At 41.2% G+C, this 72,089-nt stretch overlaps 1 protein-coding gene across 2 annotated transcripts; it reads left to right on the top strand.

The window, feature by feature from the left end:
- Positions 1-19,574: 19,574 nt before the first annotated feature.
- Positions 19,575-57,461, top strand: LOC124288642. 2 transcript variants are annotated; one of them, XR_006901499.1, is made up of 8 exons: positions 19,575-19,661; positions 42,103-42,178; positions 43,012-43,299; positions 44,628-44,933; positions 45,516-45,814; positions 55,070-55,114; positions 55,305-55,331; positions 55,568-57,461. XR_006901499.1 is itself a non-coding variant. In XM_046725211.1 (7 exons), the coding sequence occupies exons 2-5, from the start codon at positions 42,115-42,117 to the stop codon at positions 45,806-45,808; spliced, it is 951 nt and encodes a 316-aa protein (XP_046581167.1). In that variant the 5' UTR covers positions 19,575-19,661; positions 42,103-42,114; the 3' UTR covers positions 45,809-45,814; positions 55,305-55,331; positions 55,568-55,596. The 2 variants fall into 2 exon arrangements, 1 of the variants encoding a protein (XP_046581167.1); XM_046725211.1 differs by lacking the exon at positions 55,070-55,114 and having other exon boundaries at positions 55,568-55,596.
- Positions 57,462-72,089: the final 14,628 nt, after the last annotated feature.

A 72,089-nucleotide genomic window follows, 5' to 3' on the forward strand; every position in this document is an offset into this window, starting at 1 on the left:
GATCTAAATGGATTTACACCCCCTTACAAAAACCGGAACAGCTGCTATACCAAACGTCCTTTTCTGCTGACACAGTTTCCTAGTTTGGCCAACTCGTATTGAATTTTATGTCAAAAGCGTAAGGACATTAAATATTAGTTGCCACAAACCAAATCCAATAAGGAACATGTGTATCTTTAAATGTCGGGCAGATTATTAGGACTTGGTTTCAAACGTCTTAAAGCTGGTGTCTAAAGGTTATCTCGGAATATCAACTGTCTGCTTTATCAAGCGGACTCTCGTGACGACGATGTCGTTTAAAGATATAACGTCTCGATATTACATTCAGAAATGGATTCATGATTAATGGCTGAAAACAACTAGGGGTAACATTTTTAAAGAACTAGACATGTCATTACTGAAAATAATGATAAGATTTATGATGGGTTAAGTGGGTTAAACCAGTGTGTAATATATTGCACGGAGAAGTATTTATTAATCACACCTGCAACAAGATGGCCGTCCGGTGCATTTAGTCCGATGCTGATAAGGGACCGTCCCCTTGAAGACCCTGGGGGACAGGAATTTGAGCCTCTGCAGTCTAATCATCCATCCAAAGATAACAAACGATTTGATGAGTGAGTGAGTAGGCAATATTCCAGCTATATGGTCTTTAAATAATCGAGTCTGGCAGATAATCCAGTGATCAACATCATGAGCATCGATCTACGCAATTGGGATACGAAGACTTTTGTCAATCTGATGATGTTGAATGGGGCTGAATGATGAAACGACTTCTGTGCGAGTATTTCCTCCCAGACTAAGGGGGCGGTGGGGTAGCCTAATGGTTAATGCGCCCGCTCGTCACGCCGAAGACCTGGGTTCGAATCCCCACATGGGCACAATGCGTGAAGCCCATTTCAGGTGTCCCCCGCCGTGATATTGCTGGAATATTGCTAAAAGCGGCTTAAAACCATATTCATTTACACACTCACTTTCAGACTAGGTTGGTGGGTTTGTTGTTTAATGCCGCACTCAGCAATATTCCAGCTATATGGTGGCGGTCTGTAAATGGTGTCTGGACTAGACAATCCAGTGATCAACGGCATGAACATCGATCTATGGAATTGGGATACCATAACATGTGTCAACCAAGTCAGCGAGCCTGACCACCCGATCCCGGTTGTCGCCTCTTACGACAAGCATGGGTTGCTGAAGATCAATTCTAACCCGGATCTGATGCAAGTGGTTCATCAGGAACCAGGAACCAGAAACATTCCAACTCAGGATCTCTGGACTTCTGGCGCCCTCAGAGGTAACCGTGCACAGCGATAGGGGCGCCTTAAAAGATAACAGCGTGCCCGACCTTTTGACGGGTGCTCTTAAAGACGTCTGTCAAACATTCCAGCTACAATATAGTTTAATCACGTACACATAACCAGTTTAATAACATCAAAGTTACAGTTTTTAATTGAGAAATTCAGTGTAACCTCATAACGGTTAGAATTATAAATCACAAATTACACGTCAAATGAACGTCACGTCCGCCTCGTTCAAAGCCTTAGACACACAGAAGGTGTTACTGTCGTCGCAGGTGTCAGCAAAGTGTATATAACTCAACCACTAATTCAGTTTATAAATTCTCACACTTCAATTAAGCGTGTTATAAACGCTATAAACAACTTTAGCAGACTGCTCCGTTGTCGATCGTGCCGATATCACAGGGATATATGGAAGTATGAACTCAGGAGGGATCACGTTTACAGCTTATTACGACGATCCAAACTTCTCCATCTGCAATGAGTGTCTCGATAGTCGCAATTAACTACATTCAGAAACATATGGTGACTGAAAAAAATATAAATTTATTGCCGAAAATGAAATGATATGCAATCGTGATGTGGATTTATAAGTTTTAAACTAAGACTTTATTATTTCCTATTAGGCAGGTTGTCAATACTTAACACTGGGGTGACAGCTGTAACTCTAAATTATGTTTTTTAAGTTATTTTAGGACTTCAGGTTTTGAAATGAGATCTTACTTTTGCGTCGTAGCAAACCTCTGTCCAACATTTTCAGCATATTTCGCCATGAATATGGACATGTATAGCAACTGGACACAGTCAACCGATGTTCGACAACGACATCTTTGTGTTTTGAGGGCGACGGCGAACTACACCATGCTGGTCAACTTCAAAGCTAAGTGTTGTACTTGTACAAGGTGTCCTTTCATCATCATCATCATCATCATCATCATCAACATAACGATAATTACCACTGTGTGAAGGGGCACCCGAGTGGGCAAAGTAGTTAAGCGTCTGCTCGCTACTGAAGACACGTGTTCAGATCTTCACATGGTGGCAAGTTGTGAAGTATATTTTGACGTCAGACACTGTGATGCTACTGGAACGCCGTCATCTACTCGCACAGCTCGGCTTGTCTCTCAATGACTACAGGCGAACGTGCTCTGTTGTATTTAAGGGCGGTGGGGTAGCCTTGTGGTTAAAGCGTTGGCTCGTCACACCGAAGACCCGGGTTCGATTCACCACATAGGCACAATGTGTGAAGCCCATTTCTGGTGTCCCCCGCCGTGATATTGCTGGAATATTGCTAAAAGCGGCGTAAAACTAAACTCACTGACTCACTTTGTTGTAGAACAGGTTGTCCCCTTGGCAATGTCGGGTTATGTCGTGTGGTTAAATAAAACAGTTACACTGACACGTTAACATCTCGCGTGCTCCCCAGTAATTACCTTCATAAACAAAACCGACATCGATTTGCAAACGTTTCGTTCAAACAACGCCCCGTGTGATCTGACTAATCGCGACGTATCCTACCGCGGCCTCTGGGTAATTATCTCCCTTTAGGCAGGGGCGCCTACGCGCTCGTGTATATCAACATGTCATGCGCAGTGAGGTGAAACAGGTACACTTGTGGAGATACAGTGATTGCAGGAAATGCCGACAAATGTCAACTGACTCTCACTGTTGTTAAGCCAATGGATTTCAGTGTTAATCAATGGTGTCATGGTTGGTGGAAACAGACCCTCGGGATCCAGAGATTAGATGTCTGTACCTTCTGGGACGCTGTTAGCTTTACAACGTGTTTTATTAATTCGTTTTATTTGTTTGTTGTCGATTGTGTGTGTTGTGCTTGTGTTTCACACTGCAGTAAACAATTTTCGAGTAATATCACAGCAACACGTAAACTGCCGAGTGTTGCCGAAGCAGGTCGATCACTAAAGTGACGGGCAACGAGTCGTGGAGGTACAATTCCACACTACGACATAATGGTCACGTCCACTTATCGTTTTGATGCGTGTCATCGTATCTAGGTCGCTACGATTGTTTATGATGTCAATCACTGAATTGTCTGGTTCAGGTCCAATTTTTTACAGACTGCAGCCATATAACCGGAATATAGCTGAGGGTTAAACAATTAACAAAGCCACATAGCTCTAGAATGTTAAAAGCAACAGGATAACAGGCTTGACGTGAAGTACAGAGCTCGTAAGTAGGTCACGGCATTTCGCGAGACCTTTGTACTTCCGGTGACAAACAACGCTTCATACCATTCCGATTAGTCTCATGGTTGTCAGTTGACAGTAAGGAACCGATAGTCCTTGCAGGAATAACAAATTTCTGATTCAACCATCCCCAAATTAGGCAACTATTACGACTGTCAATAGCTGTGACAGCCAAGAATAGTTGCACACTTGGTTCGGTCTAGAAACGTCCTGTTTGGCGGTCGCGCAATTTGGAAGCAGAACTGGTTCTTGAATATACACATGTCACCGGAAATCTTGTACCGGAAGTTAGCTGGGCCTCGTCTCGCATATCGAAAGTTGGCGCGCGAGCCGAGAACCAGCTTACTATCGGAAGTAGCGCCCCGCGAGACGTTTCAGGCCCTATTGGTTGCTGGGTCTAGACTCGATAAAAGCATCAGTATGTTTACAGGTTTGTCTTGAAATTACTGGTACGTTAGAGCGGCATAAAACAACATTCACTCACTCCTCTAAGGTGAGGTGAGGTGGTACTAATTACTAAATGCATATAAAATATCGGCAACTCGACATAATTACCAAATCTATATCGATCAACATCGCCCAAAGCGACTCTTGGCAGAATTATCGCTCTGCGACAATTCGACCCGGTTAATGACGCTCTCAGTAAAATCGTCCAAATTACCGAAACACTGGTATCGTGTAAAGTGTAATATATTTCAAACAGTCCGGAAGATGCATTTAGTTGTGTCCGTACATCAGGGGTTTCTCATTTTGCCTGCCTTTGGACAAAGCGATCGTAGCGCTGAGGTTACAGAAGTTATTGCAACTCCCATACGTTAACGGATTCACGGGAGTCTTAACGCTAAACTCGCCTGGGACAACAACACCCAGGGAAGTGAACCAGATCTTGTGTTTCTCCACATGTATAAATCATGTTTGACTGGCTGACATGCCTCACCAGCTAACTATTCTGAACTGACTGAAATCGAAATTCGATTGATTTAATACGCTTGCACTCGGAAATAGGCAAAACCCGCAAACACAAATTGAAAGAAATCGATTCCTAATCCTGTTAATGACATCGACAAAAAACATTGAGCGATGCCAGTGATCATAAACACCACCAGGAACTAGTTTTTCACAAGGAAAGGTTCTTTGATATTTTACGCCTGAATCATTTGGTGCCTCGCTTTGTAATAACAACAGCTGTAAAGATACAGACGGAACTAGTGAGTGATTGAGTTTTACGCCGCTTTTAGCAATATTCCAGCAACATCACTGCGGGGGACACCAGAAATGGGCTTCACACATTGTACCCATGAGGGGAATCGAACCCGGGTCTTAGGTGTGATGAGCGAACGCTTTAACCATTAGGCTACCCCAGCGCCCATGAACGAGATATGTGGGGTCGAGTTAGTGAGTTATTTAGCCTCGCACAGAGCTACATAGTGCAGCTATTTACGGCGGCTTTCAGATGATGGATCCTGAACCAGTGGTTGATACTATGACCAACACCCTGGCCGATTACACACAGTCTACCTAGCCGCCGAGCACACGTGGTCTGAGAGCTTAATTCCATCAATTGCCCCTTAAGGCCTGTAATGGCCTATCTATAATCTGTTCTGAGATACAAAAGAAAGTATACCACGTTGTTATTTTAAGCTGGTTGGTTATGGGTTTGTTGTAGAACGCCGCACTCCAATATTCCAGCTATATGATGATTGCGTGAGTGAGTGAGTTTAGGTTTACGCCGCACTCAGCAATATTCCAGCTATATGGCGGCGGTTTGTAAATAATCGAGTCTGGACCAGACATCCCAATGGTAAACAGCATGAGCATCGATCTGCGCAATTGGGAACCGATGACATTTGTCAACCAAGTCAGCGAGCCTGACCACCCGATCCCGTTAGTCGCCTCTTACGACAATCATAGTCGCCTTTTGTGGCAAGTATGGGTTGGTGAAGACCTATTGTGCCCCGGATCTTCACGGGTATATGATGGTTTGGTGGACGGGTTGAGAACTGACAGATAAGTAATGTAACGGTTTGGATGGACAGATGAATGAAATGACGGTTTGAGGATGGACAGATGAATAAGATACCGGTTTGAGGATGGTCAGAAGAACGAAATGACGATTTGTGGATGGACAGATGAATAGAATAACAGTTTGAGGGTGGGCAGAAGAACGAAATGACGATTTGTGGATGGACAGATGAATAGAATAACAGTTTGAGGATGGACAGAATCATTGAATAACGGTTTGAAGATGGGCAAATGAATAAAATAACGGTTTTGAGGATGGACAGAAGAATGAAACGACAGATGAAAGTTGGACAGATGAACATAACGGATGAATGAAACGTCGGATGTACGGATCGAGAACGAGTGACGATAGATAGAGACATGATGAGGAACAGTTGGAGTAACTGACAAATAATTGTTAGACAAATTGAGGTGTGGGCACGGAGATGTCGTTCGTGTTGAGACAATATGACATGTACAGACGGATAGAAAGTTTCGATTGATATTGGGTTTGTGGGCAGACAAAACAGACTAGATCACAATAATCATCATAAAAAGTGTATAAACATCTTTCAAGACAGCCGAACTTTCAACGTATTTAGTATTCCATGTAAAGTCATGGTCACAAAGACTCGCAACAATCAAAACTAAATCATTAAATCAGATACGTCACAATATTTACCCGTTACTTGGCAAGCTTATAATACCCTATTACAAATCATCACCAGGCGAGGCTCAAAAACTCCGCTAATCGATACCAGATCAATTAGTATTTACAGTGATTCACAAAGTAAAGAAACCTATCTCATATCGTCAGGCAAACACCTGTCTCTACTCAACAGCGGAATCCGCAATTGAAGTGAGCGTGTTCAACAAACCACCCATCCCAATACGGGCCCAAAGCGTTTACAAGCACCCCATTGCCACTTAACGGTACTTTACTAAACCCCGCTATTGATCGCAGGGAAAGACGTCAGTGTATACCCAAGACACTGTGGAAATTGTATGACTGGAAATTAGACAAAACTGGACGAATATATGTGAATGAAAGGTGAGGGGTCTGCCCTAGAAGCGTGTATATTACAGTAGGTTCAATGGATGTTTTGTTCGGGAAAGCGGGAATCGAGTTCCTTGAGCTCGTAAAGTTGGACAGTTTTCAGTTGGCGCTCGAGTTACACGCCAAACGTCATGCTGTACCTCCCAACAAACAGCAAATGTTTTGTTTGTTAGTTTGTTGTTTTACTCCTCATTCTGCAATATTCCAGCTATATGGCGACACTCTGTAAATAATCGATTCTGGACTAGACAATCCAGTGATTGACGTCACGAGCATCAAATCTACACAATAGTGATACGATTAAGTGAAATAGTTTAATTTTACGCCGCACTCCGCAATATTCCAGCTATATGGCGGTGGTCTGTAAATAATCGAGCCTGGACCAGACAGTCCAGTGATCAACAGCATGAACATCGATCTGCGCAATTGGGAACCGATGACATGTGTCAACCAAGCCAGCGAGCCTGATCACCCGATCCCGTTAGTCGCCTCTTACGACAAGCATGGGTTACTGAAAGTTCATTCTAACCCGGACCTTCACGGGTAATTGGGATACGAAATTTGGGGTGAAACGGAAAGCTCTCACCACGGTACGGTACACATTGTGGTACAAGACCTTCGGTTCGGCCCGTTTAGATTTCGTATGTGAGAACTTACTTCCGGGAAAATCGCGACCGTCTAGCAAAATATGCATAGATTTTGACAAAATGATTCTATTTCTAGATATTTAGGAAAGGTGTAAAAAGGTTAACAAAATGACGGTACCAAAACCGAAAATACCGAAATTTTGGATTACATTACGGTATATCCAACCGAAGGCAAAGTACCGCGGTTCTACTAATAATGCGGTATACCGTTTCACCCTAAGATAAGATGACATGTGTCAACCAAGTCAGCGAGCCTGACCACCCGATCCCGTTAGTTGGCTCTTACGAGCATGGGTCATTCAAGATCAATTCTAACCCGGATCTGCACAGCCCATAGGAGCGAAGAAATTTTAACCTGAAACATATGACAGACACGTACAAATGGTCACAATTTATAGATGCGATTTAAATATTCAAATACAAGTTAACATGTCTCTTATCAACTGTGATGTTTGCAGATCCTTCCTGTATTGTTGAAACAAACAATCCGTCATCAATCTTGTATATCAGACCACCCGGAGCAATGTACTATTTGCACGTGAAACCCGTGCTAGAACCGACACGCTCTATGAAATCTACAACACATCGCGTGCACACGTGTTCGAGCCAGGTGCGACTGGTAATGCCGGCGATTTTATCGTGTTCCATTGATTGACGGCCTATGGTAAATCTCCGAGCGAAACCGCTCGACAACGTGGAATACATTAGTATTGAAAGTGAGGTCGAGTTTACGACATAGCATTGTTGGATAAGGAAAGCGAGTCTATTTATCATAGACTGACTTTATTTCAAGTGTTGACAGATCAAGATTATTTATCCGGGCCCATACTGACATGTCACAAAGGCGAATGAGATCAACATAAATATAGTCTTGCGACGGAACATTTCATCGTTGCTGTATTGACATGCGCGTTGAGCGGCTAATCATTTAATATTTCACCGTTTATCTTTTTCTCACTGCAACAGAATTATCACTCAGAAATATTCTTCATTTAATACAAGTATTGAATTTCTTTCACCATTTTCCACCCACACCGGAGATATTATGTTATTTAAGACTAATATCTGGCAAAGTAATAGTTTGCCGTTTTTTATGTTTATATTTTTTAGAAAATCGCATTCATTAAATGATATATTGACTTTATTCTCCAAACCATAGTAATAATGTATGGTAATATTTTAAATTTGTTCGTGGTATTGGGCTCACATTATTTTTTAAGTGCCGGTATTTGATGATGCGGCTAATTATAACTGTTAACAATTAACTGTTAATTTCGACACGCTTCTGTAGATATCTAAGGGCGGTGGGGTAGCCTCGTGGTTAAAGCGATCGCTCGTTGCCTGCTGTGATATTGCTGGAATATTGCTAAAGGCGGCTAAAAACCAATTTACTGTAGATATCTAAAGAAAAAATCAGATTGCGGAACATAGTGCGCTTTGGCTGAACCATTCTCAACATTGTCAGAGATAAATAATTCGTTCTAAAGTTTTTCTTATTTGTTTGTAAAATCTTACCTGTACACCAAGTGTTGAAAAATAGCCACGAAAATTCAGTTTTATTTGATGAGTTCTAACGATATTTGCCCGCTTGATAAGTGTAATTTCGGATTCCTGAAAATACCACTTCTTGTGCATCTCGCCTTCAGGTGGCACTCAGGGTAATAGCACGCCTTTTGACAGCAGAATAAAATTGAAGAATCAAGTGGGTTTTTTTGTTTTTTGCTTTTTGTTGAGGAAAGATTCATGATGCGATCATTTGTGAACCGACGCATGTGAATGTTGAACTCTTTTTAAGGAATGTATGTACAGTTATTTTCTGAAAACATGCTAAAAAATCAAGTCTATATATTTCACTGTCACATCGAGTCCCCAATAATTCACGAAATGTGTAAAAGTTTAGTGTCATTAACTAAAGGAGGATAAGCATGCATCCTTGCAGCACCCCTTATAATCTGTATACCCGCTTCGGTGCACTCTGTTCACTAATGTTTGAAAGAAACATTATCATGAAGATGTATATTGTACAGAATAGCCACCATGCGAAATTCAAAAAATGGTCTGGAGGGGTGTACTATAATCAATCTTCACCGCTTAAGCCCTTAGCAGATACCCCCCAACCCCCTACTGCTAGCTTTGTGTTATAAACTTAACGTATTCACTTGTCAAATGTCAGATACACAAACCACACATACCCTGAAATAAATTACTGTTCACAAGACTAAAAAGAAATTAAGATTTAATCTTACCTTCACAGTCCTTAGTTCGCGTGTACCCTGTAACGGTCGAAGTTGCTTAAAACCAAGACGGCAACTCTCAACAGGCTATATCCGTGATGACTCCGTCACTCTCAAACCGATTTAACCCTTGACTCTTCACACTTAGGGTATATCCCTGGAAGAAACCCCTAAACAGTCCTCAAGATATACCATGTTCACGCTATAGCAGAAACCCCGTTATTGCACGTCACATGGCGGTTGATATGCTTGACAGTACCCATAGCGACGGATGAATGGCGACACGAACTGGATCGGGTTATAGGAAACCGGATTGAGGAATGATGCGGGTGGATGACTTGACTGCCCATGTATTTATCAGAGTGAGTGAGTGGGTTTAAGGTTACTCCGCTTTTAGCAATATTACAGCGATATCACTGCGGGAACACCAGTAATGGGCTTCACGTATTGTACCCATGTGGGGAATCTTTACCAGGACATAATGGAGAAATGATTACTGTATTCCAAATCGCAAAAGTTGTTTCTTATAAATTTAAACACGGAACGTGCCGTTCATGACTCTTACGAATAGGCTGTAGTTAGAGATATTCAACAATTAAGTTTGTATCACGCGCGTTTAATGATTAACGTCGCATTCAGCAATATTCCAGCTATATGACGGCGACGTGTCAATACTCAAGAGTGTATCACACAATCCAGTGATTGACATCATGAGCTTCAAGTCATACAGTACCACGATATAGGTCTAAGTTTATGTGATATTCATGAACATTGTTTTTCAACGTCAGGTGGAAGATCTGATTTGACATTTTAATGTTGTTAAAAAAATAGATATTGTACTCGATGGTATTTTTTCAAAACTTGGATTGTTTAAGTTAATATTTTACGTCTCATTGGCAATATTTCAACAAAATAGCGACGAGACCAAATTTACACATATGCACATATGGAATGTTGTTAAACTTGGTGTAAAACCAAATTAATCACCATCATCCTTTACTCACTCCGCAAGGTCGTGGAGTTGAATCATCATCATCATCATCATCATCATCATCATCTTCATCATCTTCATCATCATCACCATCTTCATCATCTTCGTCATCATCATCATCTTCTTCATCATCATCATCATCATCATCATCATCATCATCATCTTCAGCATATCACCTGAGTTGGGTTCTCATGTTAAATTGCAGCATGTTATATCAGTGGGGAAGTACTGGATACAACACGGAATTTGTCACTCATGCATACACGTCAGTACATGTATATAAACGCTAAGGACCCGTGAAGACCCGGGTTAGTATTGGTCTCCAGCAAACCATGCTTGTCGTAAGAGGCGACTGATGGGGTGGGGTGGTCCGGCACGCTGAATTTCGCTGTCATCGTACCCCAATTGTATAGACAGATGCTCACGATGTCAATCATTGGATTGTCTGGTCCAGACTCGATTATCCATTTTGCAGACCCTCCGTGATATAGGTAGAAAGGTGTTCAGTGCTGCATTACACAAGCAAAAACCAAAATAATAATTTGGAGGTTCGTATAATTATAATAATAATAATAATAGTCCATTTATATTGGGCGTTTATCCATGCACATTGCATGCTCAAAGCGCTGACATATTACCCCTGGTCAACGAGTACAGAACACTCCATGTGGAGAATACAACCGGTCGCCTGTTCAAATTCAGACTACCATCGCATCATACCAGGTACCCAATTTTACTGCTGGGTGGACAGAGGCAAGTTTGAACAAACTCACTTGCCTAAGGTGAGACCACATGTATGACATGTGCTTCGTTGTGGGGCAGGACTGAAGTCCTAGAAACTCTCAGAGTCAAGCTGCCAAACACGGTCACCAATCCGAGGACTGTCCGCGACCAACGTTGCTTAACTTCAACTGATTGTGACCTGAGCTCTACGCACAGGACCACACACCGCCACAATTTAACAATTATGTTAAAACACATTTCTTGTCTCCCATGACTCCAGTACTGATCCCACCCATCATATCCTTTTAATTTGGAAGTACTGTAAAACCGTCCAAATCACATTTCGTTTCTGTTGAAGCGTCCCACATTTGTTTATCACGCTGTGTGTCCCAGAGAGTGAGGTTCGCATTGCATAGTTGCGTCCAGAATGGCCTCGGTCCGTCTCTTCCCAGTTCTTGGCGAAGGATAATGCCATAAATGGCCACGTGGTACATAGGGTTGCTTTTACGCATTTTAATCAATTAGAGGACAAAATGAAAAGCAAATTACATACCCCTCACTATCTGGTCACATTTTGAAAAGAGTCTTGAGTAACAAGAACATATTTACTGGGATAACGACGAGTTTCGAATTAACAAGGTTTCACTCTCTACAGGTTGTCAAAGTGTTCAGTTCGGTGGGCTTGGCATAAGGAACTGTTCATCCTCTCAACTCATCCTCGATAATCTCCAGGGTATACGTTACGATCACTCTCCACTATATACTGGAGAGTAATCGTAACGTATACCCTGGAGATTATCGAGGATGCCTCTCAACTATAATTTCAGAACACTAGAAAAGTGTGAACACTGTATGATTTTAACTCCGCTTCCAGCAATATTTTGATTCTGTATAATTGGTTGGTATATTGTTTAACGCTGCAGTCAGCAATATTCCAGATATATGGTTTGTAAATAATCGAGTATGGGCCAGACAATCCAGTGATCAACATGATGAGCATCGATCTACGCAATTGGGATACGATGACATATGTCTACCAATCAGCGAGCCCAAGTGTAAAACTAAACTCACTCACTATTTGCAGAGACGTTCATCAAGAAGTATATGTTGTACTTTTGCCCCAGTGACCTGTTTTTCATTTGAACACATTCCATGAAACACACATCACTCTGCTCAACGAAAGAAACGCGCGTTATAATAAAACAGTCAAACGGCCGTTTCTATGTATGTTACAAAGGGATGGAACGTTCAATTTTCGCATATCTATTAACTTTATGACTAAAGATCTGATTATATAGTGAGTGATAACTAAATATCACATCGCCTTTGTTCGAGCCATACGAAGAGTGAGTTTAGTTTTACGCCGTACCGGTGAAGGTCCGGGTTAGAATATTGATCTTCAGTAACCCATGCTTGTCGTAAGAGGCGACTAACGGGATCGTGTGGTTAGGCTCGCTGACTTGGTTGACACATGTCATCGGTTCCCATTTGCGCAGATCGATGCTCATGCTGTTGATTACTGGATTGTCTGGCCAGACTCGATTATTTACAGACCGCCGCCATATAGCTGGAATATTGTTCAGTGCGGCGTTCACTCACTCACCCATCCATTGTCATCATGTAGCTCTCCAATAGCTCACTTTCCATAATGTTGTATGTTACTATCTCTAGGCTATATTGCAGCTAACTATATACTTGTAAGTATCGTTTTCGTCGCAAGCAGGTGCAAAATTGCTGATACAGCGATAATCAATATTTTCACACCACTTTTAGCTATATTCCAGCAATATTACGGCGGGTGCCATACGAACACTAGTGAACCAAATCGCATTTTCAAGTGCATGGATACCGGCAAAGAGATATTTTACGTCTGTTTCATATCCGGATTGACGTGCCTTCACATACAGTGAGTGAGTGAGTTTGGTTTTACGCCGCTTTTAGCAATATTCCAGCAATATCATCAGAAATGGGATTCACATTGTACCCATGTGGGGATTCGAACACGGGTTATCGACGTGACGAGCGAACGCTTTAACCACTAGGCTATCCCTCCGCCCCTTTCACACACAGTGAAAGACCATTCTGTCGAGATTTGATGTGTCGAACTTACGACAGTCTCGAATTACAACTTGGTTTCTGCGTATTCCTTATTCAGTCATCGGCTTGTGTTTGTATCGAATCTCGGATATCTCGTGATGAGTGCTTCGGTCCCATCTACCTCGAAACCCAAAATGTTCCCGATATAGGGATTCAAACCCACAGCCGACATGGAATATTTGCTACTGGTTCTGGGCAGGTTACCCCCTCTGAAGTTGAATAACGGACGGAAAACAGAGGGATGTCGCTTTTTAAAACTGTGTAAGCAGGATGTAGGTATAAAGCGGGTCTAGGTGTAAAATAGTTGTAGATGTAAAACAGGTGTAAAACTGTGTAAGCAGGATGTAGGTATAAAGCGGGTCTAGGTGTAAAATAGTTGTAGATGTAAAACAGGTGTAAAACTGTGTAAGCAGGATGTAGGTATAAAGCGGGTCTAGGTGTAAAATAGTTGTAGATGTAAAACAGGTGTAAAACTGTGTAAGCAGGATGTAGGTATAAAGCGGGTCTAGGTGTAAAATAGTTGTAGATGTAAAACAGGTGTAAAACTGTGTAAGCAGGATGTAGGTATAAAGCGGGTCTAGGTGTAAAATAGTTGTAGATGTAAAACAGGTGTAAAACTGTGTAAGCAGGATGTAGGTATAAAGCGGGTCTAGGTGTAAAATAGTTGTAGATGTAAAACAGGTGTAAAACTGTGTAAGCAGGATGTAGGTATAAAGCGGGTCTAGGTGTAAAATAGTTGTAGATGTAAAACAGGTGTAAAACTGTGTAAGCAGGATGTAGGTATAAAGCGGGTCTAGGTGTAAAATAGTTGTAGATGTAAAACAGGTGTAAAACTGTGTAAGCAGGATGTAGGTATAAAGCGGGTCTAGGTGTAAAATAGTTGTAGATGTAAAACAGGTGTAAAACTGTCAAAGCAGGATGTAGGTATAAAGCGGGTCTAGGTGTAAAATAGTTGTAGATGTAAAACAGGTGTAAAACTGTCAAAGCAGGATGTAGGTATAAAGCGGGTCTAGGTGTAAAATAGTTGTAGATGTAAAACAGGTGTAAAACTGTGTAAGCAGGATGTAAGTATAAAACGGTCTAGGTGTAAAACAGGGTATAGCGGTTAAAAGGGTGTTATTGTAAAACATGGTGTAGGGGTATAACAGTGATCGATTTTAAACCGGTATTGCTCCTGTTTTTCAAACCTGTATTGATTTTAGGTAGATTATTTTGTTGTACATTATATTGTAAGGAACACATTCCTATAAGATTGGGCGGTGGGGAAGCCCGGGTTTGATTCCCCACATGGGTCCAATGTACATGTGTGAAGCCCTTTTTTGGTGTCCCCCGCCGTGATATTGCTGGAATATTGCTAAACGAGGCGAAAAAACACACTCGCTCACTCATATAAATATGTCTTCCTCGTGCGGGTATAGTGCACAGTATGAAACACATTTAGACTTTCATGTATGTAGATTTGTTCCACCCCACCCCACCCTCCCCTTTGCTGCACACATTAAACGTGGGCGCCACTGTTATCAAACTGTAAATATACTCTGTTGATTCTTACTGCCATTAAGGTAGCCTTTCTGGTTCTAACAACTACACATATCATATGCCGTGAATGGAATTTTCCTCATAGCCATTCAAAAGTGAAATGCTTGCGTTTCGATGAACAAAAGCCTTGAGGATACAAACGACTTCAAAAGTAAACAGATTGGTTGTTGGTAAACAAAACGCGCTTTGTTACTGACGCTTTTCGATTGTGACATTGTGACATTGTTTGTACTACCTGGTTTCAATCCTAGCGTTGGTTTATTGTTACCGTGTCCATTTGGTAACTTGTGATACTTTTCCTTGTACACAATACACGCATGCGTGAACGTACATCGCTTGTTTGACAACTACAATCGAATCTATGTCGAAACGTCGCCTATACTGAATAAAGAAGTTGTGTGTACATAAATATTGTCATCATTCTACATGAATGTATTCAATATTCAGTCAAACAACGGCAGCTGAATGTGTGTCAGAAATCCACGAGGCAAGCCGCCCCGTGTGTGTGTGTGTGTGTGTGTGATTGTGTATCTTTGTGTGTCTATATATGTGTATGTGTTTGCGTCGAGTGTCTGTATGTGTGTATCTGTACCTGTGTATGCGTTTGTGTCGTATGTGTGCATATTAAGTTTGTGTGTGTGTGCGTGTGTGTATCTATTTGAATGTTTGTGTCGCTGCGTGTCTTTGTGTGTGTGTGAATATGCGTTTGCGTCTTGTGTCTGTATATGCGTTTGTGTCGTGTGTCTTTATATACGTTTGTGTCGTGTGTCTTTATATACGTTTGTGTCTTGTGTCTGTATATGCGTTTGTGTCATGTGTCTGTATATGCGTTTGTGTCGTGTGTCTGTATATGCGTTTGTGTCTTGTGTCCGTAATGCGTTTGCGTCGTGTGTCTCTATATGCGTTTGTTTCGTGTGTCTGTATATTCGTTTGTGTCTTGTGTCTGTATATGCGTTTGTGTCTTTTGTAAGTATATGCGTTTGTGTCGTGTGTCTGTATTTGCGTTTGCGTCTTTTGTAAGTATATGCGTTTGCGTCGTGTGTCTGTATATGCGTTTGTGTCGTGTGTCTGTAATTGCGTTTGTGTCGTGTGTCTGTATATGCGTTTGTGTCGTGCGTCTGCATATGAGTTTGCGTCGTGTGTCTGTATATGCGTTTGTGTCTTGTGTCTGTATATGCGTTTGTGTCGTGTGTCTGTATATGCGTTTGTGTCGTGTGTCTGTATATGCGTTTGTGTCTTGTGTCTGTATATGCGTTTGCGTCTTGTGTCTGTATATGCGTTTGTGTCTTGTGTCTGTATATGCGTTTGTGTCGTGCGTCTGTATATGGGTTTGCGTCTTGTGTCTGTATATGCGTTTGCGTCTGTATATGCATTTGCGTCTTGTGTCTGTGTATGCGTTTGTGTCGTGTGTCTGTATATGAGTTTGCGTCTTGTGTCTGTATATGCATTTGCGTCGTGTGTCTGTATATGCGTTTGTATCGTGTGGCTGTGTATGCGTTTGCGTCGTGTGTCTGTATTTGCGTTTGTTTCGTGTGTCTGTTTATGCGTTTGCGTCTTATGTCTGTATATGCGTTTGTGTCTTGTGTCTGTATATGCGTTTGTGTCGTGCGTCTGTATATAGGTTTGCGTCTTGTGTCTGTATATGCGTTTGCGTCTGTATATGCATTTGCGTCTTGTGTCTGTGTATGCGTTTGTGTCGTGTGTCTGTATATGAGTTTGCGTCTTGTGTCTGTATATGCGTTTGTTTCGTGTGTCTGTATATGCATTTGCGTCTTGTGTCTGTATATACGTTTGTGTCGTGTGTCTGTATATGCGTTTGTGTCGTGTGTCTGCATATGGGTTTGCGTCTTGTGTCTGTATATGCGTTTGTGTCTTGTGTCTGTATATTCGTTTGTGTCTTGTGTCTGTATATGCGTTTGTGTCGTGTGTCTGCATATGCGTTTGTTTCGTGTGTCTGTATACGCGTTTGCGTCTTGTGTCTGTATAAGCGTTTGTGTCGTATATCTGTTTATGTTTGAGCCGCGGTGTGTCTCGTGAGTGACCACCCGTGTGTCACTTCATCTCTGTATGCGTTTGTGTCGTATGTGTGTCTGACTGTATCTATTTGTCGTTGTGTGTTCCTGTGTGTCCGTACAAACCCGTACTTATCAAGCAGGATGTAATATCTTGACCACAACAGTCAACTATTGAAATATGTTTCGTATGATTGTTGTACTGCAATATGTAAACTGTATTTTGTTGACGTCATGCATTTTGCCCACGTTTAACCTAGTTATTATACATCTGTACTTCTGATAACATTTGTTCATTAACTTGAGTTTGATAGAGCCTTGTCGTTGGTTCTCTGTGAGTCGCTGGACTTTCGACTCCGACTCTTCATGACTTACACAATCCCTTCACTGTGGCAGACAGATTGTCTGCGTACCAGCTGTCCGGGGTCATCCTTCACTGTGGCAGACTAGATTGTCTGCGTACCATCTGTCCGAGGTCATCCTTCACTGTGGCAGACTAGATTGTCTGCGTACCAGCTGTCCGAGGTCTTCCTTCACTGTGGCAGACTAGATTGTCTGCGTACCAGCTGTCCGGGGTCATCCTTCACTGTGGCAGACTAGATTGTCTGCGTACCAGCTGTCCGAGGTCATCCTTCACTGTGGCAGACTAGATTGTCTGCGTACCAGCTGTCCGAGGTCATCCTTTAGTGTGGTGCAAAGAAAAACTAGTATATCTCCTTCCCACAAGCACTGAACTAAAATATGGAATTAAACACCATATATTAATGAATACTAAGGACTTTTCAAAGATAATCGAATTTTGATTATGTATTAGATCCGATCATGAACTTCCCTTGATGATGTGACCCTATGATCTACACGTGGAGTACCATGTCCGATCATGAACTTCCCTTGATGATGTGACGGTATCATCTTCACGTGGAATATCATGCCCGATCATGAACTTCCCTTGATGATCTGACCCTATGATCTACACGTGGTGTATCATGTTTGATCATAAACTTTCCTTCATGATCTGACCCTATGATCCACACGCGGTGTACCTTGTTTGATCATAAACTTCCCTTGATGATCTGACCCTATGATCTACACGTGGTGTACCATGTCCGATCATGAACTTCCCTTGATGATCTGACCCTATGATCTACACGTGGTGTATCATGTCCGATCATGAACTTTCCTTGATGATCTGACCCTATGATCTACACGTGGTGTACCATGTCCGATCATGAACTTCCCTTGATGATCTGACCCTATGATCTACACGTAGTGCATCATTCTTGATCATAAACAACCCTTGATGATCTGACCCTATGATCCACACGTGGTCTATCATGTTTGATCATAAACTTCCCTTGATGATCTGACCCTATGATCTACACGTTGTGCATCATGTTTGATCATAAACTTCCCTTGATGATCTGACCCTATGATCTACATGTGGTGTATCATGTTTGATCATAAACCTCCATTGATGATCTGACCCTATGATCCACACGCGGTGTACCATGTCCGATCATGAACTTCCCTTGATGATCTGACCCTATGATCTACACGTAGTGCATCATTCTTGATCATAAACAACCCTTGATGATCTGACCCTATGATGATACACGTGGTCTATCATGTTTGATCATAAACTTCCCTTTGATGATCTGACCCTATGATCTACACGTTGTGCATCATGTTTGATCATAAACTTCCCTTGATGATCTGACCCTATGATCTACACGTGGTGTATCATGTTTGATCATAAACTTCCCTTGATGATCTGACCCTATGATCTATACGTAGTGTATCATGCTTGATCATAAACTTCCCTTGATGATCTGACCCTATGATCTACACGTTGTGTATGTTTGATCATAAACTTCCCTTGATGATCTGACCCTATGATCTACACGTGGTCTATCATGTTTGATCATAAACTTCCCCTGACGATCCGACCCTATGATCTACACGTGGTGCATCATGTTTGATCATAAACTTCCATTGATGATCTGACCCTATGATCCACACGTGGTGTATCATGTTTGATCATAAACTTCCCTTGATGATCTGACCCTATGATCTACACGTGGTGTATCATGTTTGATCATAAACTTCCCTTGATGATCTGACCCTATGATCTACACGTGGTGTACCATGTTTGATCATGAACTTCCCTTGATGATCTGACCCTATGATCTACACGTGGTGTATCATGTTTGATCATAAACTTCCCTTGATGATCTGACCCTATGATCTACACGTGGTGTACCATGTCCGATCATGAGCTTCCCTTGATGATCTGACCCTATGATCTACACGATCTGACCCTATGATCTACACATGGTGTATCATGTGAAACTTCTGAAACAGATAAAATCGTGTCGATCAAGCCATTATGATCTTATTTGCTTTTGCTTGGCCGATATTCAATAATAAATTCTGAATCGACTATATGTCTTGAATAAATCATTACATCGTCTATTCACTTAACATATAATCAGCTCACAGATTTTAGTCTTATTCAGTCAGCCGGCCTCTCTCTGAAAATGTACATACTAGCTCGTATTCACAGTTGAAAGTTTCCTCAAGATACTGACCCACGTGAATACACCTGGACAGGTGAATATATTCAGATGAGTTATCTGGGCGTGCCAGGCTTGCTCCAATGTTGATTGTCGAAATATACACATATAGAGTGACATGTAGAACAGTTGATGGCGTTTTGCTACTTTTTCCTCAACGAAAACTTCCCTGTTGTGGATCAATAGTTTGTGTGGAGAGGACAAGTGAGACACCACTCTGGACGGACGGGTTAGCAACATACCACACTGACCAAACTGACCACACTGACCGATACCTTTCAGGTAGGTTGGTTTACAGTCTGTTTCTCAGTTTTCGTCAGAGGTGTACGATATGACTTCGAGTTATTGTCCTATTTTCGACTTAAACGCAAACAGATTTAGGCTTTGGCCGATCATCTAACAAAATCTACAGGCATCTGACGTACAACGCTATTGCATATCTCAACCAGGTGTCCCATTACACCTGTTAGACTATTTGTCTTATGAAAGATATATAATATCAATATTTTGTGACACCGGTTTAAACAAAATATATATCCCTACTTTGAAATATTAATTACTTATTAATATATATATATTAAATTATGTTGCAAAGATCATCAAATGACTTTCCCATTTTATGAAGAAAGCGTTTCGTGACTAATATTCCATTAATTATTATGGATTAAAAGTAGTCATAATGAAACGGAATTCTGTAGTATAATTCATGAAATGCGTAAAAAATTTTAAAATGTTAACATCATGAATATGGAAAATATGCGAGTTTGATAAGACAGAGGTTTCACGTACTCAGAATTTTCACATCACCCGGATGGAATTCATTTTTAATGGACAAAATGTACAGTTTTCGCTGAGTGAATGAGTGAGGTTTTACCCCGCTTTTAGCAATATTCCACCAACATCACTGCGGGGAACACCAGAATTGGGCTTCACACATCGTACCCATGTGGGGAATCGAACCCGGGTTTTCGACATGACGAACGAACGCTTTAACCACTAGGCTATCCCCCCACTACCGCCCTCCTGCATCGTCTCCCGAAGCTGAAATGTTTGCGTTGTTTGCATTGAACTATCAGGGCGTGTCTGAACCGACTTTAGTTTGTCTGATGTCAAGTTTAAATTGAATCGATGTACAGTTCGCAGATACACTTCAATTTTAGAATGGATGTTGTTTCCTGAATGTGAAAAGTTTACAGTGTTAAACCAACAAGTGCCACCTTTATGTCAATGCGCCGATCAATCCCGAACGATGTAACTACCGCATGTTCCTGGTGTCAGTATTGATTTCACAAACATTTGTCTGATAATGTACATGTTGGCTGCGATATCACGTTATGACCACTCAAAATTGCGTCGGAATGAAAAAATATGACTTAAAAACATCACATGAGTATCATAATTATTATATATAGGTAGATATGTTATCGTTTGATGTTATGTTGTGTCGATATGTTTAGGGTCAAATGTAACAAAGGCACAATACAACAAACATGTTCCTGAACAAACTGTATTGGTCTCCTATCAACGAGGAAGCCGACAATGAATGTTTTGTGACAGGACAATGGTGTGTGCTGCGAACATCACACGATTTGGGTTGGGTTGTTGTTTAACGCCACACTCAGCAATATTCCAGCTATATGCTGGCCGTCTGTAAATAATCGAGTCCAGACCAGACAATCAATTGCTCAAGCTCCGAAAACAACTCGAACTAAATATTTTAGCTATACAGTTAATAGAGCAGGTAAATTCGATCCAAACCAGGGCTTCACAACGTCTATGTATGATACAGTATTCGTGTTATGGTCAAGGCAGCGCTACGGTAACTTAGTGCTGCCAAACCCTGAATATTTAGAGCTGGAGGTATGAGTGTCATTTTGCGCCATTTTGTGCAAATTTGAACCACGAGTGAGTGACTGAGGGAGTTTAGTTTTACGCCGCATATTTTAGTTAGTTGGTTGGTCCTCTAATGCCGCAAGCTGCAGTGTTCCAGCTTAGTTGCGGAGGTAGTAGTATATACAATGGGGGGTTCTGGACCACTTTCAACCAAAGCCTCTGCAAAGCCTTATTTCACAGATAAGGCTTTGGTCGGACCCTTAGCTCTTGCTGCTATTACCCCTACTATAAAAAAGTTTGGGACGATAGCGGGACCTCCTAGCCGCACCGGGGGTATGGCTGGAGTGTGTTGGTATCCTGGGGCACCGCTATGCCGTGTTGACTGGAGGTAACACTGTGCCCTACGGTACGATCAATAATTCCGCTCTTACAAACCCCCTACCTGGCCCATCCCTCAAGTAGTACAAGTTAGGCTCGTCTGCTTTGATGTCCACTTTATCTATGTTGTAAGTTTTGACTGACCATATAGGATCGGTGGCTCGCTTACCGCTATCACCCTCGTGTTCCCCCGGCTGGTATAGATACCTCACTAGGGCCCTATCTGGTATCTGTTTCTCTTTTCCACGCAATGGAGCAGCCGACTCTGCAACTATTGATTTTAGTTTGATAGCGTCTGCCGGTTTCTTATCAGTGAGCCGGGTGGTTTCATGGTTGATTGCCGACACCACCTTAGGGAGCCGTGATACCCATTCAGTCGATCGTTTTCCCGGGGTTGCCATCTCCCTCGCATACTGATGGCCGAATAAGCGCTCAGCCAAAGTCCTATTAAATCTCTCAACTATGGCTTGGCTGCGATGGGCTCCAGCCGTGCCACGCCTGACCTTTGTATCGTGTTTGGCTAGCAGTTGTGACACGTCACCCATGAACTCCCGCCCGGGGTCAACTTGCAGCTCTGTTGGCCATGTCAGCGGACTGCGTTTGTATATGCGTTCGAATCCTCTGGCTACCTGGGCCGAATCTTTCGCAGTCAAGGGTTCGGCTTCCTTGTAGCGACTGGCCACGTCCACTACGGTTAAGGCATACTTGTACCTCTTGTCGTGGGGTAGGAACAGTAGGTCTGCCTGGTGAACGCTATTGGGTATGTTAATACCGAACCTCCTTCTAGGCACGTAGCGTGGTGCCGGTAAATAGATCTGCCACAGGGCTTGTTTTTCAAGCCACGCTTTGGCCTCCTCCGGGGGTACTCGCGCCATTTTAGCCAGCTTATCTACAGCGCTAGCTCCTTTCCAGTACCCACGCGGGCTGTAGTAAATAGCCTCAAACTTTCTCTCTTGGTTCAATTTTCTCATGCCCGTACGCGTACGTGTTGATCCCATCAATAGCTATCCAACGTTTAGTGTCCATAGGCGACAGGGACGTCTTGTTTATTGTCAGTCCGTATATCCTATGGCCATCACTTCTAAGTGTGTTCATTTTATGCCTAAATGTACGGGTCTTGAACAGGGCTTCCTTGAATCTGGCGTGTTTGATGTGTTGTTTAACCACGTACTTCTTAACACCCTTAGCCTTCCGGATCTCACCATTGTCGGCCTTCAGTATGGAATACATCTTAGGCCTCAAACCTATGTACTTCGGCTATGGGCGTGCCAGCACACTCGTCCTTCATCTTACCTAGGACCTTTTTATTTACCGTACTGTGTATGGCATGGGCCTTGGGGTAGTCGCTGGTGTCATACAAATCGAGGTGTTTTTTCATGTCCTCGTACACGTCCTCGGTTCGAATCTCCATCAGCAGGGAATCCGTGTCAGTGTACAGCACTTCACACCTGTCGTCGTACTGTTTCTTAAGCTCGTTGTAGTAAAAGTCGTACATCAGGTGTTTGGATAAATCGAGGATGCTCATCCCCACGTAAACAGGCCGGTTGAATTTTATGTGGCTTTTCTTCATGTGTAGGGCAACTAGGTCATCGGTGAATATCTTGCTACGGTTGAATGCCGGACTGGCTATCAGTCTCCTGAGCTTGTCTTCCTCATTCGACCGAACCAGCTTCACGGTCACGCGTTTCCTCAGGTTCTCCATAGTCTTACCGAACACCGAGTTGTTCATGAGCTTGTAGAGGTTTTTCTCAAAGTCACTGGTGGCAAGCTTTCGGAGGTCTGTGTTCATTCTGATGTAGGGTTCCATCCATGGGCTCTGGTCGAACATGAGCACCCTGTGTATTTTGGTCAGCCTCATACCCAACGACAGGTACAGCTGTAGGTTGCGATAGTGAACGATGTACTTGGTCTTATTCATTAAGTTAGGCACGAGTTTTTCAACGTCTGCCACCCGCCCACCTAATAAGTTATGTTGGTACTCAGACATCCAGTCTGGGTTAACCCTCATACGTTCGGGGGCCAGGGGGTAGCTGTTGTGTGATGTGTGTAATGCCTTGGGGTATTCCAAGTCAACTTCGAGGATATAACCTTTATTCGAATCTGGTGCGATGCTCATAACATCAATGGGTGACGCCCATTCGAATCCCCCTGTGGGTAGATACTGGCTCATAGCCCAGCCGTACAGGTTGTTGGCGTCGAGGTAGAGAATGTGATTGGTTGGCTTGCTAGGGTCGTAACCCTTCACGTATTGATTATTTGCTTTCGCGTATCGCTTGGTTGCCATGGAGATCCCGCCTCGCAAGCCTTTCTCAATGAATAGGTGCATGTCATAATCTGTAAGCAATTCCAACTTAACTCCAGTCTTTTTCAACAAGGCATCCCACGACAGACCTGGGCTGGTGTAATACCATGCGGGGTCGAGTTTATACTGCTTGAAACACGTCCGCCTAAACGTCTCAAACACGTCGGCTAACAACAGTACATCTGTCCTCAAGTACAGGTCGTGATAGTCACCCAGGTTCTTACAACCCAGTTTATTCCATACATTAATAGCGTGTGAGTAATCGTCTTGGGATATTTCCGAGTCGGTCAGATTGCTGTAAAATTCTCTGATGGGGGGTAGTCTGGTCTCGGTGAACTTAGGCCAACTATCCATGTACTCATAGGGATACACACCCTTCCTCATAAGCAGGGGTCTAGTCTCGGCGTCCGTGTATCGATCGGTAATAGGGAAGGTATCGTTGGCCTTGACCAGACTGTCTAATGAAGACAATAGAAATTGTACTGAATCTATGAACCTAAGACCGTTTAAGCTGAAGGAGATGTATCTCTCCATGTTGTTGGGGATACACGTTATATTGCCATCGATTTTCGCGATGGCCTGCATGATCAAGTGTGAGTCATACCCTCTCAAGTTGTGAAAGACCACGGGAATGTTTATTGTCTTAGGGTTGATTCTAAGCTTGAGGTTACACGCGCTGTGAGCGGCGCCTCTATACTTACCGGTTACGTGACAGTGATCTCTCACGGAATCCCTATTCAGTGGTGAGGCACACACGTGACAGTTAGTGCTACAGGCGTGAGCTAGCCTGTCGGCTTGGGTCATACGCATGGGAGCGACTCTATACAGTGCATTCCTAATAATTTTTTCTTCCTCCTGCAAACACTTAAGAAACCTTTCAGCCGCGTCGGGACCCCTATACACTACTGGAGCTTTCGTTTCCCCATCACATCGGACGACCACGTATCCAAACCCACAGGCTTCATGCTCTTGTGTTTTGAGTGTGGTTGGGGTACCCCCAACAACCCCGCCTGTGGGAGTATCCCCAGGGCCGGCGGCAGCCTCAACAGGTTTGACCAAGGCTTCAAAGTCGGCGTATATGATATAAGGCACAGACATTTGGTTCTTGTGGTTACCGAATTTTAGGATATTGTCACCTTCCTTAGGCATGTCGACTCGTATAGCCGTCTGCCCCACACCTTGGCAATCCTCCCGGTGGGATTCTAATAAATCAGCTCGTGTGAAGCCATGTAGGCACCGTTCGCAGAAGTGGGTCTTTTCTCTGTGTGCCGATTGGTCATACAACAGCCTGCTAAAGTGTTTTATCCATGTGTAGTGGTACTTGTCACCTCGCTGGATCATGAATATATTGATAACGCGGTGGGGTTCCCCCAACGGACTGACTCTGTGCACTATTGTTGTGTTACCTTCGTGCCCAAAGACATTTATAGCTAGATTATTCTGTTTTTCTATTTTAGTTATCTGGGATATGGGGTGGGTTCATCTATACCATCCCAGTTGAGCCCATCGTCTTGGGGATAGCTAGAAAGCCTGTCTGAATGAGTGTCAGCTGGAAACAAGGCTGACCTGATAGCTACCCTCAGGCAATCGTCTCCTCTATTCTTGACGTTGACCATGGCATGTTTTTCCTATAGTAGGGAGGCAAGTCTAGGTATGACCCGCCTCTGAACGGCACGTAGTTAGCTATGTCTAGATAGACATTATCGATTTTATCTACAGTCCACCCAGACCCCAAGTGTGTGTAGCGTTCTAGGTATTCTCGTATCTGCTGAAAACTGGTATCGATTGATGCGTCTATGGTCTCTATATGGGTCACGACCTCTTGCCTACCTCGGAAGTAAGGCTGAACGTACTCAGTGACCCCTCCCCCCACGTTCTTATCGAGCGACATTTTAACTGTGATCTGAAATTTGATACTTCCTAGCCTGTTTAGTTCCTGGTTTATTTTATCAACTATCAGAGGCTTCATATCTATAATATCTATGTTCCTATCAACATGCATGCGCCAGCCTCTTAAATAATTACCTACAGCGCGCTCAGTGCGCACGAACTGTAGGTCAATAGCTCTATTCTGGCGTAATAGTTCTACAAGCTGTGGTTTCCTCATACGGGAATATCCCCCTAACCCCAAATCACGTGCCTGAACTTTCAGTTGTTTTACAGTGGGGAGCTGACGCGCTACGGGGGCATGTGATAACAATGCGATTAACCCGGCTCTCCCCAGGTTTGAATAACCCGTGAGCCCAAGCTGTTTTGCCTGGACTTTTAATTGTTTTACCGTGGGAGGGGCTTCTAAACCTAGTAATCTCAACAAGGCTGGCTTCCTCATTCGAGAATACCCGATTACGCCTCTCTGCCTGGCGATTCGCTTGAGTTCACTAACCGTAGTCATAATTGCGTACACACCTAAGAAGATCAATCTCTAATTGGGCCATAGTAAAGTGAGGTAACGGATAAAAAATAACTAGATGGGCCGTTTCAATCCAGTACTTACACTGTTGGATATAGTGTTCCTTGAAGTTGTACATGTATTCCTGTATACTTGTAAAACAATTTATCTGGTATTGAGTCGTGATATCCCCCTCACATGTGAAGGGGCGAGTATACTTAACACCCTCCTTAGTCCATGCCACTTCCGATATGACCTGAAATCTGAAGCGTCCCCATAAGTTCAGTTCATCTTTGAGTATGTTTTTAACCAGAGATTCGAGGCCAATTTCCACAAACATAGCTATACCTAAGTGTGCACAGGCTCTAATTGGGGTCTATCTTGAGAAGTCGCCTACGTTCTTTTATGTAGGCCTTTTTATTCTCGTAGATGAGATGATGTCTGACTATGTTCGCCCCGTGAGCTTTACATAGACAGTAGTGCCCTTTAACCCCTATACCACACACAGAACACGCGTAGTTAGGGCTTCCCATGTGGAACCAACAGTACCCCCTAGTCCTGCATTTCCTACCACAGGCTTCTTTCTTCCCCATAAGTATGTATTCGCATCGGTATGGAGCAGGTCTCATGTTTAGCATACTTATATGAGTATTTAGTCTAATTGTTTTGCAACCAACGCAGTCGCTGCTATACCCAGCGCAATGAAGACCAGTTCACGGTCCATTTGCCCCTTGGATGGTGTGTAGTACTGAGCGAGTGTGGGTTTATTGAGTGGTTGCAACTGTTTACCAGTTAATAAGAAGTATTCTCTCGCTGCCTCGTCGACATCGTGGAATGTTTGAACGGCATGGTTTTCACGCCTGAGTTGTTCGTTAATGTAATCGATCCTCTGGAGGCGTTTTTTAGCGTACTCGGATTGTGCGGCCTGTAATTTCTCAATAGCGAGATTATGCCGCTTTCTTTCTTCCTGTATTTCAGCCGCGTGTGACTCTCGTAGTTTCGAGAAGAGGAAATTACTCCCGGAAAATGCTAGGGCATTTACTAACGCCCCACCAACCATCATGGCAATCGTAGCCATCCTATATTTACTTCATAATATTTTCAGGTAGTATCCCTTGTTTTACTAGGATGTCTTTTGTAGCCATCGCCATACCAAGGTTCATTATAAGCATACCCATATCCTGCAGGTTGAAATCTAGCTTGATAGTTGGTTGTTTAAGCACCATTTTGGTCAACCGAGCGTATCCTACAGCTAGACTGGCGACCACTGTGGCGTGGTATGCGTCGTTGACGAACGTTTTCCCCTCAGACATTATGTATATGATATAAAAATATTAAATTATAACATGATATGCGGGTTGACCTCTAATTGTGGGGGCTCCCCGGAATCCCTGTGTGGGTTTCCCTCACTGTGAGGGGTTCCCTCCCCGGGATCCCTGTGTCGTGTATATAACCACGAGATAACCACGGCAGCAGTTACGCCTACAGCCAACAAGAGTCGGGTCGGGTGAGTCACCCTGATAATTTTATGTTGGTTACACCACCGTTTTTTACCGGCAGCTACTCTCTTAGGATTCTTCTGCCTGGTTACTGTGGGTTGGGGTTCCCCCAACTTTGGGGTCTCCCCCAGTTGTGGGATCCCCTCTGAAGGGGTCTCCTCCTTGGGGGTTTCCCCCATCTCCTCCTGTGCAGCATCCATCTATACTATTATTATTATTTTTCCTCTCAAATTGACAATGCTTTGCCGTAATAATCGCCGCCGTAACCGGGGCTAACAACATACCATATTTGTGGTACAGCTCGCAGCTAATAGAGCTCAAGGCGTGTTCGATAAAAGGGTCTTTCTCGAGGTCTTCCCACAATCGGCGTTCCTGGGGGATGGGAAGGAAGTATGCCGCAATACCAGTGTATATCTGGGTCATAGCCGATCCTATTGTCTTTGTCATCTCTGCTCCGAGCCGGGTCTCGTATCTAGCGTACAGTTTATCGATTTCTTCAGCTGACATTTTGTGAATTTTATCGGGAGTGTAGTCTCCAAAGTAATGTTTGGCTTTGCCGCCAACAGCCAACGCCACCAGTTTCTCTCGCTTATCAGCGTCCACCTGTGGTGATTGGGGTACCAACAATTGTTCGAGCAGTTCATCACACTCCATCTTATAATGTAACAAGTAAGATTTAGTTTTAACTATATAATATACGATATAGGCGAAACACAGAGAAATGAAGGTTAAGTTGCACACGACAAACACTTCAAATACCATAGCTATAACTAAATGCTAAGTATTTATACTAAGCATTGCTAAGCTTTGCTAAGCTTTGCTAAGCATTTGCTAAGCATTTGCTAAGCTTTGCTAAGCATTGCTGAGCATTGCTCAGCTAAAACACCCTATAGGCTACTGGTTGGTCGGTCTTGAGCACGAGCTTAGCGTGTTTAGTTTCAGCGAGCTGTTTCTTCACCCGTTCCCGTTCTAATTTACTCATCACATCGTTCTCTCTCAAACACTCCTCGAACGAATCCCTGTCCTTGCAGTGAAATAAGGCCACCCATCGCGTCTGCTCCCTGAGGTCTTTCAACACCGAGTTGAACTTCTGCGTTAGCACCCAGACGCTGTGATTTGCATGCCGGCCAGAGAAGGCCAGGTACGATAGCATATCTCTCTTTTTTGTTATCTCGCGATTAGCGCTGCAGTCATCCAGTATGAACAGCATCGGCTCCCCTTTAAATTTCATATGGTAAGCTTTCAACCAGTCCTGCAGACGTGGTCCCGGGTCGACTCTGTGTACGTCCGGGTCCGTCATCACCCAAGGTCTTTCCGTGTACGTTTTATTCATGCTCAGAGTAGGGCACATGATAACGATGTTGTCGAACACATCCTTGTAGTACCCCTCCAACATATCCAACACGAAAACGGTCTTCCCACAGCCAGTCTGCCCACACACTATAGCGCAGTGTGGGTCGCGGGGCAAATCAGTAGATGGCTTGCACGAATCTCCCATTGTCTATATTAAGTTGCGCGTCCATAATCACGTACAGATATAATTTCAACTTACCAGCGGGTTGAGCCTTCTTGGTAATCTGGATGGTTATCCTCTCACTACCGTTGTCTATGCGGCGGCCGCTACCGTGCAGTTTATCGTCATCCGTGGATCGCATGTCCAACCACAGCGCGTACTTGGTGGTCAGGTACTCGCCGATCTTCACGGAGGATAGGTCCAGGTCTTTGGTTATGTGGTGTTGTTTGGCTGGTAGCTTATTTATCTCATCCCACTGCTGGTATGCCCTCATACCATGACTGAACAGCTGGTTGGGCACGCCCTCGATGGTCACTTCCACCTTTTCAATCTCGGGGTTGAAAAACTTCTCGCTGTCCCTCCGGAACGGCTCGTAATCCTCCACGGCGACGACCAGGATGCCTTTCATCGATCGCGCCGGCACGTTCAGGTTGATATTCCACACAGTGTCGCTCTTATCTCGCACGACTGATCTATGCCTCAGTATGCGGTCGTACAGGATGGCCATCTTCCCAGAGTACTGGCTTCGAACCTGCCTGGCCAGCTCCGGGCTAGTGACCATGTCAAACTCCAGAGAGATGTTGTCTATGGCGTAACTGGCCTTATCACCGTTCGGAGTACGCACTACTTTGCTGTAGTCGTTAAACGTTAGCTCGTATTCAAGCCTATCACCCAGCGCGGCCTGGTAAAACGGCGCGTGTCCCGTGAGCAACTCGAAGTCGAGCGGAACGCAGAACCTGTTCCCATACGCTTGAGCGATGGCCTTTTCACCGTCCGATAGCTTGTCTAGCTGGTCTTGCGTGAAGCCGTACCCAATGCGCAACCGGGTCGATTTGCTGATACCCTGGTACACGTCATTGACACGTTCTCCCTCGCTTTTCCAGAGATCCCCGTAGCAGTGAAACACGTCGCTGTCGTCGATGCTCAACACCTGTTACCGCTGATCTTGATGGTGGTTTTCTTGATGATGGCTCGACCTACGTTCCGCACTAGCTCACGCTCCCACTGGACGAGGCATGGAACCCATTAAACAACAAGTACGATAGACGGGCCTACGAACGTATTTGCAACGAATTCGAACTAAACCCGAAGACGGATTGGCGTTTGCCGGGGCCGAACCACGGGTTGGGTATCCCCATCGTTCACCAAATGCCCCTTGTGGAAGCCAGCAAACTGCTGGTGAAAGATTGGGGATACAAGTCGTATCATCTCTTCACAACCAACGAGTGGGATGACCGTTACATGGCTTTAAATGCCAACAAGGAGTACAGAGTCTGGAGGTTTGATCAGGGAACACATCTAAAAGCTGGGCGTTGAAATACATCCCATCAGCGAGATCCAGAGATCCCCGTAGCAGTGAAACACGTCGCTGTCGTCGATGCTCAACACCTGTTACCGCTGATCTTGATGGTGGTTTTCTTGATGATGGCTTGACCAGTCATCGACCCAACGCTACACTTAACGACCTAGGGGACACGGAGGGATTCGATCAGCCTGGTGAGGAAGACACCTTGTACATCCTACACTTCAAAGACAACGTGTATAGGAGGGTGCCCCTAGCAGACTATAAAGAACCCAAATGGTTAATCAACATGACCCTCACCGCACCTTATATCTCACTAGACAAAGATGGCTATGTCTCTGAAATTAGGAACAACGGTATCTTATTTGCGAGTTTCATTCCGAATAGGGGCCAAAAGAAAGTCCGGCTATTAACGGATCACACGGGTAACATGTTATATTCAGTACATAGTGGGTGTGATTTTGATGTACCCGATTCCCAATTGGCTCTTAGTACTATGAAACCAGGTTCCACACTCTTCATAGAAGCATATCTCAAGCTAGTAGATCCTAAAGCGAGAAGTATATCCATTGTAATTGGGGTGGGAATAAAGTGGGACCCCATACACAATAACCAACGTTGTCGTATCGTCATACAACTGGACCCCGTAACGGGTTCTATAAGCACCTTAGTAAGCCCACGGGGGGTTCGTGTGGAAATAAGGCCGCCTATTAGACTCTCGTATATTTACCTGTACTCTTTTCTATCACTTATAAGCCTCAAGTACACTGCGCAAGAATTAAATAGCACACAATTAAAAGATATGTTATAAAGTATATTATAGGCACACAGAATGGGGCTATACCCAGTCGTAGAGGAAGTAGCGAAGACCCTGGAAACCGTAGACGGGTTCCGCTTGAGACAGTTATGTGATGTAAAACGCCAACTAGAACAAGACCGCGACACGCGTAAAGCACTGTGTAAGAAGTACCATAGAGCTTTCAATATCGTGGACGGGGCTGACACTGCCCTTATGGCAACCAGCATGGGGCTGGGAGCGGCAGGTGTTGGGTTGTTAGCTACCATCGTGGCTGCCCCCGTAGTGCTAGGCATTGAAATAACAGCTGGGGTGGTAGGGGTGTTAGGGTTGGCGCTTAAGTTGACATCACGCAGACTGCATCGTAAGGCATTGAAACACGATGAGATCAGAGTTCTGGCTGAAGCAAAGCTGAACACAGTAAGTGAGCGTATTTCCACTGCACTCACTGACAGTAAGATCTCAGAGGAGGAGTTTAGTTCAATCCTCTCTGAACTCACAAAATATAACAAAATGAAACAAGAGATTCGATCCAAGTCTCGTAAGTCTACTATCAGCGAGGACGAGAAAAAAAAGTACATAGAACAAGGGGTGAAAAAAGCCCGGCAAGCCTTTATTACAAACACCAAAGAGATCATAGGCGATTCACATTAAACTGTTTCATCGAGGTAAACATGGCATAGTGTCATAGCGGCACGTTAGACGCAGCCCAGTATTGGATGGTGTAATCCCAGGATACCAACACACTCCAGCCATACCCCCGGTGCGGCTAGGAGGTCCCGCTATCGTCCCAAACTTTTTTATAGTAGGGGTAATAGCAGCAAGAGCTAAGGGTCCGACCAAAGCCTTATCTGTGAAATAAGGCTTTGCAGAGGCTTTGGTTGAAAGTGGTCCAGAACCCCCATTGTATATACTACTGAGGTCTATAAATAATCCACTATATCAGGCTCTATTCACTATTCCACGCTTCACCCAGTATATCACGCTCTATCCACTATATCAGGCTCTGTCCACTATTCCACACAACACCAAGTATATCACGCTCTATCCACTATATCAGGCTCTATTCACTATTCCACGCTTCACCCAGTATATCACGCTCTATCCACTATATCAGGCTCTGTCCACTATTCCACACAACACCAAGTATATCACGCTCTATCCACTATATCAGGCTCTGTCCACTATTCCACACAACACCAAGTATATCACGCTCTATTCACTATTTCATACTCTATCCATTACATCAGGCTCTATATATGACGCTGTGTTCACTAGGGGTGGGTATTGCAGAGAATTTTCATATTGCGATATATTGCACGAATATGTTTTTAATAAAAAATTACTTATAATCGAGTTAATGCTTGATTTATAAAGCAAAAACACAACAAAATCACTATGCTTAATTAAGCTTTAATAAAAACTTTTAATCATGTTAAAATGAAGGAAACAAGGGAAAGAACAAATTAACATCAACACAGTGGTTACTAGTTTGAACTAGTTTCTCCACTCTCAAAAAAGCCCTGAGATTTTAGACAGCAACTTGACCTGGTCAGGACATATCAGGGATCACTGGTCAATAATGAGTAAATATATATATAACATTCAGATCCAAAACATTGCGAACCACTTGAACAAAAATTAAGAACACAACTTCAAACCGAACTAACTTGATTTCCGGTGTGAAAAACGGAAATATCCGAAGGTTTCCGAGTGTTACGAAGTTTTCCGAATGCATGTCGAAAAACCGGTTTTCGATCCGGGTATCGCAATACGTATCGATTTCATGTCTGAACCGGTAAATACCGGCAAACCGGTTATATTGCGCAGCCCTAGTGTTCACTATCCCACACTCTATCCACTATACCTCTACCATGCTCGATTCACTATTTCACCTTCTATCCAGAATATCAGCTGTAGATATTCTCCATGCTCTATCTACCATACCGTGCTCTATTCACTCTTCTACGCTCTATCGAGTATATCAAGCACTATTCAGAATTCCGTGCTCTATCCAGTATATCACTATACATTCACTAAATTACACCTTATCCAGTATATCAGTATATCACTCTCCACTCACAATCCGTGCTCTATCATCTATACAGCGGAGGCCACTATCGAGTGGTCGGCTCATAAGATAACGCTCCAGAATGAGGCGTTCGCTTTCCTGGAAATTACCATGTAACCACTCTCGATAAAAACGTAAATCGAACTCCTTGATTTGGTATTTAATCAGTACAATCAGCCATTGATGTTTACATGAGCCCACAATTCTCAGAGAACCATTTCCATCACAGGTATCACAATCTTTGTGAGCCTGTAAGAGCGGATAAAGCCCAATATGCGCAATCGTACTCTTCTGCATTACTACCTTCTATAAAGGCCGTAACCACAAGCGTTGGTTTGAACGTGATCAGTATATTTCCTCCAAATCCTCGGAAAATGAATGTAGCACAAGACTACATTGGTTGACCGTGTCTCATTTTCCCAGAATCATGCTCGTTATGTGAATCACTGGATTGTCTGGTCCAAGCTGGATTACTTACAGTGTAGTTGAAATATTGCTAAATAATGAGCACATAAGTAAAAACAAATCTTTGACACAGTGGTTTTGTGAAACTATTCCATCAAATCAAAAACATATACAAACAAAACAATACTGAACTTAGAATCACGTTACATTTCAGTGTGACGTTTTCACCAATCCATCGGGATCGTGTGGCCAGGCTCGCTGGCTTGGTTGACACTTGTCATCGGTTCCCAATTGCGCAGATCGATGCTGATGCTGTTGATCACTGGATGGTCTGGTCCAGACTCGATTATTTACAGACCGACGCCATATAGCTGAAATAGTGCTGAGTGCGGCGTAAAACTAAACTCACTCACTCACTCACCCATCCATTGTTATCATGTTGTCAAAGCTGTTTGGAATTTCTAACTGTCCAAACATTTAAATATCATTCAATAGCCCTGTTTCCTAATGTTGTATGTTACTATCTCTAGGTTATATTGGAGCTGAATACATACTTGTATGCAAAATTGCTGATACAGCGATAATCAATATTTTCACACTCTGTCGTTAAATATACATTGGTTGAAGGTCCGAAACTGTACAGTTTTTAAATTGTCGTGTTAAAAATGTTTGTAATAAATTGATCAATCTATAAACAACACCCTTCATTGATCGCCTAAATTTGAATTGATTGTCCTTTCATAACACCAAAATACAGTGTCGTCTTGATTGCACTATTTCAGCCATGAATTGGTATTGAATTGTTTGATAAATTTTACTTCCTGGCCAAGTATTCATGCTTCCGGTTTGTTTTATTAGCTTACGTGGAGGCTATAACTACAGCCAAACAGACCTTGATTTAGCAGTGAGTGAGTTTAGTTTTACGCCGCACTCGGGAATATTCCGGCTATATGGAGGCGGTCTGTAAATAATCGAGTCTGAACCAGACAATCCAGTGATCAACACCATGGACACTGATCTAATTTGGATGCGATGACATGTGTCAACCAAGTCAGCGAGCCTGACCACCCGATCCCGTTAGTCGCCTCTTACGACAAGCATGGTTCACTGAAGATCAATTCTAACCCTGATCTTCACTGGTTGCTTGATTTAGCAGTGCGGTGAATATCTACAGTGGGTTAAAACATGCACTAGGGACATTATGACAAAACAGTGGAGTAACAACGAAATCTTTGCCGTGCTTATTGTCATGTTGACCAAACATCTTTGGGGAAAGGGTCTTACAACGCAATTTATTCTTTTCCGTAGTTAGACCATGTTCAAGTATACCTGAAAACGTTGTCTACGGTAGACCAAGAAGACCAGGGGCCCGTTTCACAAAGCTCTCGTAAGACTAAGATCTCGTTACTTTTCTCGTAGCATTCGTACCTCCTATACTGTAACATAGGAAGTACGAATGCTACGAGAAAAGTTACGAGATCTCAGGCTTACGAGAGCTTTGGGAAACGGGGCTCAGGGTACCGTTGTACAAAGGGATCATAGCGCTAAGGTGACCGTAGCTCCCATACCTTAACATGGACTTTAGGTGGTCTTAGCGCTAAGTTTGTGTTGTACAACAGCACCCAGTTCTAACAGAATATTGCCCGAAAGGAAGGGAAAATGTCATGTCATCCCTCTTGTCAAACAGTCATCTGAATATGAAACAGACATGAAGCGGTGATATGGTTCTCATTATGTCGAGTTCTTGGCCCCGTTCCTCAAAGCGATCGTAGCGCTAAGTTGATCGTAACCCCCATATTTCAACATAGACTTACGACTGTCGTAGCTCCGATCCAGCGTTCATAACGTTACAATCAATCGTAACTCTTTATTTTACCGTAACTTACGGGCGGCATAGTGCTACGAATGTGTTGTGGATAGTGTCCCAGGTTTTTAAAACAATTGAAAGGAATGTAAGTTTTATTGAACGATATAAAATCCCTGAATTCGAGAAGCTTAAGTTGAACATTTTTCCGTCTTTTGTTTTACCAGTACGAACAGATTTCTTTTGTTCATATGCACGTAGTAACACATCAGCAAGGCGGGTAACATATCTGCTGCCCCAAAGGGTGTCTATTCTTGACTAAATGTCCAGCATGTCACTCATTGTTTTCTCAGCAAACTTCAGATGACACTGGCTTTCGTTTTCTGCCATAAATTGGAGTTTATGGCATGAGCAGCAAGGTCCCAGTTCTGCAACACGTTCTGTAATTGGACAACTTGGGTCTGATGCTGTTTTTATATGATGGTTAGACCGTTAGTGGTTGGTGACTAGTTTTCGCACGATTTGCTTAAATATCGACAGTGAAACTAAGTGAAAACATCAATTGTTGACATCAGTTGAAAGAAAGGTAGAAACAGCATAATGAGCATATCACCAGTGCCACGTTAGAAACAAGGGCAAAATATTGAAAATAAAATAAAGAACTCATTCCCCATAACAACAACACCACCAACAAAAAAAAACAACCCCAAAAGCCAACAAGACAAAGTCGTAGATCGTGGCGGATATATGTATTTATCTTACCTCGCACATAAATGTCGCTTTCTGATTGGCTGAGCGCCCTTCTATTATTTTCAATGTACCCCGCTGTCAATGGCAACTCATTTGGTAGTTTGTGGTAGTAATTCTTTATCTCGAATAACATTGAATCACGTATGATGTACGGAAATTACCGATGTTTCGCGAATGGAAATTGATGGAAGGAAGATAACTCTAAATCTGTTTTTCTTGTCAACAAGATCTAGCGATGGCTACAAAAAGATTTGTACCCGTGCTTCAAACAATTCAATATTAACATTAAGGTGTTCGATAAGGTAAATACGTCGTTCACTGCTCCCTCGGGGCCCATGAGTTGATGTACCCTCGATGTTTGTTTATGTTCCCCTTGTGACCACTGAACAACTTATAATATACACTTACACTTACAGACAGACAGACAGACAGACAGACACACAGACACACAGACACACACACACACACACACAAAATGTTTAGGCTAAAGATGTTTGACATGTGGCAGCCGTATTGGATGAGAGTTAAGGCCACACCTGAACTATTTCAGAGCAAGCTTGATCACATAACGTGTGACCCGTGAAGGTATAGCTTAGAATTGACCTCAGTAACCCATGCTTATCGTAAGAGGCGACTAACGGGATCGGGTGGTCAGGCTCGCTGGCTTGGTTGGCACATGTCATCGGTTTCCAATTGCGCAGATAAATGCTCATGTTATTGATCACCGGATTGTGTGGTCCAGGCTCCATTAGTTACCGACCGCCGCCATATAGCTGTAATATTGCTGAGTGCGGAGTAAAACTAACCTCACTCACTCACTCATAACGTGTGGACAGAGACACTCAGCTTTTGACTTGGAGTGCAACATGTCATAAGATCGCTCTATTTCCTTATCCACTCCTACAGGTAGGGCTCAACACGTGCAACATTATTATGTATGAATCTTTCATAAACAGACCCCTGTATGTACACACCTAAAAGTGATGAGTAACGTACGTTTTATCTGCTTTCATAACATTAGTAATTTACCCACCTGAACTTGACATTAAGAAGACAAGTGAAACCACCGCAACGGTTTCATATTTAGATTTATGCAGAAAGAGTCAGAGTGACACAAAACTCTCCACAAAGCTGTATGACAAAAGGGATGATTTCAACTTCCCAATTGTCAACTTTCATGTCGAGCAATATTTCAACACCAGCCTTTGGTGTTTACATTTCTACAACGTTTGAGGTACAGTCGAGCGTGCTCTATTTCTTAGGATTGCAAAGAGCGTCATACCTTTCTTGTTTACATGTTACTCAACACAAGGTACATGCATTGTCTCTTACGTGTCCGTAAACTATGGGATCAGTGGGTAGCCTCGTGGTCAAAGGGGCGGTGGGGTAGCCTTATGGTTAAAGCGTTGGCTCAGTCACGCCGAAGACCCGGGTTCGAATCCCCACATGGGCACAATGTGTGAAGCCCATCTCTGGTGTCCCCCGCCGTGATGTTGCTGGAATATTGCGGCGTAAAAACCAAACTTAACCAGTCAGTCAGTCGTGGTCAAAGGGTTCAGTCGTCACCCCAAAGACGATACCCTACTTCTATGCCCATTTCTGGTGTCTCGGTTTTGCTCAGAAGTTGTTTGATCAAGGTTACAGCATTGAAGGCCTCAGTAAAGCTTTGAAGAATTTCTATTGTAGACATGTGGAGAAAATTTCCAAATTTTATTCATCAGCGACAAAAATAATGTCCGATGCAATTCCCTATTCTGACTTGTACTACACGTTACCGAATTATTTCAGGTGAACAACTGACTAGACTTTGCATGTGTTTATGACGGATGGGGCAGGATACGCTCACCTTTCGCGAACACCAGGTATCATCACTATTTCATAGTGATTCATAAACACATGCTCTGTCATCGTAACCCATGGTGACAATCACTGGATTGTCTGGTCCAGACTTGATTTGTTTACTAACAACATCGTACAGCTGTAATACTGCTGAAACAAATATATGCTCATGATAAAGGCACATTTGTCAATCGATTCTGCTTTTATCAGAGTTTCTTATGAATGGTGAAAAGGTTTTGTCCCTTCTATTTATATGCAACGTACGACTGCTTACATTGCAGCAAACGACCAACTTCAGCGAAGTTTTACCCCTCAATCGATTGACATAATGCTCAAACATGTTAAAGTGTTAAACTCAGTTAATGAACTATTGTACCAACCGTGCACTATCTATAACTTTGTCTAGCCTGCTAGGGAATGACTCTTCCGATCCGTCGCATCTACTAATACCGTTGTAGGTAGATGAGAGATGCAGTTCCATTGGATGGGTAAGGGTTAGTACCGCTGCCAACTATATTCTAGAAAGATCTTAAAGTATATGGTACCAATTGCATTCTGATGCTCCAATCTCTTCGACATGTTGATTTCACACCTGAATACTTACACCAACGGGAATACATTCACTGTCATATCACGATGAGGAAGTTTTAGATTACTTTTGTAAACTTTCATATTGTACAATCGATTTAGTTGACTCATTCGGTAATGATATTACCAACCAATGTTTACCTTAATGTCTCAATCAATACTTCGTCTGCTTCCTGTTTGATTAACTGCAAACATTTGTAGTGAGTTTAAAAGTAAAATCTCTTCCTGCATCATCGGCTACTATATTCAGTATTCAGTTACAAAATCACATACGTCACGCTATATGGCTGAAACAGTGTCTATGTATAGGTGAAACAGTGTCTATGTATAGGTGAAACGGTGTCTTTGGATAGGTGAAACAGTGTCTATGTATAGGTGAAACAGTGTCTATGTAGAGGTGAAACACCGTCTATGTATAGGTGAAACTGTCTTTGTATAGGTGAAACAGTGTCTATGTATAGGTGAAACAGTGTCTATGTAGAGGTGAAACAGTGTTTTGTACAGGTGAAACGCCGTGTATGTTAACAGTGTCTATGTCGATGTGAAAAAGTGCCTATGTATAGGTGAAACAGTGTCTATGTATAGGTGAAACAGAGTCTATGTGGAGTGGAACAGTGTCTATGTATAGGTGAAACAGTGTCTTTGTATAGGTGAAACAGTGCCTATGTAGAGGTGAAACAGTGTCTATGTATAGGTGAAACAGTCTTTGTAGAGTGAAACAGCGTCTATGTATAGGTGAAACATTGTCTTTGTATAGGTGAAACAGAGTCTATGTATAGGTGAAACAGTGTCTATGTATAGGTGAAACAGTGTCTTTGTAGAGGTGAAACAGTGCCTATGTATAGGTGAAACAGTGTCTTTGTATAGGTGAAACAGTGTCTATGTATAGTGTCTTTGTATAGGTGAAACAGTGTCTATGTATAGGTGAAACAGTGACTATGTATAGGTGAAACAGTGTCTATGTAGAGGTGAAACAGTGTCTTTGTATAGGTGAAACAACGTCTATGTATAGGTGAAACAGAGTCTATGTATAGGTGAAACAGCGTCTATGTATAGGTGAAACAGAGTCTATGTAGAGGTGAAACAGAGTCTATGTATAGTGAAACAGTGTCTATGTATAGGTGAAACAGTGTCTATGTATAGGTGAAACAGTGTCTATGTATTGGTGAAACAGTGTCTATGTATAGGTGAAACAGTGTCTATGTATAGGTGACACAGTGTCTTTGTATAGGTGAAACACCCTCTATGTATAGGTGAAACACCCTCTATGTATAGGTGAAACACCCTCTATGTAAAGGTGAAACAGTGTCTATGTAGAGGTGAAACACCCTCTATTTATAGGTGAAACACCCTCTATGTATAGCTGAAACAGTGTCTATGTATAGGTGAAACAGTGTCTATGTAGAGGTGAAACACCCTCTATGTATAGGTGAAACAGTGTCTATGTATAGGTGAAACAGTGTCTATGTATAGGTGAAACAGTGTCTATGTATAGGTGAAACAGTGTCTTTGTATAGGTTACACTGTCTTTGTATGGATGAAACACCCTCTATGTATAGGTGAAACAGCGTCTATGTATTGGTGAAACAGTGCCTTTGTATAGGGGAAACAGTGTCTATGTATATGTGAAACACCGTCTCTGTACTTCCGTAATAATTTCGCTATATTTATGGAAATCCTCTTGCTGTTTGGCCGAGTGACTGTAGATACATAGATAGATAATTAAACTTGTAATAGGTGTTCTGGCAACAGGGCCCATTTACACCTTGCCGATCACAAAGGTTCGCTATCTGACTAAACGACGATCGTGTTATGGTGAAACAGTGTCGCGAGGCTTGTTGCTCTTTGTTTTAAAACACAGTTGCCTTTAGGTTGAGTGAGTGAGTTTAGTTTTACGTCGCACTCAGCAATATCCCAGCAATATGGCGGCGGTCTGTAAATAATCGAGTCTGGAACAGACAATCCAGTGATCAACAGCATGAGCATCGATGAGCGCAATTGGGAACCGATGACATGTGTCAACCAAGTCAGCGAAACTGACCACCCGATCCCGTTAGTCGCCTCTTACGACAAGCATAGTCGCCTTTTATGGCAAGCACATGGGTCCTGAAGACCTATTCTACCCCGGATCTTCACGGGTCGCCTTTAGGTTGAGACAATGTAGCTAGATGACTGAGACAGTGTCACTACTTGACTGAAACTGACGTTTTATCAGATCAAGACTACAAACATTTTATGTCGGCTTCACTTTTTCAGCGTCTCAAAGATATAGCCGCTGTCTCAGCAGCCTTGTGGGAGAGAATGCAGTTTACAACTAGAATGAAATGTAACAGTTTCTTACTTATGAAGTGTGATAGAATTAAAATATCTTCCAATGATCATTTGTGTCGCATTATGGCCCATTAGCTGTGTACCATAGCCAAGTCAGACTTTCCTATGCATTAGGCATGTAAAAAGTCTGAACATTAGATATTGTAATCACAGTGTATAATGTGATGATACACACGCAGGGATGGTTTGTTGTTTAACGCCGCACTCAGCGATATTCCAGCTGTGTGGCGGCGGTCTGTAAATAATCGAGTAGGGACCAGACAATATGCGCAATATACGACAAGCATGGGCTACTGAAGATCAATTCTAACCCGGATCTTCACGGCTATGTACGTATGTATGTATGTATGTATGTATGTATGTATGTATGTATGTATGTATGTATGTATGTATGTATGTATGTATGTATGTATGTATGTATGTATGTATGTATGTATGTATGTATGTATGTATGTATGTATGTAGTATGTATGTATGTATGCATACATACATGCATGTATGTGTGGGTGTGTGCGCGTGTGTGCGTGCGTGCGTGTGTTGACTGATCCATCATTAATTATCTTTCAAATGAAGAGTATTACATTTGTCGAGTCCAAATATCATGACAATATCATTAGATAAAAAACATGTCACAGTGCCTCTATCGGACAGGGACATCATTTCAATATAGCTGAAACAGTGTTGCAAGGTTGCTTTCTGTATATGGCTCAGACACTGTCGCTGTATGACTGAAGCACAAATACATTTTGGCTGAAACAGTGTTGCTGTATTGCTGTAACATCGCGCTGTATGGCTGAAACAGTGTCGCTACATGGCTGAAGTACAGTTGCCTTTAGTCTCTATGTACATACAACACAGCCAATGTTCCCGTATATTCCATGTCACTCCCTCGCTTTCTACCAATGCCTGTATTTTGTTCCAGATCATCTTGAAAATGGCGTCTTTGTGGATGGTATTGATTGACAGCATTATGCTGTGGTCAGCACAATTTGTGATGGGTAAGGTTTGACAACTCGATCACCAGTAGTTGTAGTAGCAACAGTAGTAGACACTGGGGGGACTATTGAGGGGGAAACAACTACTGCGATAGCGATAGTCTATTGCAACATACTATTGCAATACTATTGCATTAGTTCTTTTCTACTTGAAGTTTGAAGTCATAGTTTATATGAAACAGAAAAAAAGTTGAAGTAGTTTCAGTCTCTTGTAATAACCGACAAGAAACTTTAAACCCAGATAAAGTAAACAGTTTTAACATAAATTTAAACTTGTGTTATTGACAATATGTTTGTTTAAGAGGTAACAGGGGTGGATAAGATCTAATCAAAGTGAACGAATCTGGTACTTCCTGTATTTGGGGCTGCGCACCTATCAGCGGAAGTCAATTACTAAACTATCGATAGTCACACATACTATCGATGCATCGATAGTTTTTCGTTTTTCTGCCATCGAATAATTGCTCCAACAATTGTAATCTATCGATAGTTCGATGCATCGTTTACAGCACTAGTAGACACGGTAACAGCAGCAACAAAATGGCTACTTGCGCCTTGAATACACTTGCTCCTCTAGTCTAAACATTAAACAAATATACGTTTCACGAGTGTGAGAGGCGCAGTATGTGGTATCTTAGTAATGAGTTAGTGAGTATGGCTTTACGCTTTACGCTTTACAAGAATCGCGTTTTTAAATGATGCTGTTCACAGCTGCTCGTCGACATTAGAAAACAGGAACATGCATTGCTATAAAAATAAACTCAATCACTCGTACGAATGTCTATTAAATCAGAAGAATGATACTGATTACTGATGCTTGGTGACCTCTGTTACAGTATCGACAGAATCTCCATGCCCGGAAATAGCTCATCTTTCGGGATCCTACGCCGTCTCTGCAAAGATTGTTTACGATCATTTCGCTTGGGTACGCCCCCACGACAACCAGAATGTTGTCACTTGTAGTCCACAATGCAGCGGCACGACTACGTACTCTGCAAGCAAGAAGAATGCCGAAAATATAACCACCCTTACGATAGGGAGCGTTCAGATCAGAGATAATGGCACATGGGTCATTTCCGACACAAGTTCTGTCGGAGTGCCTGCATGCCATTTAACGGTCGCAGGTTTGTATACATGAATACATATTGCATTTACAAGGTGTGAATTCGACAATATCAAGAGAAACGATATCTCAATATTCTATGACTTAGTATTTTATTTTGTGTTGTTTTCATGGCGTTATGTATCAAGTTGATCTTGATTCTTTCAAAACAGTTCAATTATCTTTCTATCCTTTGTTGATGTTTTGTTTTGGCGTCCTGCGTCATGTTCAAATATAACAGTCTTTCTTACATGCAAATGTGTTTTAAAAATATACCACTTTGTACTGTTGGCACATTGGAATACCGTAACAAAACTGACGTATGGTCTCTTACCTTCACATAAATAGGATCACACAAAGGACGCTGGCTTAGGCAGTTACTCACATAATGAATACACATGGCGTCCTGCGTCATGTTCAAATATAACAGTCTTTCTTACATGCAAATGTGTTTTAAAAATATACCACTTTGTACTGTTGGCACATTGGAATACCGTAACAAAACTGACGTATGGTCTCTTACCTTCACATAAATAGGATCACACAAAGGACGCTGGCTTAGGCAGTTACTCACATAATGAATACACATGCCTTTAAAAAGTGACTAGATGTTACTGGTTAAATTTGGGATCACAATTTGCTCGGGTTAAGTCAAGTCCGAGAGTCGAACCGTCACTATCAGTCTCTGAGGCGACTTCCACAAACCCAAAACAATTGTTACTGAACACGAATGCTTAACATGAGAAAGTGAAATAGGCAGTTGAAATTTTCAGTTTTGTGTTGAATATGTTTAGCGTCAGTTTTTTCTAAAATTTCCTTTTAAACTTTTCTGATATTATTAAATATCAGACGAATTATTATGTAGAACTGTTAACTTCTTTGAGTGGCATTTATAAGTTGGTGTGATGAGTTCTATGGATATACAGCTTTTTATAATTAACATGAGCGTTTCGGTGTAGCTAGTGAGGAGCGTTCTATAGCTAGACGCTACTTGCTTGATGAGGGTGTATGTAACTACACCGAAACGTCGCTCATATCAATAATACAGAGGATGTTGTGCTAACAGGTTGCATTTTCTTTTGTGTCACTGTTGAAAACGGAGTATTCTGATTAAAACCGAGCACTCTCCTATATCTTTCAAAACAAATGAACCTCTCGTGAATGTCGTGACTGTAACATAATTGACACATAACATATACCTGTTTGACGTCTTACCATTACCTACCTAATGTTTTTCTCTTGTCTTAACTTCATGTTGATTACAGAAGAATAATGACTAATAATTTTCGGAAGCTAAAAGAGAACTAATTTTGTTGACATAACTGTCAAATTTATTTCCTCTGTCAACAGGTCTGCCAAACTGCACCATCACCAGCTCTCTGGCATACGATTCCCTTGAACCCAATTCAGAGCTGACACTGGTCGCAGGCATACGGGGATACTACTGCTCAAAACAGGCAGGGTTTGAACTAACTACAGGCCGTGACGTACCCGAGGTGTTGCTGAAGAACAAAACAGTTACTAATGCCACTGACATCGTCCTCAACACCACCTTCAACGTTACCCTAAGAGGACTTGGAAATGTTCAACTGGACTTTACGTGTGACAACACAACATTTAATCTTTCCTGTCGTGGAGTGACGAAACTTCTCAAAAGTAAATAGACATATAAAATTTGTAAATTGTTTAAGTATATTCTGAGAGATACGTCAACAATGCAAACATGCACGCATGTATGGATATTATTTTAAAATCTGTCGAAAAACCTTTGTTGATGTCGAAGTCTTTGGTGTGTGTTCTGGTTTGTGGTAGCGTTTACGTCACAATAAATTGTCAAAATAACTTCATGAATGTGTTTTGACACAATCCAACGAAAAGCGAAAAAGTCATTCATAAAAGCGCATACATATACGTTCATATATTAACACAAATGCAGTAACCCTGGTAGAAACCCTAGGTAAAAAACATCATACATTGGTCCATCATGATTTTTGTGATACTTTTATAAATGCTTCCATGATATATTTTTAATTGTCTTGGGTTCAAAGTCTGCTACCCATTATACATTATAAATGTAGATTTGTCAAACTTATTATTAAAATTTAAAAAAAAAATGTTTCCGGAGTTTGAATAGTGGATGGAGTATGAGAAAACCCCAACCTTTTTCATAAAATAACCCACTTAAAATAACGCCTTGTTAACGTTGTGGAATCCATATTCGGTATTATTTATACACAGGTCCTCCGGAGTGTGACATTAGCAGCTCCAGGAATGGATCCCTGATTCCTGGTACAAACCTGACTCTCACTGTCAACATCACCAACTACTACTGCACCGAGGAGGCTGCGTTCGATCTCATCACCGGAAGTGTCCAGCAGGAGCTGGTACCCAGACACCACGTTGTCGACATTAACAGTACTGTCGTCAGCAAGACCTGGGAGTCACATCTGCGCATGACGGGGACATTAAAGTCAACTTTAAATGTGACGGGACATATCGTGAACTTAGCTGCAGCGGCGACAAGAAGATAATTGTAGGTAAGTATAGTGTCCGAGGGCAGTTCTAGGAGTCTCTGTGTATGTCAGTAACAAACCCAAATATATAATCGTGACGTAATTAAAGGATTGGGCACGTGATGGTTTCCAACAAAAGTTAAAACATGACGTTGGAGGCGACCATATCATATTCGGTGACTCGCTGGAATGGATGCCTTTGCTTCCACGTTTTGCTGTTCGAAGCTCATGATGTTAATCACCAGTTTGTCTCATCAACATGATCAGACTGAAATAATAATAACTAAAATTAAAGTTGCGGGCAACCTTGAGGGCTCCTTGGCTTGTATAATTTCTAAACATTTGGTACCTGATGTCGAAAGCAGTAAAGGTTATAGCTGATATGGATCATATCATTGTCAGTAATGAAAAATACTTCAGTGGTAAACTTTGAATTCTTATGTTTTCAGGGTTAGAAACAAAGGATTGTGTTGTATGGTATGGGTAATTGCACGTTTATTTTCGGGTGAGTGTAGATACAATTTCCAGCTAAAAGCACCTCTACTGCAGTGTATTTTAATGTTGTGTAGCGCTAGCTCTCGTCATTGTCAATTGAAATTGACATCGTCTCCCATATCCGCACGTGGACCACGCTTTGCAGTGGTAGTCTCTTTATAGCAGATATCGTCCCCGCGCTTTCCTTCAGACTGTCGCATGCCTTGCACGGGCAATCTGCCGTGTCGTAAATCTCCGAGAAAGTTATGACACATTCCAGACATCACAAAGTCGGCGAGCGAGTGAGTGGATTTGTAGGATTTCCAGGGCTGCCTCTAACCACGAAACGGTGATATTTTTACCATGTACCTTAGAATAAGAAATGATCGGCAAACCATACACATATACACTGCCAATTTTCATAGCCCTCAGTAGAAAAGCAATCCAGATTAGCAACTGTAGTGAGGAAAATAGACTATTATTTGTCCCTCCGTTGTCTTTGAAGCTATGTCGCTGCAACTGGTACACACGACTCACACCGGCGGCATAAATGCGTATCCCAATTTTGGTGGAAATCGGATGGTTGGTGTCCGAGTTACGGGTGTTTTAAAGGTGGAAAACATGAGCTCCGAGGACAGGAACACTTGACCCCCTGGTCGGCGCGGGGTCATGTACCTTTTAAGAAGTTCGGGAGAAGAAATAGTTCGCTCTTTGACAGGCCGTAGCTCCGTTGTCCTTGCGTCTACGTTCAAAACAATTGGTGTTCTGGAATCGTCACTTCAGCTATCGGACGCACCGTCTCAAGTGTCCAAACGGTGCATTTTAGCAACTTGAGCCGTCCAGGCGAAATGGTAGGCATTTTGATTGTAGGACACATAATGCATTTGTGCAATTTTCAATGCCTTATGGCCGACAAACGATCCAATTTTGTACATGCATGTAAGAACACGAAATGTTAAGCATCTTATGTTGATGCATACTGCCAGGTTTTACTGCCTTCTGTGCAGAACTCGAGCAGCTATGCTGTTTATAATGTAGTATCATCAGAATCTGACGAAATCCAATATGGCCGCCAAGCAATGCACATTTTGACATGAACCCAAGAACAAAAAATGTTCGACACACTCAGTTACTACGTACTGCCAGATGCTAGCTGCCTAGTTGAAATAGTAATGTCGCTGCGATTTTTTGAAAATACATTTTAGTACAAAATAAACAACAGAAGCAAACATCTAGATATCCGTAACTAATCAAGATATCGCAACATAGCTTATGGGCATTAATATTTGAGGTATATGTTGTATATCTGCACATTTACAGCGTTCTGCAGTTCATACATTCAGAGTTATGGATTGCGAAAAATGCCTACCCCACAAAATCTGCAAATTTCTGATAAACATCTTCAATCCAATATGGCCGCCGCATCACGTGACTTTTGACATAGGACCAAGAACAGAAAATGTTTAACAACCAAAGGCAACTTCAGAACAATCGTTTAAAGTGTTGTGTGTGGTAAGTTTCGTTTGGCACAGAACAGCCAAGTAGCCCGTGAAAGTTTTTGAAGACAACTTTTGCCCAAAAGTAGCGTCCAATATGGCGGGCATCATATAAACATAGGCTTATTTGACGATGCTACTGTGTAGAAACATGCATAGACACAAAGTATGCATCGTTTGAAAGCCGTAGCCCTTGTAGTTTTAGTGCAGCACATTTTGGGAGGTATGCAGTCAGGATTTTGCTGAAAAACATCACCAAAAACTTCAATCCCAAATAGCGTCCAAACGGTGCATTTTAGCGACTTGAGCCGTCCAGGCGAAATTGTAGGCATTTTGATTGCGCATCTGCTCCAGAACTTTGGCAAACGTTGGAGCATTAGTTTTGGAGATATTTGCATTTGCGTTTGAAATTTTTGAATTAATTTTGAATTATCTGCCCTTTGCTATTGGGCCTACAGCCTACAGATTTTAAAGCGCGATATGTACACCTCGGTGGGCATCTGGGTGATTTTTTTCAAGGCATTCTGTCCAGCGGTGCTCTCTGTAGCTCTGGTACAAAATACGGCGGAAGAATAAATAATAATAATAATAATAATAATAATAATAAAAACACGAACGATTACAATAGGTCTCCTGCCTAATGGCAAGGAGCCCTAATATTACAATAGGTCTCCTGCCTAATGGCAAGGAGCCCTAACAAAAGTACGATTATTTGTTAATTTTGACAAACCCTACTTTTGCGAGTTTCCATGCACGGAAATTTATTTCATACTCCCGAAAAGAGTCACACTCAAATCCTTCTGCTGCACGGGTATCTTTGCCACATGTTTTGAGCAAAGCATAATGGTATTTTTCAGGGATGCAAATGCCACTCTTGTGTGTGGGAATCTCTAGAAGATATTTCATTTATATAAAACAAACAATCATACGTACAATGTCACGATCTATTTAATTTCTTTGTCTTGCTGTGAGACAATTCAAGATAACATCCATTCATCTGAGACCTGCATCCTAAGATGTCCAAGCCTGATACAAAGGAGCGTCGCCTAACCATGCGCAGCAGGTAGCAACGCTACAAGACACCCTCTCGTCACACGAGGCTGTCGACAATTCGACAAGTTTATTACTCAAAAAAACCACCTTCGGTGGTACAAGAGCATATTTTAACAACAATTTATGTACAATTCATATGCATGCGTCTTAGATAGACAACTGAATACAATAAATAATTCCTTATACATATGTACAGTTCCCTATATATAAATACGTGCATATATTCATAGGTGGATAAACACAAACGCTTATTAAAGATTGGTTAGCTTTTTTTTGCAACTGTATGATAAAATTTGACAAACATTTTTTATATCTAGTAGTAGTCGGCGAAAGAACAAAGACTAATTTAGATGTATTGTTAAGATATTTTGTGGTGGGTATATGTTGTTCACGATATGAATTAAGTGCTGGACATTTAATAATATAGTGTAATTCATCACCGATTACACTTAAATTACAAAGTGTACAATATCTTTCATCCCTCGGTATGCTTTGCCATCTTCCAGTCTCAATTGGCGGTTTACATTTAAAGTTCTAAATTTTAAAATCGGCACAGAAACATATTTCGGTAAAAGTAGGTATTTTTCAAAAGCAAGTAATTGTTTATAATGTTGATAATACGTTCCTTTTGGGCTAGATTTGATACTTTCCCTCCACTTTTGAATAAACTGGTCTGTTAAAACTTGTCCAGCATTCAAAACTAGAGAAGACGTAGTATATACCGAGGGATTTACAAATACATATGATAATCCAATTCTATCTAGTAAACCCTTGATAAAGTGAATCCAAGAATCCGACTTAATTTTTATATTGTATTTATTTACACTGTAATTATATACCACATGGGATAGTTTAAGTGTATCAGTATATGTTAGTTTGTGCCAAAAGGATAACATACGTTGGCATATTTTTATAGATATTTGAGTTCTGCCAAGTTCGCCATAAACCATAAAATTCGGCGTAGATTTCCTTAGTCCAGATGCAAGTTTCAGAAATTTTAGATGTATATTCTCTATTAGGTCAAGTTTTCAAATCCCCACAATTCTGATCCATAGGTTAAAATAGGTGTTATCATCACATCAAATGCCGATAATAAACAATCTAAGGGTAAATTCAAATTTCTTGCTTTTTTTCAGCAGGCTATACATAGCCTTTGTAGCGTTTTCGGTTATAGTTTTTATCCTAGTTACCATTCTTTTGTTTCTGTGTAGTTTTATACCAAGATATACATAACTGTCCACTAAACTAAGATTTTTCTCCCCAAATTTAAATATCATTTTGGATTTAGCCTAATTACTAAAATTTTTGTTTTTGATACATTTACATTGAGTTGCCAATTAGTGCAATATTCATAGAAGGAATCAAGAGACTTGTGTAGGGCTTTAGGAGTAAGGGCAAATAAAACAGTGTCATCAGCGTAAAGTAACAATAAAATTTGCAGCCAGATTTGTATTTCATTTTCATTAGATAATTCCAAGTTAACTCCTTCGCAACCATTTTCATACAGATTATTCTCTAGAACATTAAGAAAAATTGAAAATAAAAGTGACGATAAGTTCTCTCCTTGCCGTACCCCTTTTTGACATGGGAAATAATCGGATGTACTGTTTTGTGTACTTACTGTTGACTTAATGTTACGATACATACTTTTTACGAGCTCAAGAAATCATCCATGTATACCGGACTTTTGCATCTTCGTCCATAGACCGATTCGCCAGACAGTATCAAATGCTTTTGTGAAGTCGATGAAGGCACAGTAGAGCATTTGCCTTTGTGATGTCAGTATACTATTAATTGTCCGAAAAATAAATATGTTATCGGATGTTGTAAAATGTTTTCTAAAACCGGCTTGAGCGGGAGTAATGGTATTGTTTTGTTCAAGGAAAGATGTTAAACGCGAGTTTAGTATAGAGGTAAAGAATTAAAACAGTTGTAGGTCAGTATGAACTTGGGTCAAGTTGGTCACCCTTGTTTTTGTATATCGGTTTTATAACTCCAATCAGACAAGAATCGGGAATTTTACCTGTTGTGAAAACGAGGTTGAAAAATTAAACTTAGAAGGGGGCAAAGATGCCAATAGTATCGATTATGTAATCATTTTCAATATTGTCCAAGCCCGCTGCTTTATTTCGTTTGAGTGTTTTGGCGGTAGACATAATTTCTTCAATGCTAATGTCTTTATTAAGAATACTACAGTCATATTGCAAATCGGGATGGTTACTTTCTTTGAAATTCAATTCATGTTCGCTGTAATTTTCTGCATTTAGATCTGTATAGTATTCAAAAAAAAGTTTTGGTATCAGGCATCGCGATGTTATCTTTCGAGTTTCTATCTTTCCAGAAATTCCCAGTATTCTTTCGGTGACTTTTTCATTTTTTCTCTAAACATATTTTCAAGATATATCCTATGTTTTCTAATATGTTCATGTAGGCATTTCTTGTAAGCTCTCGATTCGGTGCGTAGGTTTTGAAGATTAGACTGTGATTTATTTTCCTTAACTTTTCGTTTTGCTTTATGGAATCTTTTTCTGAATTTTCTACATTCTGTATTGAACCACGGCTTGTTCTTACGATAGCGGGGTGTGTATTTCATATGTTGTCGTGTCCCAAATGTTTCACGTGCAGCATTAACAAGCACGTGCGCCAAGCGATCGGAGAGCGTGTTGATAATCGATAAATCTTCATGGTTAGATACCGCTGTAAGATTTGTAAGTTTATTTACTTTATTCAAGTCAACATTTTGGCGAAAAGTTGCTTTTTTATCGAGATTATAACGTTTAGGTTTAGCCGTTTTACTATTATCTACATGATGAATAAGTTTAGGTTCCTTTACTACATCGGGAATAGACTTGCTTTTCACTGTAAACGATAATGGGCAGTGAACATCTGACGTGAGGGGAGAAAAGTCTAAAACATCAAAATCGGTAAAACGTTTTAAACTTTTTGGGGAAGTAAGAACATAATCGATTAAACTTTTGTCATTACAAGTTAACTTCCCAATATATTTATCATTTTCCACCCTTCCATTTACAATGAATAAATTCAAATTCTTACAAATATCTATAAGTGCATAACCAAAATTGTTTACTTTACCGACATCTTGAGATGATCTTTCTAGAGGAAGGTTTAAATCATGTAAATATTTCTCAGGGCATATATCTCCAGTTTCATCTAAATCAAACTCTTCAGTAAAAAAGTCATCGTATACAGAATATTGTATTTGTTCTGGAGTTGAAGTCACCCATTAGAGTGAGTGAGTTAATATTTAACGTCACATCGGCAATATTTCAACCATATAGTCACCCATTAGAGTAACATATTCACTTTTCGTAAGCTTATGCATAATTGAATGTTCTAGGTCGAGGAAAGTGTCATTTGTAACATATCTGGATCCGTCCGGGGGGATATACACTATTCCTAAATAGTGATCTTGCTCAATATCAAATAAAGTTTTTGACAGTTTTATCCACATTACATAATCATTATCCTTCTCTACTAATGTAATAAAATCTTTGTACTCGTTCTTAACAGCTATTCCAATCCCTCCTTATTTTCTGTTAGTTTTTACTCTATTCCTGAGCGATAGTGTATACCCATCAAGATGTATGTCATCTAATTCATTTGTTTTAGTTTCTTGCAGTCCAAAAATATGTTTACTTTCTATAAGGTTAACCAATCCCGAATACTCTAATCTTAGTCCACATACATTAACACTTAAAAACTTAAGAGCGGAATAGTTTAAAATGCAGTCATCTTCATCATCATCATCATCACCACCATCACCACCACCATCATCACCATAATCATCAGCGTTAGTATCATAAATGTCAACATCGACATTATCTACAACATGTTTATCAACATCTACAATATTATCATCTTCATCAGCTAGGTCAATATGAGCATCTACAGTATTTGTATCAACATCTTCGATTCTAGAAGCATCATTATCTACACTTCTGTTGAAGTATTTAATTTTGTTATCAGTTTCGGAAACAACAATATTTACATTTTTGTTGATATGTTTCATTTTATCTTTATTTTCAGAACCAACAATATTTATACTTCTGTTGATATGTTTCACTTTATCGTTAGTTTCAGAAATATCGTTTTTTACATTTCTGTTGATATGTTTCATTTTGTCATTAGTTTCAGAAACATTATTATTTACACTCCTGTTGATATGTTTCATTTTGTCATTAAATTCAGAAACTTCACTGTTTACACTTCTGTTGGTATGTTTCATTTTATCATTAATTTCAGAAATATCATTATTTACACTTCTGTCGCTATGTTTCAATTTGTCATCAATTACAGAAGCAACATTATTTACACTTCTGTTGCTATGTTTCACTTTATCATTAGTTTCAGAAATATCGTTATTTACATTTCTGTTGATATGTTTCATTTTAACATCAATTTCAGAAACATCATTATTTACACTTTTGTTGATATGTTTCATTTTGTCTTCACGAATATCAACAGGATTACTATTTATGATTTCATTGGCTTCAACAATTTTATCGTCAATAATGTCAATAGCATCAAGACAAACCACATTATTTTGGTCTGCAATATTAACATCACTGTGTTCAGAGTACACATGAGAGCCATTGCAAATGAGAGTCATTGATGTATTGGCTTTGGCATATGTGGCAATACTGACTAGGTATTGATCACATGAGGTCTCAGTATTTTGTACTTCTGTCTTTAATGATAACTGGGGTATTTGTGAGTCACTTTTGGAGGTTTGGAGTTCACATGAGTGAGTGTCATATTGTTCTGGTGGATAATATACAGAGGGGGATGCAGGCCATGTAGTACTGACTGACTCAAGAAATTGCACAATGATGGGTCGAGGTCTGATAGACTCCCCATGATATCGTGGACTGCGTTTAGGTCCTATTCTGTGAACACGTTTAAATTTATTTTTGTCAACATCCTCATGCTTTAATTCATCTTTGATAAAGTTTCTCAGTACTTGTTCACAGTCTTCGAAAGGTTTGAGTTGTTGTAGCTACGTACTCACGGATGTTGGTGAATATGTGATTATCTCTCATAGATCGGCGACGTGGGCTTCACGGAGGCTTAGATTGTTATTTGGGCTGCTAGCTGACTGGGCCCTAATATCAGCGATTTGTTTTTCCATTTCCACTTTGTTCAGTTTTAGATCATCATAACTGTCACTGAGAAACCCTGCGCTTTCTTCCAAAGCATTGACCCTTTCTTTAACATCGTCAATATCTTTCACTTTTAGTTCCAAGTTAGCAATGTTTGTCTTAATGTCATTCACATCTTTCACTATTGAGTCCAACTTAGAAAGTTTGTGATCCATGGACTCTAACCTGGCCAAGATGGCTGAGTCAAGGCAAGGGCTGGGGGGTAGAGGTTGTGCGAGAGGGTTGCAGTGAAACGGTACCTGACTTATATATTGTCCTTGTGGGGTAGTGAAAACAGTCTGCTGGTTGGGCGTGTAGATAGTCTGGAGAGATTCTCCCACGATGTTGGCTGTGCTACCCGGTGTTGACGTGGCCATTGTTGACGTGTCACCTGTACTCTTCTCGCTGATTTCGGTAGGTGAGGTAGGCATTTTGACAGTTTACATTAAAATCGTGTTGATTCAATCAGATGGAGACACAAACACGTCTTGTCACCTCGACGCATGCTCAGCCTGGACCCAGACCCTGGACGATCCTTTACCTCGTGAATTTGCTCCTGGTCATCTACCAGACTATAATTCAAGAAAATTGCAAATACAGTAACACATTTGTTCGCTTAATAATTCTGTATTGATGAAGATAGAATGTCATTCCAGTGCATTTGGACCTCCTGTATTGAACACGAAGATGTCATTGTAGGTGAAAAAGAACTTGTTCTTCCAACTGTTTTTCCCTCGCCATGACACCTTCTTGTTCAATACATAAGGCCCAATATCACTGGTATTGCGTAATATATACACATGAAAGATGTACGCACATATATATATATTAGGTATGTTTATATTCTACGTCTCAGCTTCCTCATATATAGTTTGACCACGACGATGTATTTGGTATGAGTTTTATAAGAAGCTCTACATTACGCATTATACAGAAGACACATTGGTTTCAAGGGAAAATTGCAATTAATTACATTTCGACTTGACCAACAATGTATTACTCGGCAGTATTAAATTACGTTAGTACAAATTTCTTCTCTTGTTTGTTGAAGGAGAAATGTCCTCTTTCATGTTAAAACCATTATTTTACCTTTGCAGTTGGAGCGACATCAACTGCAACACCACCAACGTCAACGCCTGCATGTGCGCATATTCATACTCTGTGTTATCCCTGTTTTGTAATTCTATGGATTAATAATTTTTAAAGAATCTATCATTTCAACATTCTTGGCACTATAAAATTCCAGTGATCGAACCATATGAAATGATTTTTGGATAGAAAAAGAATTCAATAGAAGGACATTTTGACATTGTGTATTGTTAATGCTTTCAGCATCTCCAACTACATCGACATCGACAGGTGTGTGTATTTTATAGATTCATAAATACCTGACGCTATGTTCACTGCAGATGTAAGATCTATTTGTTTCCAGTTAAACATGTAGCTGAAAATATATCTGTCAAAGTTTATTTTGTGACCTCTTTGTAACAGTAGGTCATTTAACATTAACCATTGGTCATTCAGTTCAAACTGGTTTAGGTCTTTAGAGCAGTGATGCTTGTGAGCCTAATGCTTACCCGTTTTGCTTGTTCCAGGAAGTGACACCACAACCACCTCCATCTCCTCCTCCATCACCACCTCCATCTCCACCTCCACCTCCATCACCACGTCCACCACTACACCTCCAACACCTGCATCTGTACCTGTGTACCTCATCATAGGTATAGTGATTGCGTTGCTCGTGCTGCTCATCATCATCTTTGTCCTGATTGTCTTTCGTAACAGAATCGCACGGGTTGCCCGGAAGTACAGCGTCACAAGGAAAAGGCCCAAGGTTCGGAACTTGAAGGAAAATGATAAACCCAACAAAGGGAAACGCATGTCCCAAATCAACCCTGACAAAAAGGCTGACTTTGATCAAAATGTTCTTGGATCCACCGCTGATCCTGCTTCAGAACACAAAGGAGCATCAGTTAAAGAGATGCCAATATAGCCGATGGATGTAATAGAGACTATGTTTTAAGGAAATTCAGAGGTGTAAAACTATATGGTAGTCTGTTTTGAACAGCTTCTTATTATATGAATGAAAGTCCGAGAAAATTGATCAAAACTTTCAGCTATTTTCATTTTGAAAATAATGATGCTCTTGCATTATCGAAAGTAAAAGAGACACATAGCAAACTTGACAGTCGGAGTGAAACACTTGGCTGTTATTGTGCCAATGAAATAGGATACTTAGTGTGCATTTGTTTCTCAATATTTTGAAGACGTGTTCTGAGAGTATATTTTGCTGTGGCACAAATTCAGATATTCCTACACTGACAAGAAATATTTAATCATGCTAGGAAACATCAGGACTACAAATCCGTTGTTTGACACTTTGTAATGTGTACTGGATCAATATATAATAATAAGTCAACCAGGTATGTACATAGCAGCCAACAGGCTGCAAAGAACGTTCACCCTCATAGACTTGATTTCCCGAAATTAGTGTTACTGAAAGTTATAATTAATATTATTTTAGTGTTTGAATATTCTTATCATGTTGCATATCAGAAATATAATAATCAAACTACATCAACACTTGCAATTTGCAGTACTTGTTAAAACATCCATGTCATTCCTTTTTTTTTACGCCATTTGTCGTTCTTTTCAAAAGATATTGATGTTGTCCAAGCAACGCTTTATGATCAGTAGTATGTATAATTATGATTATATTCATTGATGTTTGTTTAAATTATTTACACTATTGTTTGTTTGTTTTCTGAATGAATACTATGTTTATTGATTTTTGTATTCAAAGTGCAGCTGGATGTACATATATGTTTAAGCACCAGTTTGTGTCTGGTTATTTATGTTATGGAAAACGTACAGTGGTGTGATTTCGGGTTTTTAATGGACTGTGAACCATACTAAAACACATTGTACTGACTTTGCTTTATGACTAGAAAATTCATTATTCATCCGTGTGTTCTTTTTATCTTACCTCAACCTCAATTACTTGTTTTTAGAACAATGACACACCATTTGCACTTCGCATATATAAATACCCAATGCACATTTTGATTGAGGGATTCTTTAAACACGGAGTTCCTCATGTAATCAAGTATGTTTTGCTTCAAGCCTATTTACGTCAGTCCTACTGTATTTGTATATCATATTATTATATTTTAATCCTTTTGACACCACAATGTCACGGGTCATTTTAAGTTGTCACTGATGATGTCAAAGAGACATATGCTTTTCACATTGAAATTTGCTTTGTTGAGATTATATATTTTGCTGTATATATCGGACATTTTGTCTCATAGTTTTATTCTATTTACATTAGATAGTGTGTGTTCTGGATTAATCCAACCAGTTCATATATGATTATACCTTTCAGCAAGAAGCACATCACCTCTAATGAGTTTGGCTGTGTATGAATATTGATAAGGTCCCACCCACCCACCTTGACCCCACAGGGGGGTTGTTGTAAGTGATGTCAGGCAAAACTAGTTGTGCCATTTTATCAATAATCGCCAGTCATGTATACTGCGGACAAATGCTTATTGTTTGTGTTGTTTTGGGTTCACCGTAAATAAACCGTGTTTATAACCCATCCGTCTTGCTTGTCTACCTGCAGATTATTTGTGACGAGGCATATATGTCAGGGGAATTACTGTTGCGTATTGATGGAAAAGTTAGCCATGGTGTAGTCGTTAGAGCGTCCGCCCAGAGAGCGGAAGGTCGCGGGTTCGATCCCGACCGCGTTATACCCAAAGACGTTGAAATATGGTTCTTGTTGGTCCCTGTCTGGTTCTCGGCATTAATGGGTACAACAAGGACTGGTCAGCTTGGAGTCAGTATAATGTGTCTGAGTGGGGTATTCATGCTTCACTGCGGCATGGTATCTCAGTGGGCTAGCACTATAAACCTAGCTTAAGTCTGGGCTAGTACAAGCAGCCGCACATACACATACACACGCATGCACGTCGTCATTTGAGCGACATATTCTCAAGCACGACGTTAAACCCACTGCACAGCTCACCAGATCGGCCCAAGAGGTTATTTTGAGCGTCCGTCATCGACCACGTCTCATTACAACGTTCGTGTTTGCCTGAAGAGTTGGTTGGTTGGTTTGTTGTTTAACGCCGCACTTAGCAATATAGCAGCTATATTTCGGCGGTCTGTAAATAATCGTGTCTGGACCAGACGATCCTGTGATCAACAGCATTGATCTACACAATTAGGATACGTCGACATGTGTCAACCAAGTTATCGAGCCTGACCACTCGATAAGGTTAGTCGCCTTTCACGACAACATGGGGTGCTGAAGATTAATTCTAACCCGGATCTTCACGGGTCTGCCTGTGGAGGTTCCACAGTCGTGACATTCTGTTGTTTATATTTACCGGCCCTGATGCTACCAATCTCTAGTATGGTGATCTACCTTCAGTTACTGGTGATCTATAACCTGTTTTGTATTGTAATGTCCTAAATACTATATACTTTTAAGTCACATTCTAGTTTTGTATCCCCAACTGTGACATTCTAGTTCTTTTATTGTCCTTTTCAGACAGATTTTAGGATATAGCATTTTGACCTACCTTTGGAATACAGCACCACAAACTTTAACAATACGTCATAATACCCTTTTACGTAATGTAATGTGATTTTGTTCGAAAGCACGTTCTCGAAACAATGCCCTATGACGCTTGCATGGCAACACGGTTGTCTGGCTCAGCGAGTGCGTATAATTTCGCTCACTGGCGTTTCATCTCTACGAGCTATGTCATTGCATAAGCCCAACGATGTTGAGAGTTTCCAGTAGCTACTGTAGACCGGAGGATGCAATATTTTGCAAGCATTTTCAGTTTGAAATATTTTTCTTTTTTCACTAATACGCTCATTTTATTCGTATTACGGGCTGCTGAGGTGTTATGTTTTGTGTATTTTGTATTTTGTAATTTTTTTAATTAACATATATATTTTTGTCATTCAGTAATTTGCACCATTACATAGAAAAGTGTTTTATTAGTATTTTATTTTTCGAAGCGGTAATAATGCATTACACTAGACACGTCAGTCGTGTTTGTGCCTGTTCGGTCAATGCATTCTATTTATTAGGATTAATTCAAGGGGTTGGGGTTAGGGTTAGGGCTAGGGCTAGGACTAGGACTAGGACTAGGTTTAGGGTTAGGGTTTGGGTTTGGGTTAGGGATAGGGTTAGGGTTAGGGACCCAATCCAATATAGCAGGTACATGTCCGGTGTAATACGTGAGTACCATTTGTTGTTTTTCCTTTTTGCAGTTTAATACTTTTTTTCACACAAAAACGGGAAACCAAAAACGTCGAAAGTACATTATGAAATGGTTTAATGTAGAAATTTTGAGCTAATGGAAATTGATCTGGAATTTGCACTCAAGCCTCTTTCACACGCAACATAAATTTTGTAAAGTAATGATTCGAAGGCTAACTCACCCGAGTGCCGTCACTACACTCGACTTATCTCCCTCGTTCCTTAGTGCGATCCACATTATCCTTACAGTGTTCCCTACATCACTTTTCTGTCACAAAATCACCGATTTATATAAAAGCGCGTCATTCATGCATGCACCGTGAAATCTACGTCCGTCGCCAGACGTCAACAACCCTTTTCAGTTTGAGGCATATCGGCTCATTCCACACCACACGTTAATTTGTAGATTACGGAATGGGACGAGTGTGCCAAATGGCATTGGATCCATTCGGCAATTGTCCGAAGAATAAAATCACGAGACACCAAGTCTACCCGTAGCATTCGTAATTGTCCGTGACCTATTCGACTCTTTCCGTTCATTTCCGTGACGTCACAGGAATGACTTGATAAATTTGCACATCGTACAACAGTGCGGACGTAGCTCAGTCGGTTAGCTGTCGAGCTACCAATCGGAAGGTCGCGGGTTCGCGTCCGACGGGTCCTCACAAGCTGTTTGCTTGTCTTAATGACACGTGACCTACGGCAGATATCGTCCTCACGAGAAGTCGTGGTGCTGGATTCTAAAGGTGCTCCAACATTTTAAATTATTTCGATATGAGCCTTTGAAGTCACGATATGGCTGAAATATTTTATCTCACTCACTGATGCTACCAGTTAACTACGGAAGCGTAGTAGGGCCACGGTGAAAATTGTTTGGGGGGTCACCATCTCCTACGTAGGACTTAATATCTCCTACGTAAGACTTAGTATCTCCTACGTAGGACTTACTATCTCCTACGTAGGACTTAGTATCTCCTACGTAGGATTTAATATATCCCTTTTAAGGATGGTTATTAAGTTGAGAAATGTTTGGCTATGCAGGAAGTTAGATAGTCGAAATGTGAGTCAGTGAATATTCGTCACACTAACGCAGTGTGTATTACGTTAGGGTGACGTGGACCCTGTTCTAATTGCAGTTATGGAGGTTTGGGTATGGTTATGTTTAATCTATCATACATACATCTATTGCACACACATGGACACACACACACGGTCACACACAACACAGAGGTGGGTGGGATGGTTGGGGTGAGGTTGTGATATGAAACTCGGGTTATAACACGACCTCCGCAACAAGTTGTTGCTTGTCTTTATAGGGCTACGTTGGATCGGATGCAACGCTAGTTTGCGGTTTTATTCGTAATTGTTTACAGGTTGACTTGACTGGGGTTGACAAGTGTAGAGTGCGGCGTAAAACAATACGAAATTCAAAAAGGCAAAGAATTGTCATTATAGTTATTTGTATAAATATAAGGGGATACGTACACATAGATTGCCACCGGTAGTCTAAGACATGTCTGTACACGCAGATTATGATTCATGTGCAACGACCTCTGAAATATCCAATGCATAATAGTAAAGTGTAACAGAGTGCAACATATAACAGTGAACTAACTGCAACGCGTAATAGTAGAGCACACTGAACGCAAGGCAGTAAAGTATAACAGTCGGTCCAACACAGTACTAATGTGCAACAATTAGTTGAACACATGACTCTAATAGTGAAGGAAACAGTAGACTCTAATAGTAAATTGAAACACATGATAATAGACTCTAACAGTAAATGAAACACATAACTGTAGACTCTAATAGTGAATGAAACGAATGACTGTAGACTCTTACAGTGACTGAAACAGTGAAACAGGAGACGTGTGCGTGTCTGGGGCTTTAAGTCGATTTCAGATTAATCCATATAAACGTATATCGATCATCTGCTACAGGAAATATAAAGTACTACGTAAGAGATACTATGTCCTGCGTAGGAGATACTAAGTCCTACGTAGGAGATATCCACTTAGGAGATACTAACTCCTACGTAGGAGATATTAAGTCCTACGTAGGAAATAGTAAGTCCTACGTAGGAGATAGTAAGTCCTACGTAGGAGTTACTAAGTCCTTCGTAGGAGATACTATTTCCTACGTAGGAGATAGTAAGTCCTACGTAGGAGTTAGTAACTCCTACGTAGGAGATCCTAAGTCCTACGTAGGAGATACTAAGTCCTACGTAGGAGATATTAAGTCCTACGTAGGCGATACTAAGTCAATATTAAGTCCTACGTAGGAGATACTTAGTCCTACGTAAAAGACACTAAGTACTACGTAGGAGATAGTAAGACCAAAAAAAATTTCACCGTGGCCCTACTTCGCTTCCGTAGTTAACTTCCCTTTTGTACTGAACTTTCTGTACCGTTACCACAACGGGGACACACGACCTCTAACAATGTACATGTACACTGACTCCATTGATCCGTCACACCGTATTTATGTAATCTCCACGGGCACATGCACTTCATTATTCCGGTTTGTTAACTTCCATGTGGGTTTCATATCTGCCTTTTTAAATTATTTCCACATGTAGGTGTAATGTCCTTTTCACGTGCATGTGAGTTTATGCACTCATTTTCTAATTTCCACGTACATGTCAGTTTCATATCTGCGTATATATATGCTGTAATTTCACGTGCGTGTGCCCGGAGAGCGGAAGGTCTCGGGTTCGATACCCGGCCGCGTCATACCAAAAGACATCCAAATATGGTACTTGTTTGTCCCTGCCTGGCTCTCGGTATTAATGGGTACAAGAAGGACTGGTCGGCTCGAAGTCAGCATGATGTATCTGAGTGGGGTATTCATGCGTAGCTGTGGCTTGGTATTTCAGTGAGCAAGCACTATAAAAACAGCTTAAGTCTGGGCTAGTAAAAGAAGGTACACATACACACGCATGCACGTCGTCTTATGAGCGAAATATTCTCAAGTACGACGTTAAACCTCATTTCAGCTCACCTCACCTCACCATTAAATCAATTTACGCATATATGTGAACCTAATTACTGCTTTTGCCAATTCCATGAGTTTCCGAGTTTCATCTCAGCTCCTGTTTCGAACAGTATAAACTCACGGGCGAAAGAAACGTCACCTCGCTTTTTTAACATGTCACAAACAACTCAGATTTTGGAAATGTTACAGATATATTTTGAAAATTAATTTTTTTACAATATTCTGAATGATAAAAGTGTGAACTACAGATCTGAATGATCACATAGTGTACAATTGAATCGAGGACAGTTGACTGTCCGGTATTCGAGCACCATCTGTTTCATCATAAGCGGCTCTAAACTGAAGACAGACAGTTTAATACAGTCAATATCGTGTGTGGTCACTTCTGGCTTGTATGCAAGCATGGACACGACGTCTGGCGGATAATATTGGTCGTCTGATCACATGTATTGGGATTCTCCGCCATTCTTCCTGTAAGGCCTGTGCCAACGCCTCTCTTGTCTGTATGGGTGGCTGTCGCTTGTTGATTTGTTGTCCAAGGTGGTCCCACAGGTGCTCAATCGGGGACAAGTCGGGAGATCCAGCTCGCCAAGGAAGTAACGTAACATTCTGGGCATTAAGGAAGTCCATACTGATACGTGCCTTATGAGGTGTGGCGATGTCTTGTTGGAACATGGTACGTGGGTGATTCTAGATGAATGGCACGACGACTGGTCTTAAAACTTCATTGGTGTACCGTGCAGCTGTTAGAATACCATGAATCACAATAAGATCAGTCTTCATGTCGCCACAAACCCCTCCCCCCGACCATCACGCTTTCACCACCATAGTGGTTGGTCTCTTGTACGCAGCAACGTTCTGTGCGTTCTCCCCGCCTTCGATATACCCGTTGTCGACCAGTTTCTTGCCTGCAATCGCTCAACAGTTCTCGTCCACCTCAATCTTTGACGACGATTTTTAGGGGTCAACGTCATAGCCTTCAGCGGTCGATAGGCTCTGATACCATGGTGTCGAAGACGTCTGGCAACGGTCCTTCTGCTGACTGGATGGCCAAGAGCAGTTCGGGCGGATGACGTCATAGTTACGAAGCGGTTCCTCAAGTAAAGCAGTCGTAAATAACGGTCTCCCTGGGGGAGTGGTGACCCCCGGACGTCCACTTCTAGGCCTGTCAGACGTGACCCCCGGACGTCCACTTCTAGGCCTGTCAGACGTGACACCTGTCCGTCTGTAACGGCTCACCAATCTCAGGATTGTTCGCTTTGAAAAGTTCATCAACCTTGCAACATGGGACTGCGTCGCTCCCAAATCCAGCATACCTGTCCGTCTGTAACGGCTCACCAATCTCAGGATTGTTCGCTTTGAAAAGTTCATCAACCTTGCAACATGGGACTGCGTCGCTCCCAAATCCAGTATACCAATAGCTCGTTCTCTCTGCTGTGCTGTTAGTCTTGGCATGTTTCCTTTTTACCATACGATCTGATAATGTAATACATCATTTCTCTAGACATTTTATCTCGTTCAATTCAATGCGTAGTGTATGTTGTTTGCGTTCGGGCAACCCGTTTTTTATTGAAAAAAATACAAAGGTTCGTTAAAAAATGAAACATAATTTTGGTGACGTTTCTTTTGCCCGTGAGTTTAGTTGCACCGGCCTATCGATGTTCATATTCCTGAAATATGTTCTGTTATATTATGTATGTATCAGTATATATGTGAGCGTCGATTTGGTGAAAGTACTAATATTGCGCCTGTTCACTGAAAATACATGTTAACAGCAACACTGAATTTATGACCTTATATTTATCAATCCACCATAGCTGCGTCAAATGTACAGGTAGTTCCTTTCCTTGAAACTATATGTTAATCGCAGCACGTGGTGAGAGTTGCAACTTCCCTTCAGATACTGACCCACGAAAAGCTTAATGTCCAGTTGAGGATAATAATCACATTTATAATGAGTCATGACATACGGAGGTGAATGACGTTGACGATCGTGCACATATATGGTGTGATATTTGTTAAGTGCAACTGTTGTTATTTATCGAAACTCTCCGCGTTGTGAAGTCAGGGCTTATGTATAGATGAGTAGGTGACCATCACACTAGACAGAGGGGTCCGTGAATACCTGCTGACCTGCTAAAGGACCACAGTGACCAAGGTGACCAGTCTGATTACCTCTCAGGTATGGTGGTGCTTCATTCGTTTTCAAGCTATGTATGCATTTCTACACCATTGTTTCAGTGTTATACACTAAACAACTGATATGGATAGTGGAATTGCCGATCCAAGTTAAACAACTGGTGGACAAAATGTAAATAATTTATGTACTTTAAAAGTTCATCTAAGCTGATAAAAAATAGCGTGGAATATGTTATTAAATTATCTATCTTTCTGGATATATTCCGAAATGATTGGTTCATGATTGTTGATTAACGCCGAACTGAGCAATATCCCAGCTATATGGCGGCGGTTTGTAAATAATCGAGTCTGGACCAGACAACAGCATGCACATTGATCTACACAATTGGGATACTATGACAAGTGTCAACCAAATCAGCGAGCCTGGCAACCAGATGTTGTTAGTTGCCTTCTACAAGGATGTAATCTGAAATGAAGCCGACATGATTCGTTCAACTGGAATGATAGATACTATCTCTGCCATCACTCCCAAATGATTAGTTTCTTTTGAACCTCTAACTGTCACCCAGATACCCTTCTCAATAGTTCAGATGTATATTTAAAGAGTATTCTGTCATATTATCACCACACAAGTGACATATTAAGCTGGCTGATGTGGGTAATCTTGACGAATTGTGCCACTCTCCAGCAACTTGTTCACATAGGGCATGTTCTTCACTAAACGATGAAATCGTTTTTGAAGCAGCTGCCTCCCTGTCTTGCCACTGAGTCATGATCGTTGTTTCGTTTCCCGAATGCATCTTGAATACCTTTCAGTGTTCGACAGCAGCATACTCATGCTTCTTAGTTGGGTATCACACGAGATCTGCCCTCGGCATAAGGACATTGATGTCTAAGGAACGGGTTTGATCCATTTGACGAGGCATTCAGTTGTATTTCATTATACAGTGAGGAAAGTTTAAGCTAGATGCAGGCCTGTTTCCTCTATACAAGATGTATTTTTGAAGAGGATGTACAATTGTATAATGTGCCATAAAGTATATAGATCTCGAAATCTTAAAGATCTTGAAGATCCGGGTTAGAATTGGTCGTCAGCATCCCATGCTTGTCCTGAGACTAACTGGATCGGTTGGTCAGGGTCGCTGGCATGGTTGACACATGTCATAGTATCGCAAATGCGTAGATCGATGCTCCTGCTGTAAATCACCGGATTGTCTGGTCCAGACTCGATTATTTATTTACACACCGCCGTCATGCAACGTTAAACAAGAAACAAAGAAACGAGATACGTAATGGTAACCTAGTCGTCACGCCGAAAGTCCGGTTTCGATTCTGTACATGGGTCCAACTGGAATAACTATGCTATTGCTGCAATACTGCTGTAATCTGCAAAAGACAATACCTATACTTTCACGAGTGAGTGAGTGTATGAGGGAGTGAACGAGTGGATTCCAGCTCGGCCTTTGATTAAGTGTATTTCGTCTTATCTTGATATACAAGGAAACAATGCATGCCACAGACGGTTGCAAAAAGCACATGCATAGTCGTCAAAAACCGAAAAACAACATCAGGGAGTTCAATCTAACAGTAAGCCATGGTATTCTTCCACACCGATTGAAAACGTGACCAATAATCACAGACAGTAATCGACGGGCAGTGAAAACTGGGTTCATATCTCCTTACATTGATATTACCCATAGGTTTGAAACACCGAATAAAGGTTCTTTCATGACTACAAACTCGTGTACCTTTTGCAATCATTTTTTTTCTAATGCAATTTCACTTATGGGTTAAAATTAAAGTGTTAAGGGTTAAAGTGTCGGCGTCGTCACGCCAAGGGCCGGGTTCGATTTCCAAGCTGGTGCAGCGTGTACAGCCCCGTTGCGATAATTCTGAAATACAAGCAGAGGCAAGCATTTAAGCACACAAGTGCAAACTCCTTGTGTTTAACTGTGGCAACACTAACGCAGTGCTGTAAATGTTTACAAAATGTATGTTCTTTCTGAATTGATCTAAATCATTATTTGACAAAACCAAAAACACCAGTTAGATTAACCTGTAATTAGAATTTAGGACGGTACGTTATGAGTTTCCCACACTGGGCTTCAGTTATGATTGGATTGGTAATAAGATTTCCAGGTGGGCATCAAACACTTCACCGGTCTGAATGGAACCTTGACCACTTGCCTACCCTTTCGCACAATACCAATAACCGTGACATCATACACGGAACACTTTCTCTGATATGTGTCCGTCAGATCGTGATGGCGGATAAATACCTTTGCAAATTGTATTATTGCACAATAGATAAAATTGCAACATTTCACACATGTTTCCTCTAAATATATAGCTTGTGATTGCCTATAATCTCGAATTCGTGAACAGTTGTGGGATTGTTACTTTCCTGAGTGATACATGTGAAATATATTGTGTAAATATTAGCAATGATATACTTCCCTGAATGTTTATCATAAGATAAATTATTTTCACAAAAAGTAACTCTTGTTTTGTAATTAGCTCTGCAACAGTTTGACTTGTACCATGTCACTACTTTGTTTCCAGTACACGTGTACACTGATCACAGTCCACTGTCTTTTCGTCATAAAATGACGATGAAAACCAATGCCTAATACGCTGCATCTAATGCCTTTATTTTCTTCCAGCTAATACTGCATAGGAAAATGATGACTTTGGGAATGGTGTTGATTTGCAACCTCATCATGTGGTCAGCTCAGTTTGTGACAGGTAAGTTCTGACAGCATCATTTTCACTGCAACAGTAGTTTCCATGTGTAAGACTTGTTCAGAAGTGCCACTGCCGGCGTCTGGGTTCGCACAGTGATTACAAAGACTGTACAACATGTACGTTTCCTTTCCTTAAAGCTAATTGCTGTTACTAAAATGGAAAGGATTCTCCGATTCTGCAATTCTAAATTATGCACTGAGCTAATACTCGAAGTGTGCTCTATTACACGTAAAATTGTTTTTTTATATTGAAAGTGTATCAGTTTATAAACGTTTCTGACTAAAATGGTAAATTAAATTAGATTTATAAAAAACTCGATTTCTATAAACTATATTCTATTTCATTAACTGTGCAGTAAAGCAGGACATTCATTTCAGATTACCCATATGGTCGTGTGGCTCCTTATTTGCTACTGCTAAGTTCATTGGTCATTTGGAATTGCCACAATACAAAGAGACTAAGTATCATTAGCTGAAAGTTATTTTGAATATTCCAAGTGTATATATGTTACAGGGAATGTGTGAAACCAGGGATTTCACATAATCCCTATGAGAGTCAGTGATTTTGTTAAATCGCTGACCCCCAGGTATTTCATGTATTCCATACAATTTCAAGGGATTTCATGAAATTACTGAGTTTCATGGTGTTCCATTACACATATTTCATGTTAAGATATCAGTGAATGTGTGAAATTAATGTTTGTCGGTTAAAACTTTACTGTTGAATCTCATGTCATACCTCAGTTCTTAGGAGTTGACAACTTTGACAATTTACCGGTCACACTTTTGGCTAATTACTACCTTGACTCGGGGTACCAAGTTAATGTTCTTGTGGCTGTATTTCAATAAAGTCTTGCAGGGATTTCATGAAATCGCTAAGCCAATATTCAGTAATTTCATGAAATCGCTGGAAATTTTAGGGAATGCATGAAAGCCCAGGGTCACAGTGATTTCACGAAATCACTGACTCTTTTAGGGATTACGTGAAATCTCTGGTTTCATATATTCCCTGTAACATTCCCGGAGAGAAAATTCAGCCTGATGGTAATGTTGGAGGCCTCTGTGCCTCCAACCAATAACAGTCATCCTCAAGTGTCAAAACTAGTAAAGTTGGAACGGGTGGGCATTGTGTGTCTCTTGTCATTGTGTTATAAGTCGGTGATGATGATGATGATGATGGCTACATTTCGGCCTTCATGATCACTAGCTGGACTATTTATGACCACATTCCTAAACTACACTCACTCTGTCTGGTTTGTATGTTGAAGTTTTTTATTTTTGGGTTTAAAAATAGACTAAATGAAATCATACTGTAACATCATATGTAATGATAATCATTTTATCTCAGATGTAGAATCCACACAAACTCCCTGCGAGGGGATTGCTCTTCTTGGTGGAAAATACAACATCTCTACCGAGATAATGTTCCCTCAATTCGTGTGGGTTCGTCCAGGTGATAACCAAAACGTCGTGACATGCAACCCAGTCTGCAGTGCTGTATCCCCTTACACTGCAACACAGAAAAATGCCCAGAACATCTCCACCCTGATGATGGAAAGAGTTCAGATCAAAGATGTTGGAACATGGACTGTTACTGATGCAGCTGCAGCCAACATGTCTGTGTGTCACCTACATGCCGCAGGTGGGTTTTCATGATGACATTGTCTTTTAAATTTTTGAGATAGAAAATGTCAGGCGAATTATGACTAAGTACAGCATTTCCTGTTGTGCAGTGTGGAGTCCGGTGTATCCTGACCATATCTGATCATGCTCAGTCTTTCCAAACAGACGAATGTCTCTCCTGAATGTCTGGACTGTAACAGCTTGGTCATGAATGACATATAACATATCCCAGATTGGTTTACTGATAAACGACCTACCATTACCTACCTAATGTATTTGCCTTTTGTCTGTACTTCTTTGAATGACATTTCCTGAGCTGGGTCTTAACATATTGAACATTATGGGTAACAACCTCTTGTAATTCCTGCTTGATAACGGTACAGGAATCTGTATGAAAACGTCCCATTCCCAAAATATAAGAAGTTGTTATCCATAAAGTTTGTTCAATATTGTCTTTAGTTCATGTTGACTACAGTCGAATAATGACTGATAACGGTCGGGAGCTAAAAGAGAACTAATCTTGTTAAAAAGAAATGTCAAGTTTCTTCTTTTGTTAACAGGTCTTCCATCTTGCACCATCACCAGCTCTCTGCCATACGATTCCCTTGAACCCAATTCAGAGTTGACACTGGTCGCAGGCATACGGGGTTACTACTGCTCTAAACAGGCAGGGTTTGAACTAACTACAGGCCGTGATGTACCCGAGGTGTTGCTGAAGAACAACACAGTTACTGTTGTCACTGACATCATCCTCAACACAACCTTGAACGTAACACTAAAACGACTTGGAAATGTTCAACTGGACTATACGTGTGACAACTCAACGTATAATCTCGTTTGTCATGGAGCTGTGAAACTTCTCAAGAGTAAGTAGAAATTATCAGATCAAAAACAGATTACATGCAGGTCTTTTAAATGTATTTTGTGAACATTCGAAAAATTGTGTAAGTAAATCATATGTGTTCTTATTGATGTGCAAATGTTTCTGTCTCTGTTCCATTTCGGTGCACTTTTCACATCTCAGTAAAATAAAAGGATGAATAGTCTTCAGTTATAAATGAAAGTCCTTAAAACTCGAAAATCAAAGAACACACACACCTTATCTATGCGATTCAAATTGTCAGAAGAATCAGGACGACAAGAGACTCACACTTGCCTCTCATGCCTAAAAGAGTTTACAGCAAATATAATCTTTTTGTGATTCTGTCCTACGTTCCCTTGAACTCAGTTTTGCAGGTGCTTTTTCGAGTGTAGGAAATATTCACGTCAATAAATGTGATGTGATTATAAGAAAATAATTTTAGCAATAATAATACTTAGCTTACCCTCTTACTTTTTAAAGTTATTGTACATTCATATTTTCTCATTCTTTCATACGCTATCTTGTGTATAAAGTAGTATTTACTTCCAAAACGTATAATGGATAAAATATAGCGTGTCACATCATACAAATAACACGTGTGTAACCTTTGACTTGTTAAAGTTATGGAATCCATATTTGGTGTTAACTTTCATACATAGGTCCTCCGGAGTGTGACATTAGCAGCTCCAGGAATGTATCCCTGATTCCTGGTACAAACCTGACTCTCACTGTCAACATCACCAACTACTACTGCACCGAGGAGGCTGCGTTCGACCTCATCACCGGAAGTGTCCAGCAGGAGCTGGTACCCAGACACCACGTTCTCGACATTAACAGCACCGTCGTCAGCAATACCTTGGAAGTCACATCTGGACATGACGGAGACATTAAAGTCAACTTCACATGTGACGGCACACATCGTGAACTTAGCTGCAGCGGCGACAAGAAGATCACTGTAGGTAAGTATAGTGTCCGAGGGTGGTTCTAGGAGTCTGTGTATGTCAGTAACAAACCCAAATATATAATCGTGACGTAATTAAAGGATTGAGCACGTGATGGTTTCCAACAAAAGTTAAAACATGACGTTGGAGGCGACCGTATCATATTCGATGACTCGCTGGAATGGATGCCTTTGCATCCACGTTTTGCTGTTCGAAGCTCATGATGTTAATCACCAGTTTGTCTAATCAACATGATCAGACTGAAATACTAATAACTAAAACAAAAGTACAATTATTTGTTAATTTTGACAAACCCTACCTTGCGAGTTTCCATGCACGGAAATTTATTTCATACTCCCTGAAAGAGTCACACTCAAATCCTTATGCTGCACGAGTATCTTTGCCACATGTTTTAAGCCAAGCATAATGGTATTTTTAAGGGACGCAAATGTCACTCTTGTGTGTGGGAATCTCTGGATGATCTTTCATTTATGAATATAAAACAAAGAATCATACGTACAAGGTCACAATCCTTTTAATTTCTTTGTCTTGCTGTGAGACAATTCAAGATAACATCCATTCATCTGAGGCCTGCATCCTAAGATGTCCAAGCCTGATACAAAGGAGCGTCGCCTAACCACGCGCAGCAGGTAGCAACGCTACAAGACACCCTCTCGTCTCACGAGGCTGTCCAGACCCTGGACGATCCTTTACCTCGCGAATTTGCTCCTGGTCATCTACCAGACTATAATTCAAGAAAATTGCAAACCAGTCTGTTGTTAAATTGCCATTTCATTTTAAGATAGTAATACAGTTGTTGGCTTAATACAATCTGTATTGATATATATATAGAATGTCATTCCAGTGCATTTGGACCTTCTGTATTGAACACGAAGATGTCTTGGTAGGTGAAAAAGAACTTGTTTTTCCAACTCGTTGTTTTTCTCTCGCCATGACACCTTCTTGTTCAATACAGAAGGCTCAATATCACTGGTATTGCGATATATATACACATGAAAGATGTACACACATATATATATACATTAGGTATGTTTATATTCTACGTCTCAGCTTCCTCATATATAGCTTGACCACGACTATTTGGTATGAGTTTTATAAGAAGCTCTACATTACGCATGATACACAAGACACATTGGTTTCAAGGCAAAATTGCAATTAATTACACTTCGACTTGACCAACAATGTATTACTCGGCAGTATTGAATTACGTTTGTACTTTTTTCTCTTGTTTGCAGGCGGAGAAATGTTCTCTTTCATGTTATAATCATTATTTTACCTTTGCAGTTGGAGCGACATCAACTGCAACACCACCAACGTCAACGCCATCATGTGCGCATATTCATACTCTGTGTCATCCCCGTCTTGTAATTCTATGGGTTAATAATTTTTAAAGAATCTATCATGTCAACATTCTTGGCATAATAACAGTGATCGTACTATATGAAATGATTTTTGGATAGAAAAAGAATCCAATAGAAGAAGAATTTGACATTGTGTATTGTTAATGCTTTC

This window comes from Haliotis rubra, unplaced genomic scaffold (assembly GCF_003918875.1).
Source record: "Haliotis rubra isolate DU_JTF1 unplaced genomic scaffold, ASM391887v1 Scf1112, whole genome shotgun sequence".
NCBI lineage: Eukaryota > Metazoa > Mollusca > Gastropoda > Lepetellida > Haliotidae > Haliotis > Haliotis rubra.

Coding starts and splice junctions, on each gene's coding strand:
- LOC124288642 (XM_046725211.1), top strand. CDS start 42,115: ATGGCGTCTTTGTGGATGGTATTGATTGACAGCATTATGCTGTGGTCA. Junction 42,179..43,011: donor GTCAGCACAATTTGTGATGG/GTAAGGTTTGAC, acceptor CCTCTGTTACAG/TATCGACAGAATCTCCATGC. Junction 44,934..45,515: donor AGTGACGAAACTTCTCAAAA/GTAAATAGACAT, acceptor ATTTATACACAG/GTCCTCCGGAGTGTGACATT.